At 35.9% G+C, this 70,268-nt stretch overlaps 3 protein-coding genes and 1 long non-coding RNA gene across 7 annotated transcripts in view; 2 read left to right on the top strand and 2 right to left on the bottom strand.

The window, feature by feature from the left end:
* Nucleotides 1–16,100: 16,100 nt before the first annotated feature.
* LOC136853894 (uncharacterized) lies at nt 16,101–19,589 on the bottom strand. The gene is made up of 3 exons (XR_010857561.1): nt 19,515–19,589; nt 18,402–18,566; nt 16,101–16,582 (listed from the first exon to the last, which is right to left on the bottom strand). It is a non-coding gene; the product is annotated as an uncharacterized lncRNA (long non-coding RNA).
* A 6,541-nt stretch (nt 19,590–26,130) lies between these two features.
* Nucleotides 26,131–42,957, bottom strand: AP-1mu (adaptor protein complex 1, mu subunit). The gene is made up of 11 exons (XM_067130011.1): nt 42,745–42,957; nt 40,072–40,185; nt 39,010–39,120; nt 37,300–37,434; nt 34,214–34,323; nt 33,909–34,053; nt 33,349–33,539; nt 31,295–31,373; nt 29,738–29,968; nt 28,924–29,049; nt 26,131–27,223 (listed from the first exon to the last, which is right to left on the bottom strand). The coding sequence occupies exons 2-11, from the start codon at nt 40,111–40,113 to the stop codon at nt 27,125–27,127; spliced, it is 1,269 nt and encodes a 422-aa protein (XP_066986112.1). The 5' UTR covers nt 40,114–40,185; nt 42,745–42,957; the 3' UTR covers nt 26,131–27,124.
* A 400-nt stretch (nt 42,958–43,357) lies between these two features.
* ICA69 (islet cell autoantigen 1-like protein) lies at nt 43,358–48,978 on the top strand. Its single transcript, XM_067130010.1, has 3 exons — nt 43,358–43,488; nt 46,284–46,610; nt 46,939–48,978. Exons 2-3 carry the CDS (start codon nt 46,380–46,382, stop codon nt 48,406–48,408), a joined length of 1,701 nt encoding a protein of 566 aa, XP_066986111.1. The 5' UTR covers nt 43,358–43,488; nt 46,284–46,379; the 3' UTR covers nt 48,409–48,978.
* An 8,926-nt stretch (nt 48,979–57,904) lies between these two features.
* LOC136854017 (failed axon connections homolog) overlaps nt 57,905–70,268 on the top strand; it is a 20,295-nt gene continuing 7,931 nt past the window's right edge. The window contains exons 1-4 of one of the 4 annotated variants that reach the window (XM_067130007.1): nt 57,905–58,040; nt 62,126–62,281; nt 64,237–64,369; nt 67,828–68,024. In XM_067130007.1, coding sequence (XP_066986108.1) covers nt 62,127–62,281; nt 64,237–64,369; nt 67,828–68,024 — 485 coding nt within the window. In that variant the 5' untranslated portion in view covers nt 57,905–58,040; nt 62,126. Of the gene's footprint in view, nt 58,056–58,216; nt 58,374–61,364; nt 61,600–62,125; nt 62,282–64,236; nt 64,370–67,827; nt 68,025–70,268 lie in introns of those variants that run through there. The other 3 variants (XM_067130006.1, XM_067130008.1, XM_067130009.1) reach the window with 3 other exon arrangements.

Below are 70,268 nucleotides of genomic sequence, written 5' to 3'. Positions count from 1 at the left end.
TTTATAGCTTTTACTGTACCTTCACTAACGAAGGTGGGAGGATACGTTTTTTTTTTTTATCGGTGTTCATGTGTTGACAAAACACTGAGAATGGATGAAGGGACGCAAATGAATCTTGGTGAACGCATCCATTGATAGACTACACTGGATGATTAGTTTTTGAGAACGCAACCTGATTAAAAGCATTAGAAGATACTTTACCACTGCATTTGTAACACCTGTTTTAGGGAAGGAGTCTATGGTATAGTTTGCTTAGCCATCCATGGAATTTTTTATCACCAGTATTACAAATGCGTTACTGGCCCGGTAACTTCCTTGCTTACGTCGATAGAGGCACGACAGGTTTTCGTGGAACATTCCCATACTGCTATGCCTTACTGGAATTCACTCTTTGTCCTTTGGCTGCTGAGAAATTTGCATGCACTACACAATGAGGTGTGTGTGTGTGTATATATAATACATACATGCACATATATATACATATATATTATATATATATATATATAATGTATATACATATACGTATATATGTATATACAGTATGTATATATATAATATATATACACACACACACATATATATATATATATATATATATATATATATATATATATATATATATATATAATTGTAATAACCACAATGCCCTCTTAACTTCTCGAATTGTGGCTATTACAATTACATACGCATCTCGTAAAAAGTGATATATATATATATATATATATATATATATATATATATATATATATATATATGTGTGTGTGTGTGTGTGTGTGTGTGTGTGTATACATATATGTATACATTTCATCTTTGTGACGAAACCATGATACAGGTATTTTAATAACCTTACAAACGTTTTTCAAAATACTCCCTATTTGAATTTGAGGAAACTGACTAAAAATGGTTAATTATTGCCATACCAAACTTTTTGGGGGGTACTTTCTCATTGAAAATGAACTTACTAAATCAAAGGCACACAATTTAGTAAACTTTAAAATTTGACAGACAGCTGGTGGTAAATCCAGCCCGGTATATTAATTTATGAGCCATTCTAATTCAGAATCAATGATAATCAGATATTTTGAAAGTTTATACGAGACAGAGCCTACAGAGCTGATTATAGGTCTCAAAAGTAAATTCTATAAATTCTATATCATTTTTAACCAAGCTGCATAAAAAATGTGGTAACGACGAGGAATTAGAGGAAAACTGGGTAAAAAGGTATTTATTATTTCAAGTCGCTTTGAATTACTGCTGAATTGCTTAACTGTTTCGTTAAGGAGAATCTTAATCAGTTTCGTATGTGTAATATTATCTCTTATAAGTCTCCCCAATTTGAGAATTTCAATATTACTATTATACTGTATATTTGATTCATCCGCCATACTGATGTGGATGGCTCTATCGGGTCTCAGGTCAGTCAAGACGTTCCTTAAGTTTTGATGAGATTAATTTTACTATGACATTTTAATAATGAATAAACACGTTACAATATCATTCAGCTGATGTGGACGGTCATTTAATTTTTCAAAGGGAAACGGGGATGGCGCTGTGCATAAAGTGGTTGGCACAGTTAAAACTGCGAATGACAGAATAGAATAGAATAGAATATAGGATTCAGGCCAAAGGCCAAGCGCTGGTACCTATGAGGTCATTCAGCACTGAAAGGGAAGCTGAGAGAAAAGGAGATTTTTAAAGGTGTAACAGGAGGAAAACCTCGCAGTTGCACCATGACTCAATGGAAGAAAGAGAATATCAACGGAGGTACAGTAAAAGGAATGGAAGGGGTTGCAGCTAGGGGCCGAAGGCACGCTGCAAAGAACCTTAAGTAACGCCTACAGTGCACCATATGAGGTGCACTGACGGCACTACCCCCGGCCCCCCTACGAGGGTGCGGATGAAAACCCGTACCCCGAAACACACACAATTCTTCACAAACATTTTTGGCAATGTGTGAGGGTTTGCATGATATCGGCAAGAGATGGAAGCTAAATATGGAATTACGGAAGGGAATATTGAGCCAACTCTCCTTTGTCCAAGCAAAGTCTGGTCGCTGAATGGGAACGAATAAACAGTAGCACTGCCCAAAAATGGAAAATTGCAGTATCTGCAAAATTTCCGAAACTGAGATATGCCACCTATTGGGCTCGTGAAACACTAAATACGCAAGTTGCTGCAGTTTCAGAATGATTCTTCAATTCTTTATTTAGGGGGTCCCATTTTCAGTATCTGCAAAATCAGCAGTAAGGCATGAGAAAACTGCAGTATCTACCATTTTTCTCAGTTTTGTATTTTTGCAGATACTGCAGTCTTCCATTTTAGGGCAGAGCAGCTGTTCAGATGAGTTTTGAGTATAGGTGGGATGAGAATGATAAAAAGGAGACAATTTTAGATACGTGGCAAAAAAAAAAATAAAAAGTTAGTGCAGGTGAAGAGAGGGATCAACGATTTTGAGGCTGTTTGGTCATGGTCATCTACGGGTGTGTAGCAAGGATACACGGAATCGAGACTATTGGCCTCCTTATTATAATGCCCTATATATATATATATATATATATATATATATATATATATATATATATATATATATATATATATATATATATATATATATATATATTATAGATATAGATATATATACAGATATAGATATATATACATATACATATACATATATATATATATATTATATATATATATATATATATATATATATATATATATATATATATATATATATATATATATATATATATATATATATAGGCATGTAATAAGGAGGTCAATAGTCTCTGATTCCGTGTCTGAAGCCTTGCAACATAGATATATATATATATATATATATATATATATATATATATATATATATATATATATATATACATACATATACCTATATATATAATATATATATATTATATATATAATATATATATATATATATATATATATATATATATATATATATATATATATATAGGTATATATACAGATATACATACATATATATATAATTTATATATATGTATATGTTTATATATAAATATTAATACATATATCATAGAAATTAGTGTATGTGCCAACCTGGCTACAGAAAAATTACTGGCAGAAGCTACGTAATGAGGCAGTGCAACAATAACACTTGCAAAACCAGACAAGGCAGTAAGAGAATGCAAGCCTCCACAAAAGCAACTGCATTCTAACCACTGTTGGTTAACCATTTTCAACTCAGACGTTGAAATTTGGTAAGTATGGACCACGGGGGTTCGATGGTACAATCCTGGTCGACAAACTCCCGGCAGTCAGAAGTGGGTCGACTGGACTGAAGGATCAAAAGAAATATTAATACATATAATGATGCAAAAAATAAAAACTTATATACATATCAGATTTACTTCTGATTTGTCTGCCGTACTTTTATTCTTTCTTCTCTTCACCTGAACATAATGACGGTAATATAGTTCTATCTGCCTTTGTTAGACAATCCTAAAAGCAAAACACTTGGCCGTTTTTTAAATGTTACCACACAGGAGAATTTCATTTACTTTATATATAAAAGTTTTTTATGTTGAGCCCTTGATGCAACTTGCTTATCTTTAACTTCGTTTCAAATCTAGGTTGTGGCATGCCAGGCAGTGTGTATCCTAGCCACATCGCTTTCCGTCCTACAGTACCAAAAAAATCACATCGAGAAACAACATAAAAGTGAAAGAAGGAAAGGAATTTCGATTCTGAATTGGGAATGATTCCTTTTGATAACACTTGTGTGATTGCTTTTGATAACGCTTGTGACTTGGGGTCGATGGGTGACAGAGCTCTCAAAAAAGTTTGTTGTCCCCTGCTCTACATGATGAACTTAATGAGGATTTCCTGTCCTTTCGTTCAATGAGAAGTCATCAATTCTCCTTCAATACCCTCCTGAGGTCGTCACTGAAACCCCTTTGTTAAGTTGTTACCTAAGCCTCCTAAGACAGAGAGGCAAGCAGAACACAAAACTGCCCTAAAATGGAAGACTGCAGTATCTGCAAAAATACAAACTGAGAAAAATGGTAGATACTGCAGTTTTCCCTTGCCTTACATTTTGCAGATACTGCAAGTGGGACCCCCCTAAATAAAGCACTGAAGAGTCATTCTGAAACTGCAGTAACTTGTGTATTAGTGTTTCACGAGCCTAGTAGGTGGCATATCTCAGTTTCGAAAATTTTGCAGGTACTGCAGTTTTCCATTTTAGGGCAGAACGCCTCATACGTAGAGTTAAACGTGCCATTACAAAAGTTCTTCTTCCTTCCCTTACGTCGATGTGCTGGTTACAAATAAAAGGGGAATTTGTAATGCAAAGAAAGGAAAAGACGAATAAAGGAAGAAACCCAGCTCTGAGAAAGGCGTTCTTAAACAACTTATAAAAGGACGGGGCTGTTGATGATTATCACTGGCATGTTTATGTTAACTCTCTTTAGATCTTTGAAGGTGATGCTTAATCTTATCTATCTTCCCTTGCGTTCATTAATATTCATGTTCAAGAAAGCATCCTTCGAGGAGACAGTGCCAACAAATAAAATCAATAATGGAAGTTTAGTGTACCTTGTCACCTTCTCTTTCCCTACGCCTTCTGTTGACCGGAGCGATAAGGATGCACTTAACCCATTAACGACGCTGAAAAGTCTTATCGTTTACGCTCTTGCGTTTAGAAGTGTTGACAATATTGCCCAGGCAATAAACGTCAAATTCTCCCAACGTGAAGTCACCCACACAAAAAAAAAACTACAAAATGGCCAAAATAAAGATGCAAGCACAGTGAGAATGCCATCATATTTGCTCGAACAAACGCGTTCCATCATATTGCCTTATCTGATACAGACGCGTGGACTGAAGGTAAACCTCATTACCCAGAGCGTCTAGGAGATGGCTTTTCACTTCCCCCTTCGAACAATTATCTAATGACGTACAGCAGTTGTTACCCGAGATCCAAAAACTGATAACAACTAATTTGATGGGCAGTTGCTTGTTTATCTTAATGAGTCCGATGGCCGCAATCTCAATGGACGACGACAACAACGGATAAAGATTTGCCTTGATAGAACGCCATTATCGAGAAAGGTCTTCGTTTCTCGCGTGTTAATGTCGACCGAGAATACTGTTCAATTTCTTTACGGCGATAGAAGAGTTGGAAGCCTCTAGTTAACAGTTGGAGGACGGAATTTAAAACGCAGGGGAATTCGCGAGGTGCACAGTTCAATCTTGATTAAAGTAGATGATTGGCATGAAACAAATAATACCTCTTATCGTTAATCGTTTTAGCATTGTGAGATTTTCCTTGATTTTTTTTAAAGCGAACTTAATTTTTTGTCAAGCAAAAACGTGTAGGAGAGAGAGAGAGAGAGAGAGAGAGAGAGAGAGAGAGAGAGAGGATACAGTAATATTCTATTGCAAAAGTTGCCAGCAATCTTTCCAGCAGATTCTCAAAATACTTCGGCCTGGAAATATGTAGGCATGAAGACTCGGTACAATTGCATGACCTCCCATCAGAACATTTACATTACATAAGAGCAGCATTTGGCGCAAGCTCGCGTCATCCAGTCACCGAGCCTGTTAATGACCCTACATCTTGCAAAAAAAGTTAAGAGTATCTTAGTTTAGCCAGACCACTGAGCTGGTTAACAGCTCTCCTAGGGCTGGCCCGAAGGATTAGATTTATTTTACGTGGCTAAGAACCAACTGGTTACCTACCAACAGGACCTACAGCTTATTTGTGGAGTCCGAACCACATTATAACGAGAAATGAATTTCTATCACCAGAAACAAATTCCTCTAATTCTTCATTGGCCGCTCGGAGAGTCGAACGCTTGCAAGACGGCAAGTAATGCAACCCTGTCTTCATTAGCTGTGAACCTCAGATCCGTCATTGATGACACATACTGCATAACTAGACTCCCTGAGTCCCTGCCTCACTACAGTGAGCAAAGCTTCGTGTTGTAACATCGAGGTAATGAAGACCAACTAGGTAAACAAAGCGTCACTCTGGCTTCTTGCGCCTAACTCAGCAACGAATTATTGAGAAAATCGGTTGAAAGGCTTCGTTCTCCGGAGCCCGCTAACCGCCGGAAATCTTCGCAGCGCTGTTTTTTCACGTTTGCCTAACTGGTAGTTTGGTTGGCAGATAATTATAATCCGAATAAAGGCGTCAGTCACCAGTAAATCGTGATGACTGCGGATTTTCAATATTCATATGAGATATACAAACAACTAAATGAGAAATAGTTCTCTCTCTCTCTCTCTCTCTCTCTCTCTCTCTCTCTCTCTCTCTCTCTCTCTCTCTCTCTCGGATTTTCAATACTCAGATATACAAACAACTAAATGAGAAATAGTGTCTCTCTCTCTCTCTCTCTCTCTCTCTCTCTCTCTCTCTCTCTCTCTCTCTCTCTCTCTCACTGTATATATATATATATATATATATATATATATATATATATATATATATATATATATATATATATATATATATATATATATATATATATATATAGGAGAATGAAATCTTGACTACTAAGATAAGAGAAGTTTTGAATGATTCCTATTTACAAACTGCATTAACAGTTAATCTCTTTTGTATATATATTGTATATATATTATATATATATTATACATATATATTTGTAATGCCGCAATGACCTCTCAATTTCTCGAATTCCTCACAATGACAAACGGTGGTAGCTTTGGTAATGGGTGGAAAATATCTGAAAGCTGGCTTAAGGCAACGACCCCTGAGATTACAGGTTAACATTTATACATATTATTCTAGAAGTATGCTCAAGAAATTCGCTTTGACTCAGGCTCACAACTACCGTGGTACCACTGATTAACTGAGTGGATAGCGCATTGCAATTATAATTTATCCGATAGAGCCAGCAAAAGAGATTAACTGCCAATGCAGTTTGTAATTAGGAATCATGCAAAGCTTCTCTTTTCTTAATAGTCAAGATTTCATTCTCCTGCGGCAGTCAGCTCAGAGTGAAACCTTTGTTTTCAGTCGCAGAGCCTCTGTTTCTGTTAATACATTAGCTATGAAACTTATTCGCTTGTTAATAATGAACATTCGGTGCTACTATAGTAGGCGGTCTACCTGCGTGTTTCTGCTATAGTAGGCGGTCTACCTGTGCGTTTCTACTAGAGTAGGGGGTCTACCTACGTGTTTCAAATATAGTAGGCAGTCAACCTGCGTGTTTCTGCTATAGTAGGCGGTCTACCTGCGTGTTTCTGCTATAGTAGGCGGTCTACCTGTGCGTTTCTACTAGAGTAGGGGGTCTACCTACGTGTTTCAAATATAGTAGGCAGTCAACCTGCGTGTTTCTACTATAGTAGGCGGTCTACCTGCGTGTTTCTGCTATAGTAGGCGGTCTACCTGCGTGTTTCTGCTATAGTAGGCGGTCTACCTGTGCGTTTCTACTAGAGTAGGGGGTCTACCTACGTGTTTCAAATATAGTAGGCAGTCAACCTGCGTGTTTCTGCTATAGTAGGCGGTCTACCTGCGTGTTTCTGCTATAGTAGGCGGTCTACCTGTGCGTTTCTACTAGAGTAGGGGGTCTACCTACGTGTTTCAAATATAGTAGGCAGTCAACCTGCGTGTTTCTACTATAGTAGGCGGTCTACCTGCGTGTTTCTGCTATAGTAGGCGGTCTACCTGTGCGTTTCTACTAGAGTAGGGGGTCTACCTACGTGTTTCTAATATAGTAGGCAGTCAACCTGCGTGTTTCTACTATAGTAGGCGGTCTACCTGCGTGTTTCTACTATAGCAGGCGGTCTATTTGCGTGTTTCTACTATAGTAGGCGGTCTATTTGCGTGCTTCTACTATAGTAGGCAGTCTACCTGCATGTTTCTATTAATAGTAGGCGGTCTACCGGCGTGTTTCTACTATAGTGGGTGGTCTACCTGGGTGTTTCTACTATAGCAGGCGGTCTACCTGCGTGTTTCTACACTGTTTCGCCGTGTTTAGTACTAGCCCCTCGGGGATCAAATGCCCCTAAGTGCACTTGATCACATTTGATCCCCGAGGAGCTAGTACTAAACACGGCGAAACACATTTGATCCCCTGGGTAGACCACCTACTATAGTAGCACCGAACATTCTAAGATGCTCTTCTCTCTCTCTCATTACTAACCGCAACAGCAGATATCAACAACACTTGACCTTTTTCACGAAATCAAAAATCCTTCGGCTCCTTAACCAGAGTCTTCTCGGAGCTCACACACAGACACACATTATCGATATCTTTCATGAGCAAAATTTAAAAAGGCTCCATTCAAATGATTACTCCGGAACACGGCTGGGTATCGAAGTTCTTACGGAGTTTATGAATATTTCCTAACATTAGTGGAATTTAGTTTAGGCCAAAGGCCAATCACTGGCACCTATGAGGTCACTCAGCACTGGAAAGGAAATTGAGAGTATATTTGAAAGGTGTAACGGGAGGAAAGCCTCGCAGTTGCACTATGAAATCATTGTTAGGAGAGGGTGGATAGCAAGATGGAAGAGAGATAATATGAAAGCAGGTACAGTGAAAGGAATGAAAGGGTAGTGTCGTGAGGTGCACTGACGGCGCTAACCCCCTACGGTGCCTAACATAAGTGAAAGAACTCTAGCTAATCTGAGAAAAAAAAACAAAAATAAAACGAGGTACATCATAGCCAGGCAAGCATGGGGAACAACGTACACAAGAACCACTCTTGAGAGAGAGAGAGAGAGAGAGAGAGAGAGAGAGAGAGAGAGAGAGAGAGAGATCTTGCAAAGGATTTACCCAGCAGGGGAGCGGAGCAAGTAGAAGTAATGCTGAAAATAACATGGCAGTCTGACAAGACGAGAAAGAGAAAGTCCGGAACAAGAAATGAGATTTCTTTCATTCTCCGTAAGATAAAATAAAGAAAATGGGACAGATTTTGTTTCAGTGACTTACGCAGAAGGGTGTATCAAGAGTTCCACTTACAAAAGAATGTAAGGAGAAACCGTGGATGAAATGAATGTAATTGCGAAAAATATACATACATACATATACATATATATATAATATATGTATATATACAAATATATATATGTATGTATCCATGTATATATATACATACATACGCACGTATGTATATATATATATATATATATATATATATATATATATATATATATATATATATATATATATATATATATATATATATATATATATATATATATATATATATATATACATACATACATACGCACACTGTTAACACCCGTGAACTGACACAACACGAACAGATAACCATATCGTCAGTCTATTCGTAAACAAAATCAAATATCAATTCAAGCCCCAATATTGGGATTTGAGTCAATTCACCCTCTGTGCCCAACTCTGCATATTAATGAATAATTGCATCCAAACATTCATAATGAATATTCATAAATATCCATTTTGGCTGATGAGGTGCCTATGGCTGATCAATATTCATAGATTTCAAAATCTATGGTAATAATGGCTAGGAGGTTTGCATACAATTGGGGGATTGGTATCAGTGCTAGGTAATTTGTTTAATGTTCTGATATATATATATATATATATATATATATATATATATATATATATATATATACATACTGTATATATATATATATACAAACATATTACTTGACTAATTGATTGATCATGCCTATTAAAACTGGCGTCACAACATCTAGGTTACTGACGTCGTAATAAATTTAAATAGAACACTAAAAACAAATAAATAAGTTCAAAAAGAATTTCATATAAAAATATAAAAAAATATATGTATATATCATATTTGTTCGAATATGATATCAATACTTAATATATATATATATATATATATATATATATATATATATATATATATATATATATATATATATATATATATATATATATATATATATATATATATATATATATATATATATATATATATATATATATATATATATATATATATATATATATATATATATATATATATATATATATATATATATATATATATTTAATATATATTCACGTATACATATACATATATGTGTGTTACGACTGCAAGACTATTGATAAAATTTCTGTATTACTGTATTCCTTGTATTGTTGTATTCGCGCTTGTTTTATAATATTTAAAAAAAAAGTTAAGTATACCTTAGTTTAACCAGACCACTGAGCTGATTAACAGCTCTCCTAGGGCTGGCCCGAAGGATTAGATTTATTTTACGTGGCTACGAACCAATTGGTTACCTAGCAACGGGACCTACAGCTTATTGTGGAATCCGAACCACATTATAACGAGAGATGAATTTCTATCACCAGAAATAAATTTCTCTAATTCTTCATTCACCGGTCGGAGAATCGAACGCGGACCCAGCAGAGTGCTAGGAGAGATTTAAAATGTTTAGGCTATAAAGACAAGCACTGAGGCACTTTCGGCCACCACTTCCGATGTAAAAATAAGTAGCCATGAGTGACTCGCGTCTGCCCCGTGACATTTTAGGCGCATATTAGAAGCTCAAAATAGGCCAATGTAAGTTGCAAGAGAGATAAATAAAAGCTTACCTAAGCACTCGCGCTTGCCTGTAGATCTGTAGATTATGTAGGAATCTAAAATACCCTGTCATCAGGCCCTGTAAAGATACAATTTCAGAATTTAATAATAATAATAATAATAATAATAATAATAATAATAATAATAATGTCAAGCTTAGAGAACCCACTCGCAGCAGGTTCGCTGTTCTAAACATGAACACTTCGGTGTACCAGACATTAGATCCCCCAGGGGCTAGTACTAAACAAGGCGAAGTATATTTGACCCTCAGGGGCTAGTATTAAACGCGGCGAAAAAGTAGAATCACTGTTTCGCCGTATTTAGTACTAGCCTCATGTGGAATTGGAGTTCGGACCGGAAAGGGTTGGCCATTCTTTACATGGGGATCATTGGGTTCGCTGTTCTTGACATGGAGACGGGTTCGCTGATCTTGGCATGATCCAACAATCATAATAATAATAATAAAGTGGCATTGCACGGGACATGCATTTGCGTGAAATCACTTAAGATTAACATGTTTGATCTTCGTTTGAACTTTTGAGGTTCCAATTGCACCACATCCTCAGGGACTGTTCCTTAGTCCAACAGCGTGAGGAATAAAGGACCTCTGGCACTAAGAAGTTCGACAGCGAGGCACATTTACTGCATATTGGTGCTGCTGTTCAGCAAATCTGGTTGCTCTCGGCAGGAAAAGGGGATCAGGTATCAATCGTGAACTTGAACTAAACTGATGTCATTCTTTTAAGCCCTGTCCACACTAGCGGGCACTGCCCGACGGGCAAACACCGTTCCCATAACCCGTTCCACTATGCTGACCGTCCGAGTATGGAGCCAGAACGATGCGATTGTCTGGTAACACTGCTTCAGAAGCGAGAGAAAATATGTACAGCTGAAGTGCCCGACGGGCATGCCCGCTAGTGTGGACAGGCCAGAATGGCGTGGTATTCTAAAGGAACATAAACTTTGGTAGTCAGTTTTATTTAGTTATAATAACATAGATTGTTTAATTGAATATCGGATTTAGGCCAAAGGCCAGGCACTGGGACCTATGAGGTCATTCAGCGCTTAAAAGGAAATTGACAGTAAAAGGTTTGAAAGGTATAACAGGAGTGAAACCTCGCAGTTGCACTATGAATCAATTGTTAGGAGAGCGTGGAATGTAAGATGGAAGAAGGAGAATATGAAAGGAGGTACAGTAAACGGAACGAAAGGGGTTGCAGCTAGGGGCCGAAGGTATGCTGCAAAGAACCTTAATGCCAACAGTGCACCGCATGAGGTGAACTGACGGCACTATCCACCCCCCCTCTATCAGAGGTATTAACATAGATTCTAAGATGTTCTTGACATAACATTATTCCATCTACTGTATGTTTGGCAATTAAACCCCAAAAGTTCAAGCGAAGATGCGATGCTTCACATCCCAAGAACAATTCACTTTGTATTTTACTAATTCATTTATATTTTTATCTAATTGTTTAGTCAATTATTAATTCATCATGTTTTCTTGTTTAATAAGTGATCTCCTCTTTCTGTATTTCCTGTTATCTTCTGTCATTTCTTTCCAATGAACCCAATACTCTTTGGAAGCTTTAATTTCAAGTCAGCGGCCCCTGCAGGCTTGTTCCATACGAATAAGTCCCGCGGGGGGTTAGTGTTGTCAGTGCACCTCATGTGGTGCGCTGTAGGCACAACTTAAGGTCTTTGCAGCGTCCCTACGCGGACTGCAGCTGCAATCCTTTTCATTTCTTTTACTGTACCTCCATTCATATTCTTTCTTCCATCTTGCTTTCCACCCTCTCCAACAATTGTTTCACGGTGCAACTGCGAGGTTTTCCTCCTGTTACACCCTTAAAACCTTTTTACTGTCAATTTCCACTTCAGTGCTGAATAACCTCATAGGTCCCAGCACTTGGCCTTTTGTCCAAAATTTTATATTCTATATTTCATACGAATAGGGGTTTATCTCTGGCTTATAATAATAATAATAATAATAATAATAATAATAATAATAATAATAATAATAATAATAATAATAATAATAATAATAATAATAATAAACTTCTACGGGACCTATCAATTCTAAGGGTTTTAAATGGAGGCGTACAACAAAAAATCAATATTCTTTTGGCAAATTCTAACTGAATATTCATGTGGATTTATTTTGAAATTAATTCCTTACTCGCCTGGGCGCAAACTACATACATACATACATACATACATACAGTACATACATATACATACACACGCTACATTTGTATTCAGACGACTTCGAACAAATAAACATCATGCAAAGCTAATGGTCGCTCAGTACGAGCGGTTTCCTTTAAAATGATGTAACGACTATTTCATAAACATAAGACTTTAGTAAAATTATTTCCCCCTACACTTAATGCTAAATAAACTTTTCCTTTAATTGTAATAACTAAAAGCGCCTTAAAGCTACGTCCACACGATCGAGCTTTGTTCGACGAACTTTGTCCGATGTGACGTCAGAAGCGGAGAAACAGCTGGCGAAGTCAGCAGTGTGCCCGCTTCTGACGTCACACCGGACAAAGTTCGTCGAGCAAAGCTCGATCGTGTGGACGTAGCTTAGCCCCTTGCACTCGATGGGCAAATGCACGGCGGGCAGACACTGTTACCAATTTGGCGGGCGTAGGTGACGTCATAGACTGCCTGCCTTGGACTGTTTGATCTGGTAACACTGTTTAAAAGCGAGAGAATGACGGCCAAATCAATGGATTTTAAAAGCTCATAAAACTGCACAATTTACTGTGGCCTAGGCCTAATGAGTTAACGAATTTTGGAGTACAGACCTAAAATTACTGGATTTCATCCCAAGACACTTCTTTAGTTATCAGTTATTCACTGAAAATAGGCCTATCACCTTCAGGTTAGTCTTTACTGCCTTAAATGCATTCTGGGGGAGAAAGTGCCCTTCTGGTCGCTGATTTGAGTTCCCTGATAAACGCTTGGTTGGAACTGAATATTTAGGCCAAAGTCCAGGTGCTGGGACCTATGATGTCATTCACTCCTGACAGGGAAATTGATAGAGTAAAAAGGTTTTAAAGCTGTAACCTTATGAAAACATTCGCAGTTGCACTACGAAACAATTGTTAGGAGGGGGTTGAGGCAAGTAATATGAAAAACTATATGAACGGAGGTACAGTAAAAGGAATGAAAGGGGTGGTTGAGCTAGGGGCCGAAGGGACGCTGTAAAGACCCTTAAGGTGAACAGACGGCACTAACCCACTACGGGGCTGATAAACTATGCTTGCATGTCTTTTGCTGACTAAAATTGAAATCCGGGAAAAGTAAGCTACCAAAATGTTTGCAGAAGTAATGATGAATTGTGCCGAAGCAATTTTCCCTTACGTAAAAATTTATTTTATTCCTTTACTTGACAAAATAAATAAGGCTTTTTATGTACGGACAGAATCTTAGCCAGAGTTGGCAAACGAGAGAACTGCTGGCACTGAGAACCCAGTGTTTGCAAGACCAACTGGTATTCAGTGTTTTTTAAAACATCTTCAATTCACGCCAGCTTCTTGGGTAGTTTCTGTTCCAATATTCGGAGTTTCAGAGCTTGCATTCAGAGGAAACATGCTGAAAGGAAAGGATTTCTTGACCCAGTCTCTGCACAGGGTTGTGGGGGGGGGGGGAGAGAGAGCGAGCGAGCGCTTATCTGTCCTCGTACAACAGCTAACATACACGAGAGAGAGAGAGAGAGAGAGAGAGAGAGAGAGAGAGAGAGAAACGTATCTGTCCTCCTACAACAGATAACATACCACAGAGAGAGAGAGAGAGAGAGAGAGAGAGAGAGAGAGAGAGAGAGAGAGAGAGAGAGAGAGAGACCCAGCTATTCGCATAAAACATGACCTCCGGTATCATCTAAGTATTCAACTGACGCCAAAAGGTCGTTTAGTGAATCAATCATCAATAATCCTCTGATAAGCTTATTTCCCGAGTGATCTCGCCTCATGGATAACAATTCAAGGGAGAACGTACTTTTGACATTTGGGATGAAAGTCCCTAGCAATGAAGTTGAAATAATGGCGTCACTGAAGGGGGAGAGGGGTCTGCCCCGGGTGAAACTGTCCGGGGGGCGCATTCTGGTATCTATTGAGCAGGTCAGGTTAGTGTATCAAACCTCGCGATATCGTCAATAGAGAATGAAGTTACTAACCAGTTGGGCTCAGTTATTAACGAATTCGCTTCTAACAAAGCTCTAGGGTTCCGTTGTCAATCTGCTGTATTGTGTTTTAGCTTTACGAAATAAAATGAGAAGTTCAGGCTTAAAATACTTAATTTTCAATACTTAACTTTTACGATGGGAATCTGACACCACTAACGATAGTTACGCCACCGAGTTTAAACAGTTGGTTTGATATGAAGCCTACAGAACTACGTCGTTAACTAGTTATCTTCACTCCACTGCACTTAATACTCAGCTAGTTCTACAAAGGTTGGAAACTCGGGCACGCAAGAACATTTAAATTAACTTACCATTCGTCATATACCCCATAAACTTCGAGATGTCAGTGAACCTCACATGGTGCACTGTAGGCATTACTTAAGGTTCTTTGCAGTGTTCCTTCTGCCACTAGCTGCAACCCCTTTCATTCCTGTGACTGTACCCTAGTTCGTATGCTTTCTCACATTTTACTTTCCACCTTCCCCTAACAATTTTCTTAATGCAAATTAGATTATCCTATTACACTAACCTTTATACTCAATTTTGCTTTTAGCGCTGAATGACATTGGTCAGAGCGCTTGGTCTTTGGCCTCAATTTTATTCTCTATTCCATCTTGGTCATAGAACGTAGGGCCTGAGATTAATCAGAAAATAGGCCTAACGAATGGGAAACCAAATTAACTGTATAAATCTATGCAAAACTTGTAGCTTAACACTACTCCTGACAGTACCTGTATCCACGATACGACTGCAGCTAGAAACTGCTTCACTGTACGAATTGAGCGTGCGCGCGCCCGTGTACACAGAGAGAGAGAGAGAGAGAGAGAGAGAGAGAGAGAGAGAGAGAGAGAGAGAGAGAGAGAGAGAGAGAGAGAGAGAGTTTTCACAAGAACGGTTTCCATATTCGTTGGTCTTAAAAATTCTGGAAACTTGTAATTTAAACCCAGCATCTTAACTCAATCACTTAGCTTTAAATATTTAAGTATTTCTGGTTGCCTGAGCTATCCTTAGTGCAAGCATTAACTTTTACAATATGTCACCTTTCTTTGAAAAATTTTCAAAGCTTAATATCTGAATTTCCTTCGACACTGGTCTGAACCACTTGGAGGGCAATTTAAGCAGCTCTTCATAGCTTAGAAACTCGATCTTTTCTTTTCATGACGAGTCTAAAGTCCTAGTATGAGAAAACATTAACCAACCCTAATATTCGCAGTCATTTTAAATAACCAGTATTTACGAATACAGAGGTCTATACTTTATTAGTTAATTCCCTTTATGTACAACAGTTTGCAGTTAAAGTTTACACGTCCATTCTTACAGGTGGCAGGCGAAATAAATTTTGACGAGTACTATGAATTTTATTACTGCCTTTCAACTTTATTCCAACTACTGGATTCCAAACTTAAAGTTCTAAAAGAAATCTGCTAACCAACCACATATTCTGGGACTGAAAATTTAACACTATCTTAAGCATTTTGTCAACCACATAGGCGACATTTTGTACACATGTTTAACTCAATATATAGTGTCATGGTAAGGTTTGAGCCAAAATGTTTAATTTCAGGGTTCGTAAGAATGGGAGGTATTAAGATTGATTTTTCAGTTTTATGGCTTAGGATTGAAGTTAACTGTTTACACGAGTATTACGTATCACGTTTAACATTTTAAATTGCTGAAACAGGACATTGCAAAAGAATGTGCGCAGCAATTCCAGGGTCTCCTCCTCACCTCGTTCAAAAACTGTTGTGGGTCCAAAGCGTCGAATACACGTGGTTATGTCAGAAAATCTGTAAGCTCTTGAAAAATCTCTGCTCCAGTAACCCGTTCCTGTAATGAACGGAAATGAGAAAGGATTCCATTAAAAAAAATTAAAATAGTTTTCGAAATTGACAAATTTTAATAGCACTGCAACAAAATGTCCTGAAGACTAGGTTTTCAAAAAGAACTAAGACTAAGGTCACTAACTTTGAAAACCAAATATTTTGAAGACAGCAGTTAAATGTTAACTTCGCCGAACTAAAACTCTCATTATATCCAGAATTTTAACAAGCCACTTCCAAAGACTTCAAGGGTGGTGAACAAGTACTGAGTGAACCAAGTTTACACAGCATAATAGCAGTAGTCAGCAAGCCAGGGTTGCCAAACAAGGTTTAACGTTCATGAAATGGTATGCTTTTAACCACAACTCTCATACAACCAAACACTAGTTAATAGTTTGGTCCACTATCAACACCAAGCATTCTATTTATCTCATGGCAATTATGGAATAAAAACTACAAAAGTTAACCAATGAATTAAGAAAAAAGTTGTAAGTTGTTAAGACTAAGCTTATAATTCAAATTTACTGCTCTTGAACATCAAAATCAGTCATATGTAAAAGCAAATTCCATTGAGTTCAAGTACTGAAATACTAACACTTACGTTAATTAACTGAAATACTACTAACACTTACGTTAATTAACTGAAATACTACTAACACTTACGTTAATTAACTGAAATACTACTAACACTTACGTTAATTAACTGAAATACTACTAACACTTACGTTAATTAACTGAAATACTACTAACACTTACGTTAATTAACTGAAATACTACTAACACTTACGTTAATTAACTGAAATACTACTAACACTTACGTTAATTAACTGAAATACTACTAACACTTACGTTAATTATTGAAATACTACTAACACTTACGTTAATTATTGAAATACTACTAACACTTACGTTAATTATTGAAATACTACTAACACTTACGTTAATTATTGAAATACTACTAACACTTACGTTAATTATTGAAATACTACTAACACTTACGTTAATTATTGAAATACTACTAACACTTACGTTAATTATTGAAATACTACTAACACTTACGTTAATTATTGAAATACTACTAACACTTACGTTAATTATTGAAATACTACTAACACTTACGTTAATTATTGAAATACTACTAACACTTACGTTAATTATTGAAATACTACTAACACTTACGTTAATTATTGAAATACTACTAACACTTACGTTAATTATTGAAATACTACTAACACTTACGTTAATTATTGAAATACTACTAACACTTACGTTAATTATTGAAATACTACTAACACTTACGTTAATTATTGAAATACTACTAACACTTACGTTAATTATTGAAATACTAACACTTACGTTAATTATTGAAATACTAACACTTACGTTAATTATTCTAAGATTATTGGTAGAAATTAACGTCCTTTACAATTAAAAATTAAAAAAAAATAAGTTATATTTTTAATCTAAAATATTCAACAGCATATTTACTTTACTAAAATAACACTAAGTTTTCAAAATTAAACCTTGAAAGCTTTACTTTAAAACTAATCAGTGAATCAGCATAATGGCAAAAATTAGTTAACTTCAAAATTTACTACAAGCAATTACTAGCTCAAAATCTTTTAAACATAAGGTGCCTTAACTTCTAATAGTTTCAACTAATGCACTAGCCACTTGAACGATATTAAAAATTCCCAGCAACCTGTCCGTAGGCCCTAGGACCTACGGGCAGGGCATGGGAGTCCTCCATCCCTACATGGGCACCGCCCCTGTAGGGGTGGTAAAAAAAATTGGCTTGGCTGGTTAAAAAAAAAAAACCAACTTACCCAAGTCTTAGTTTTGGTATACCAAAATCGCGAGTGATTGATATTTTTTACTGTTGGGAGTAAGACAGTTAACCTGGCATCACAATTTTAACTTCAGTGTTAACGTCTTCGTAGAATTTTTTTGGTAAAAGTTAGCCTGTATTCAGATTTTTTCGAATTCACGACCTGAAAATTTTAAAGTTCTTCATTGCAGTATAATGTAGTGTCACTAGTTTAAATTTTTCATTATAGCAAATTTCAGTATACAACAAACATGTGAAAAATCGCCACATCAACATGAACGCAAGTCTTAAAATACCATTAACAATATGCACAATTGTCTATAGAAAATATTAGTTGTCTATAGAAAATTTTAAATCTTAATACTAACCTAAATAACCAAAAAGTTCCCCAGTTGCAAACCGAAAAACCGAATAAACAGTGCCAATCAGGGGAAAATTCTCTGCAGTACCGACATATCCAGGGATCCAGGGAAAAACAATGTTTCGAATTGTAGTCTCGGGACTTCGATAATCAGTTTAAATTAACTAAATCATTAGCAAATAAGTGTTGCTTATAATTACTTTAAAGTTAATCATACAAAAGAAATTTACTTTACAAGAACTTAAGACACTTAGGAGTTCAAGGTACATTTAACTTCTCAAACCCATAATCAACAAATACAATGGAACACTAAACGTGAAAACTGAATTTGACCCAAACTCAAGAAATTCCTGTAGATTATACAACCAAAGTAACTTACTAGTCTTACTACAAACGTTAAATTCAGTAAATTCGAGGAATTATAACAAAATCCTTAAACCAATGAAACAGTTCCCTCTGCATAACAGGCGGCTTTAGGAAAGCACAATGCACCATACGAAATCCTAGAAACTGATCAACTAATACACAAACTTAATGTATATAAGCTACAGTATAAACACGTTTAGTCCCAACCAAGCGAGTGTAAAACAACAAGAACAAGTTCCGCAGACGTAAACAACCCTAACCTTAGGGGAAAATACCAGGTCCTTCCCTAACCAGACCTTATATTCCTAACTTAACATATTCCTAACATAACTTAAGGCCCCTAAAGTAGCACTAAACATCGGCGACAATGGAGTATGGACTTACCTTCCGGTCTGCAAACTAGCCCTCCCAACATCTTACCGCTCGAAAGGACACTTCGCTAACAACGAAACAAATACTAAGAACAAAGGCTTTGTTCACCCTGAAGTCAGGTCTCGTGACGTCACCGATGCCAAGGATCATCAAATCAGGAGAGGACGGTCTATCCCAGTGGCGTAATTTCGCGTCCTTGTTTTTGTCTGTGAGGAAACAGAAGAGAATTTAGCAATGCTTTTGTTTGTGTTACGTTCACTTTCGGCTGTTTAGTAAAATAGGGTTTAGTGAATCACCATAGATGGTTATTTTCACTAACAAATGGTTAATTTATATCGATTTATGAATGAAGAATGACAATCATTTGTTTTAATAGGTATCCTAACTGTTACGGAGAGAAATAGTCTACATTCGTACGTTGCGAAATTGTAAATTGCCAAAAAACTCATTTCACCTCTCTCTCTCTCTCTCTCTCTCTCTCTCTCTCTCTCTCTCTCTCTCTCTCTCTCTCTCTCTCTCTCTGTGTGTGTGTGTGTGTGTGTGTGTGTGTGTGTGTGTGTGTGGGTGGGTGTGTACTGGTCACTTTTTACCAGATACATAAGGAATTGTAATATCCACAAGCCCTCCTGACTTTTCGAATTCTTCGCGCTTTTTTTTTAGATACGCTTGTCACTACAAAGCCTTAGAGCCAAGTGTAATATATATGTCATTATATATTGATTGTTTTTCATATCACGAATAACTCTGATATTTTTTATCTTAGATTGGCTAACTGTGAAGTTTTATTGCTTAATTTATGAGGTGCTTTCGTAAGATTTTCCTTACACTTAAAATTCAATTCCATTCATACCTTTAGGGTTTCTTGAAACTTAGTGGAGGACTAGGAAAGGATTAACAGCCTACCTACAGTATAGTTACTTCCGACGCAAGAAATTCTTTCTTCAATAAACTGATCAATTTTCATTGGTTATCTTTGACATGTGTCTTATACCTTTCACTAAATTTTACTTATTTTGACTTGTTTTATTCCCTCCATCGAATCTTTCAAAATCTACAATTTTTTTTTTTTTTTTTTTTTTGGTGATAAGTCGATGAAAGAGAAAGTTTGTAATTCAAACTTTGCTTCGTTTACAATTATGCCACTTCTATTTTCTGAAATCTCGAATTCAGTGTTGTAAATAGAAAATGCGTTTTCTTTGGATCTAGCATTGTGGTTTTGGCCACATTTGCATTTTGGTGCTGCGCCTGAACTCCACTCGGTCGGATCCAGTTCAGGATCGTTGTTACGCTATTATCAGTTTGGCCGTGGTGGCTGCAGTTCTTGTACTTTGAGAGGTCTATGGAACGTGAGGTCACATTTCCCTATTTTGTCATAATACTTTGGTTTTGTGGGGAAAGCTTTGTCCAGGAGATTATATCTTTGCTACTTTTAGCAATGCATCTTTTCTCCAACTATATATTTCACAATGTCAATGCTTTCCTATATTTTTCATCTTTCTGTTTGTTCTTCCTTCGCGATGTTCATAGCGCGTGTCTACGAACTTTAAAATTTAAGAATTGCAAAGAACCTTTAGTAATGCCTACAGTACACCCCGTGAGTTGTACTTAAAGTATACCTTAGTTTACCCGGACCACTGAGCTGATTAACAGCTCTCCTAGGGCTGGCCCGAAGGATTAGATTTATTTTACGTGGCTAAGAACCAACTGGTTACCTAGCAACGGGACCTGCAGCTTATTGTGGAATCCGAACCACATTATAAAGAGACATGAATTTCTATCACCAGAAATAAATTTCTCTTATTCTTCATTGGCCGGTCGGAGAATTGAACGCGGGCCCAGCGGAGTGCTAGCCAAGAACGATACCAACCCGTCCAATGAGGAACTCGTGAGGTGTGCTGATGGCACTAACACCCTACGGGGATAACAACAATACGTCCTTAAGTGTGATAGTCTACTGCACTAAGTAGTACATCTATAGTTCTGTTGTTCCAATGGCAGGCATCCTAGTTGCTGAATGACCGTTGGCCTGATTATCATAACAGTATTAAGTGATTTACGCAGATCACTGAATCAAGATGCTCAACTTTCATAAGGCTGGCCTGACCATATGATGGACTGGCCTGATATCATGACTGTGCTACTATTGTTAAGAAATTTTAATCAGACCACCGAGTCTAGACACTTTACTTCCATAGGGCTAGCTTCACCTTACACTTTACTCCCATAGGGCTAGCTTCAGCATTACACTTTACCCACACAGGGCTAGCTTCAGCATTACACTTTACTCTCATAGGGCTAGCTGCATGCCAGTGTTACTTTGATGGACTGGCAAGTTATGACAGCATTATTATATTCAAGTAGTTTAACCAGACCACCAACATACTTTACTCCCATATGGCTGACCTGACAGTATTACTGTACTTTGATGTACTGGCATATGTCTTGACTATTATTAAGCAGTCAACGAAATCACTTAACATGACTCCCATGGGGTTGGCCTCTTGAACTTACAGGTGTTAATTTGATAGTGTGCTCAGCCTGGTTGCGTCACAAAAGAAGAGAGAAGCTTGAGTAAAAACTGATTTAATGCCAGAAATGCATTCATAAATCAAATTCGATTAGGGATAGATTCCAAAGTTTTGAATATTTGGTTACCCATTGGGCTTGCAATAGAACCATCAATAAAATTATTTTGCTATTGCAGATTATTTATTAAACAATATACAATACAATATACCAGAATAAAGGATGTCGTTACAAAACGCACAGGGCTAAAAGAATTTTACCAACAATACTTAAATATAATAAGCAAGCACAACTATTGAAAAGGACAGCAAAGACTCATTCAACACCCCTGAACTTCACTTCCATGACGTAAAGTTTTTCAAACATGTACAGCAGATTACTCAAGTATAGTTTTCTACATGAAAAGAAGAAATAAATTACTGTTCTGTGAGAAACTATAGCTGTTGTTGCTTGGAAGCTTGTCATCTAGCAAGTTATGAAAATGTGAAAAACAATTTATAACTGGCACTAACCTCGTTCAAATCTAGCAGGAAGCAAAGCTATTTCTGAGGAAAAAATCAAGATTGTTTCTTTGTAGACATAGAAATGGTCTTGTATAAAATTTTCTTCCTTCCTAGAGCACTGTTTAACATACAAACAACTTTGAAATATATACATACAGTAGAATAAAATAATATTCAGACATACACCACTCTTATGTATGAAAACTTACTTTAGTGCAAAATCACTGAGCACAAATTCAAAGCATAAAAAGGCGAATAAAAATGAGACGTGCAAAAATTCCAAATGATGTCGTAGGATTTCTATAAAGATATTCAAAATGTTCCACAAAAATATCAGCTCATATATACATACCATACATCTCAAGTTGAAAAGCATAAACGCTACACATCTTGGAAGTTGTTTCTTTTCCATAACTCCCCTCTACTAACTTATATATACCATCAAAGCCTATGAATTCTAATTTCGTTTCCTCACAGGTGACAGTAAAGGCTGATAACAAAAGATCTTTACTGCAAAGTGGTTGGTTAGTGCAATCACTGGGATCAATTTTCAGTGACATTTTCAATGACACAGCAATTTAGTAGGCACTGGTGATGAAATGATTAATTCTAGACGGTTTTCATCATAACTGTATAAAGGCAAACATTTTGTGTACAGTTAATATGTAACATTACTGTAAGTTGGGCATGAATATCATACCATTTTATCATCTTTACTGTAACAATTTTTACTCCAGTCTCTTAATTTCTTTTGTTAAATGCTACTAAAACTGACTAAGATAACAATGAAGTATATTCAAGATGGTAGAAAATGACAAGTTTTCGTTGCAAGCACATAAGATTTCAGTGTTTACTGCTGTTGATAATCCCCTCAACTTTGAAAACCTACATAGCGTAAATTTTGTTAATTATCGTAAACAATGATTTTAGCTTGATTGTGATGAAAGAATTCAGATAATGGTCTGTCTACCTGTCACCTCACTGAACTAATATTTACCCATTACTTCTGCTTGCTTGTTCACATTCCATTAAGCAAACAGTGATACCCACAAGGTAGGTCCATTTCATCAAAGTATATAAATTACTTCCACATTATTCTTAGTATGGGTCATTACCTTACCTTGAATATATTAACACTTGAAGAAAGTGGCTGCAAACTAGCTAAAGGAATGCATAAAAAATGCAAATTTATTGCATACGCACTATTACTAAGACTTCGTATCTGCAGCTATAAAGGATATCCCAACTCCAACCTCTCAAACTTGTGCCTAAGGTAGCTGTAGGTCAAAATGATATACAGTATTGATATATAACTTGCTACAATACATTCCAATAATTTTTACTGAATAAATGTTCCAAATTGACTTACGGCACCTTACCTTACAAAACAAATTCAGTCTAATCTGGGTATGTAGATATGCCAGCACATAAGAACGAGATTGTGTTGCGTCACTTCACTCTCAGCCACTCATTCACTCATTTCATTATTTTTTCTTCCTTCATAATATCATAATACCTCTTCCTACTAAAAGGAGCCAGCTCATCTCTGGAGCCAGGAATAAATTTCAATAGGAATCAATAAACAAAAATATGTAACTAAAGGGTAAACACAACGGAAAAATCCAGGTGCCAAGAGTCCCTCACTTGGTTCATCCCTGACATGTGGGTATGACACGTAGGTCTGTCCTTCGACTTCCCAAAGTGTGTTATCATTTCCGAAAAACAGCTTACTGAACTGATTTCATCCATATCCTCATGAAAACAATGGATTATGACATTAATATTATCCCAATGTTATTCATAAACCATAAATTACTATTTGTCAACCATAAATTCTCTGCAAAACAACTACTTCAAATGAAAATATAAGAGGGTCTGTCAAAGTTCCAATCATTGCTGGTCATTATCTAATAAAAATAACACCCTTGCTGATTTTACTGTCACTGATTGACAGACCTTACTGATGCTTAGTCATCATGTCTATGTGCACCAGCATCATTTCAAGCACTACAAGAAATTCACAGGTTGTAATGATACCAGTCAGTCTTGCCCTAGATTCTCCAGCTCACTGGCATTTTCTTTTTACTATGCTCCGTGACCTCCCAATAAAATCAAGTTCTCCTTCAGAGTTGACCATGAATAATACTCTCTATAAGTAAACAAATGATGTTCTCTCTTTTCCAGGCAACTGACCTCATGCCCTTGCCTATGATAATCATTTAATTACTTAGAATAACCAACACCAAACCAGTCTATTACAATGCCAGTTCAAAGACTTGACTTTCATGGATTTATATATCAATTATCAAATAAATTTAAAAATTTCAAGGAACCTATACTATTACTTCATTACAACCATTATACAGTAATAGCACTCAGTAAATGTGAAAGACAGTAGCTGAACAAGAATCTGAGATTTACGGCACGATATACTAACATGATCAGAATTACAGGATGTTCCGTAACCATGCCTCCTTGCAACTATTGTGGGAGTCAGTGATGCAACAGTTATAATATTTAATTGAGATCTACAAGAAGTGCACATCGGAATAAGATCATATGGAAACTGCTGGCTTGATGTACAGTACACTGAATGGATAGGTGACTGTCATGTCACCAAACATGGACACTTCATGAGATTCTGTTGTTGTTCTATAACTTTGCTTAAATCAATGTGTTTTACAGTACTTTAAACTCCAATGTCTGATGTCTTGCCTAGGGTAATCATTTATAGCCAACAAAGTAGTTGCAAACAAATCAATGTCAAAGTCACATTTAACATCTTTAGCCGATTGACATCACATCCTAATCGATACTTGTCATACGATGGTTTTGTTACATCAGTCACTAGCAAATGTGACTGGTTGATTGTCTGCATTCCTTGATCATGTGCATTAAATTATTTGAAGAGCAAAAATCTTATAAAATCAATGACAATCAGTCTTGTCCCTAACACTTACCAACAGATGCCTTATGCTCTTCCAATTTCATGTTGAATAAGTTATGGTTGGTGAAATGTTGTGCTAATTATTCATGGTTGTTTTCTACAGATCTAAGACAAACCAGTAAATGTGACATGTTCAAGGGATCTCACTTCTTATTTCAGGATGAGTATTACCATACTCTTAAATACTGTACATTTGTCACTTCTCCCTTGGAAGTCACAAAGGCTATTAATACTTTCTCCTGGCCTGTCTCTGATAGTGCATCAACTATCAAAAGACTTGTTTATCATCACATCCCAAAATGAAAACTACAGTTACCAATATTTACCGCACAATCACTGAATCCATGAAAGTTGTAATATTTCAATAAAGGATAAATAAGGGAGTACTGAACATCATCAACTGTTGCATGTGCTTCTGAAGAATTATTAACCCTTAAGTGAGAAAGCTTTAGTAGCCTTAAAGCCTACTGCTCACCTGAGGAGACATAACAATATCATGGCATAAGCTGACACAATATTCCCTAAATGATATGGAGATAGTAATTAGCCCCAATGGAGCCAAGCTTAAAATTTTTCAGATACAAAAAAGACAAGAAAAATCAAATAAACCTCATCACTGAATATGTAGGTACACTAATAAAATCTGAAATAATCAAGAGCAAAAGCTTTAATAAAAACTCTGGAAAGTTCAATATACATTGATTATTCAATCTTGAGAAAAACATATAAAATCAATAAAACAACCAAATAAAAATACTGAAATACAGTACTAGGTAACACTGGAGAGCCCAGGAAACCTATTGCCTATTTACATATATTCACTTCCAGCAATTCCTTTAGATAATTAACACACAAACTACTGCCTCACTAGCTCAACCTGTTCCTAAGTTCAGTTGAAGACCTATGGAATGTATTTACTGTATCATCTGCATGATAAAATATGAGGAGACCTTATGTGGAGCGAGCTATGTTCATACCACTACTTTCCAGTAAGCAAGTTTTTTTATTTTTTTAAATACAGATACTTCTGAAAAGTAAACAGCTTGAATGCAACACCTGGATAAAAATAAGTCCCACTAACATGGCTAAATATTTATTCCCTTCTCCAACACTTTACTTCTCTCCAAATAGACAAAACTTTCACATAAAAAATACCTATAAAATACAAATTTTTCTGCAAAGTGACAGTGTAACTACATTTGCCAAGTATGCTAATACTTAAATACCAATATTTTCATAGATATATACATAAGACTGCACAAATCAGTTATAACTTGATACTTTCATAAAAACAATTAGTGGAAACAGCTATATATAAGGTACAGCAACAAATATCACTGCTATTCTTGGAAAATTTTTCTGTGGAACACTTAAAACAAAAGATTAGAAATTAACAAGTCATAAAACACAGTTTAACCAGACCACCAAGCTATACTGTTGTTGTTATCACATACTAAGCTGGCCACATGCCAGCACAGACTAAAATTCTTTACTCTCACAGGGCTGGCCAGAAATTAACAAAATTATATAAGGATAACTGGAAAAACTCTTATGTAGTTCATTTCTGCAGTGCCTAAACACCTGTTATTAAACCAATTCTAAAATCTTTTAGTATGAAATACACTTTCTAGAAGTTCCCATTCACATTAATGTGTCCGTAACTGATAATCCCCGTTTTGGGTGATGTAACGAACCCATGGTAAGGCCTGGTAGCCTGACTTCTCAATAATCTTCAGATAACGAACCTGTAAAAGAAATTGAAATTGAGGCATATATAGCTAATTCTCACTGATCTTTACCTCTGCTTGACTAAATCCACCTTCTCATCAGCAACATGCTCAATAACAAAGTACATGAAGCTAAAATATTAATTTTTGATTCTAACCAAGAACCAGATCTAACGAACTGTGCTAAAAGACCCTGTGCCAATCTTGGACCTGGACCAAAGTTTGTATGTTAAATTACATTTGTGGATTCAAGCCAAGGTTAAGCAGCTATGACAGATATCTTTTCACCATTTTTATTGTGTTTTATCATAGCCACCTTATTTTCCAAAGGTACAGCATTAAAGTATGTGTAGTAAGACTAGGATTAGGTACTTCCTTCAGAGCCATGGGCCTAATTATTAAATTCAACAAAAACAAGACATGCATATAACATACAAGCAACCATGTCTGAATTCAATGCCCAGAACTAGGGCCACCACGCAGCCAAACACTGGAACTATTAAAGCCAAATTTTATGTACTATGACAATTTTATGTTTTTCAGCTTTTCAATGGTCTTATTCTGTGTACATTATATTTCTGTACAGGTGTATTATCTTATTTATTAGGCAATTTCATACTGATTTTAGTATTTTTATGCCTGAAGGCCAGAACAACGTACATAATGAATACTATACAGTACAGCCGAATGTCATGTAAATAAGACAATGTATATTAAATCTACCGGACATATTTTAAAGTTTGTTTTTATATGGTTTGGCACTGTTTTTATTAATTTCTGTATTTTTTAGCAGTTTACCATTCATTGCCAACCAGCATAAAGAAACATAAACCAATGTAGGTCAGTTTTTATTTTTCCTGTTATCTCTAACAAAAACTGTTGTAAAGTCAAAAACACTCAAATTCAGTACAGCATAACTGAAGGTATTACTGTACAATAAATACAGTTTAGTAAAAGGGAAACATAGCTAATAAGCAGATATAAATTGGGGTACCTCCAGTTCAAAGAAAATGTGAGAAAATGAGGGACAAAGAAATTTATAAAATATTGGTCCCTTAGTAAGAAGGACTTAAGAGCTCTTTGTCCCTCACATAATATGTAATTATAATTACTCTAAATTAAAACCTACTATACTGCTTTCACATTCCATCATTATTGATGTGCATCATTAGGATATGAGAGAAATCAGTGTTTTGTCTAAGGATTATACCACAGACTTTCCAATATGTCTCTTCCTCTCCCTCTTTTCAACTAATTTTTATACAATCATTTTGAATGAAATGTACTGCCTTACATTAAAGTTATTATCAATTTCATTTGGAAGTTACCAAAATAAGACACTATGAAATCTTTGATTACAGTATACCACAGGCTAATAGGCCAAAGACTAGCCTATTACAAAACTTTGCAGAGATTTAGATATTTCAAAATCCAACAGCCACCAGATCTTTGACGTTTTACTTGAACCTAGAAATGTCTTTCTAATTTAAAGTACAGTATCAATGTATTTCTAATTTATACAGTATCAATGTATTTCTAATTTAAAGTACAGTATCAATGTATTTCTAATTTAAAGTACAGTATCAATGTATTTCTAATTTAAAGTACAGTATCAATGTATTTCTAATTTAAAGTACAGTATCAATGTATTTCTAATTTAAAGTACAGTATCAATGTATTTCTAATTTAAAGTACAGTATCAAAGTTCCTGGACTTACCTGAATTCCAGAAGTAGTAAAGTATGGAATTTCAAACCGAACTTGGATTGGTGGTTTTCCTTCAATGTCTTCACCTTCAACACTAGGCAGCCCAAAGTGTGCCCGCATTAAATATTCCTTGCCTCCCTGCAAGGTACAGTAATGATAAGTGAAAGCTACATTAAAAAAATTTCCAATAAATCAAAAGTAGTACAGTAGTTATGAATCCCGTGTAATAGCGTTTGTGATCTACTGAATCCAACACACACACATCAATGCAAAAAATGATTACCAAGTCTGCATTTTGGGGTATCCTGTTCATCATTGCTACGAAAACTACTTGCTTCCATGGTATGCTGAGGTAGAAATTCTAACCTGTGTGGATACCTCTTTGATTTCTATAGGACCCTACAAAGGAAGGAAGAGCACAACTACGATGACTTTTTATAGTTGCCCTAGAATGGACTGTCTGGATATTATCTTGGTTTCAGTTACTAAATAAGCCACCTGTCTGTTGGGATCAAGTCTAACAATAAGACAAGTTTAATAAGTAACTTTTTTCCTAACATATGCTAAACATGAAATAAAATTCTATAGGTGAGGAAGAGTTCCACATCTTCAAAATATCCTTGTTCTCATGCTCATAAAAACTTCACCAAATACTTTGCTATGAAAAATGAAGCATGCTTAAGAAAAATAAAGCCCAGGTTACTTGACTAGGGCATAAACAAAACGTAAGAAAGGAAGCCCATAATCTGGAGAGCATTTGCACTAGGTTAGTGACAAGTTTTCAAGCAGAGCATCCCTCAAATTTTGAAAATTGACAAAAACTTACTGGGAAGGACTTAATTGTCCAAACAATGCAGTTCTTTTCTGGCGTGTATTTCACAGATCCAACAGACGTTTTAAACTTAGGCGAATCAGCATCATTAGGGACAGGGATGATGATCTCCACATTGTTAGCTGTAGACCGCCTTTTGAACTGAGATTTTGCCTTAACCATGTATTCCACTCTGCTGTGAGCATGTCTTTCAATAACAGATTCAATCCAAATAAGGGGCTTTACCTGCAAATATTATTTTGTATGCATAAATACATAATACATTAGTAGTGTGATTGAACAATCTTACTCATACAGCAGTACAGTAATTTAAATTAAGTACAACCTAGGAAGTTGACATGGTACAGCTACAAATTATGAAGGTACCTCTTAGTCTGGTAAACTTCCTTAAAAATAAATATTGTTTTATGCTGATAACAGAAAGCTAACCTTATTAGAAATATCCTAACTTTTACTGTACCTAAAGTAAATATATGTTCTTTCTGCAAAAAAGTGTTATATTGTACTTAAATACAATACTACCCTTTATAAATACATATGTAAGCATTCAGTGTGTAAGGTAACATAATAAAACTACAAAATGGAAGGACATCAGTATGTAAGGTAACATAATAAAACTAGAAAATGGAAGAACAAGAGAAAACAATTGAAAATGAACATTTACCAAAGTACGAATTAATACCAGATAAAAAATTATACATAACAGAAAATGCAAAAATACCAATAATTTTAAAAACAATAATGTACTGAAACAAACAAAAACTGACACCAAGGTAACAAGTGGTAAAGCTGTAAATGTTACCAAAACTACACACAGACCTGGACTGAGAACAGTGGGTTAAGGCTTTTATGAGCACTTGCCTTCACCACCCTATACAATCATAAGCTTTTTTAGCTTTCCAAAATGTAGATAGGACAATATGAGAAGAGTAACTGCAAGGAATACAGGTATAGTCCAATTTGATTGGAAACTGGTGCATGCAATTATTCTTTCACCACAGTGTCAATTTTATGGCTAATACACAGCGTTTTACTACTACTTTAATGGGGCATTTTTTCTGGAATAAAAAATAGCACAATCCAACACAGTATGTAGTTTATTTGAATTTTTTTGCTGCCCTGTTAATTTTTACAAAACACCTGCCACTCATTACTAAGCCTCCTTTCCACATCATAGTATGGTCTTATCTCAGGTTTCAACTCTGAAAATATCTGAGCAAAAATGTTGCTACTTTGCATTCATTACTGCATATACAAAAAAATAAATACTATATGTATACTATATAAAAACATGCACTGTACAAACAAAAAGTGACTTAGCCAAATTAAGGTGTGGGTTCCACCACTCTATCAAAGTCTTATTAATCAGCTAATTATCAAAATAGTGCATTTGCAAAGCTTACAGCTCCAAATGGTCTATCGATAATCATTAATTGTGAGGCAACAGTTTGTACCACTGTATAACCAACTGATCACAATATTATGTACTGTACTTTTGCTAGACGCCCAACATTCTAAAATTACTAAAAATTTGTCTGTCATATAACTTACGTGAGTGTTTAACCGATATGACATCAGCTCAAACTCGCCATCGGGTGGGATGAATGAAATAGTCCGATCATTTTCAAACCTGTAACGTAACAATGAATTTTTAGGATTTGAATACCTGTACTACCAGTCACACCCCCATGAACTTTTAGGATATGAATACCTGTACTAAGTAAGAGTTAATTTCTCAATTTCAGTACTTCACTGTCCAAAGCTAAACAAACTACTTATTAATTCTGTTTCAAGAGGTTTTTCTACTACACTGGCACCTCAACTTAACAGACCTCAAATTAACAAATTTAGTTACTTAATGTACTTGTCACCATGACCAGAAAAAAAAAAAAAAATGCACTTTTAAAAGTGAATATGCTTTCAGCTAAATTACTCGTAACTGACGAGCTAATACTAACAATGTTGGCAAAGTGAATACAATTTTGACTGAAATTACTCATAACTGATGGGATTATATACTAAGAATGTTGGCAAGTGAATGATTAATGAGCAACTTTCTTAAAATGAATGAAATTCTTCAGTTCTCTTCTCAAAACAAAAATAAAACTGTTTTACATATTTGGATTTTCAACTAACCTTTTAAATGAATATATATTATATTCTTCAATTTGAAGAACAAAAAGTATTTTCCATTGTAAATCTCAGTTACTTCGAAATTATTGGAAATTTCTTTACTTTTAATATCTTTATTTGACGTATCATTTACTCACATTTTTGTTTGGGTCAGTTAAAAAATTGGATGTATTCTCTAAAATATTCTTGTATTAAAGTTCAAATCACATTGATTGTAAAGTCAAGACTGAGCAAGTTTCCACAGCCAGTAACTGATTAAATCACAAACCAAAATCTTAGAATATTAATATTATACTTTCTGTGTAGATTCTGGATTTATAATTTCTCCAGTAATACCCAGGGTGAATGCTGAACATTTCAATCTTCTGCCCTTTTCTAAATACATACTGAACCCCATTTGCTAAAGAAAAAACACACACAAGTAGTGAAGGGAATTCTGTATGGTATTGTAAGTGATGGGTTTATTCTGAAACAAAGATAATGAATAATCAACCAATTTATGATGCAAAAAGCTAACTGTTGATGTTACTAAGTCTTAAAATGTGAATAAATTTAAAATTTGCATAAAGAGGAAACATTACAAAACAGAGGTTAAGTCCCATGGCAAGCAGGATTTATAATGCTTGTGCATCCAATGAAGACAGGTAACCCAGTGCTTATCACAACAGAAAATATTTTTGATGAAAATTTAGAGTATCTTACTTAGTTGGCATATTAGACATGTGTAATATGGAACTGTAAGTTTGGGCAACGCATATGAAAATATAAACAAAAATGTTGAAAATGATAAATCTGAATTATATTAGTGGGGGTTAGCATTTCTTTCATCATCAATATAAGCATGTAAAATAAAATATACATGGTTCCAAGATAGGCACAGAATGCAACTCATGAAGCAACAGAGGCATGTCCAGCAGTTCCAGAACTGAATTTTGTCAAAGAAAAGAACTGTCTTAAGAGGCAAAGTCACCCATCCTCTACATCATATATGAAACAGGAAAAAGTTGCCAAAGGTTACAGCCTTCACAAAGTAACATCACACAGCTGATGTTTGTTTGACTGTGTATAGATTAGCCAAGCCTTTCATTGTTCATGTATCAGCTTGTCCTAGAGAACCAATGGGCAAAAACAAAAGTTCATACATGCCCAGCAGCAAGCTTGAGTTACTGCATCATTAACCACTGAATGGTTTGATAACATGTCTATTTTGATTAATCATAAAAGATCATCAGATATATATAGCTGAGTAACCCATCAATCATCATCATTTTCCACCCTTCCAACAAGAATAAGATCCAAATATTTACTTGTAATACAGTATTTTAATCAGGTTCCATAAACAAGAGTGAATTTTGTACTGTAAATGAGGTGTATTAGAAAACAAAGGTCCAGACACATTCTAAAATGAAACGGAGTTACTTACAAAATAAAGGAAAACTTTCAATGACTCCTGTAAGTAAAAAGAAACTCACCTTGAAAGCCTGACACATTGATGAAATTTAACATCTTCAAGTTCTACACTCTTACTCTTGCCACGTCCTGTAGATTCAAAAAGTACTTTGTCATTGAGCCCTAGTCTTAGCTCAGGCATTCCCGACAGGTAGACACGCATTTTTATACTTCCAACAATTTCACTGCGGAGCACATTACCATTTGAATTTGCCTGAAATATTGAGAGGCAAGAAGTCATACATCCATCAATTAGTATTTTCATTGCGTCAAAAAATAATTCTTCACAAGACTCCCAGAATTCAACCAAATAGTGTTTAAACCGACTTTATTTCATGCAACTAGAAAGACAAGCTGGCTCAAAGAAAAGAACCTATGCTGTTACTATTATTATAAAGTAATTTAATAATTAATGAGAAATCTTAGTCCTGTTTCTGGACTCATTAGGCTTGCTAAAAAGATTTGTTTTTCAATTAAAGGAAAAAATTAGTGTGAGGTGACTTACTCCTTAGTTTGTGGGTCATTGTAAAACTTTAAATTATAACCAAATTACTTTGTAAAATGGACATGTATCACAACTTACCAAAAGATTAACTCCTTCAATCACATCTAAAAAGACTTCATTTTTCCTATACTTTATTCCTTCAGACCTCCATGATACTGCATTGGTGACAGCTATAGGGGGACGGGGAGCTATTTCCAATTTGTGACCCTCTTGTGTAATATACCTGTGGTTTTGGAAATACCAAGCAACTATAGATTGCACAGCCTACAATACATTTTACACTCCATATATAAGTATAGTGAGGAGCAAAGGAAACATTTTATCAGCAGAATATTCATGGCAAATAGGCAACTTTCCAGACTAACATTTAAGAAATCACTCACTCTTGCAAAATCTTGGTATCAGTAGTCTGTGGGTAACCAAAGTCTAGGAGTTCATCCAATAACTCATAAATGATAACAAAGTTATCCCTAATACTCTCTTCCTCTAATTCCTGATAAAAAAAAAAAGAGAGAAATTACAAGTTATAATGGCCATCTGCCCAATTACAGTGGTATATCAAAAAGCACCAAAAAAATGTTACATTAAAAAATAAAACATACACACTTCAAATACTGTAGTTTTGTGTTTCCTAATTTGTAAAGGATTCAAACACGAACTTTGTCTGACATTTTCCAATTATTTTCAAATAAGCCTTACACCTTATCATATTTGAAGCATTTCTGCTTTTTCCTTTCAAGAAGGCTATGGGATTTTTCCAAATTAACTGCAAGTAAAAAATTAACCTAAATTTCAAAGAAAGACAGAAGAGGATAACCTACTTCTCAGCAGTGAGGCCCTTTGGAAATGGTAAAGTTTGACTTTCTTAGTAAATGACCAAGATTGGCTGGGAGATAAACAATAAATTGCAAAATCATCTACAAAAACATTACCACCAAAAGGTAAATATGGTGAAACTGAGTAAACTTACTTGAAGAACCCCTTTTCTAATTTATGTATATATGAATAAGCACTGTCAATATGTACTTGCAATGTTCAATCACATAATTAGTTTTGTATAAAACTTGGCAATTAGCCTTGAAAGTCAGTCATGAAACTTGTAAGTTGTTGCATCACCAAGAAAAGTTATATGTCTTCTGTAAAATAAATGTTGCAGCTGCAATTCCCTTACCTTTGAATCCTCTATGAAAATTCAATATGGTCTTGTAATTGTGAGAAAGTCTAATGTGGATCAAGTACTGTGCTGATATCCAAATGGAGTATTTGATTTACAGTATACTGTACTAACTATTCAATTATACTAACTAAGAGCTTAGTGTTTACCATTTTTACCTATACTCTGCATAAGCAGCTAATAAGACATGTTGGTGTAGCAATGACAATCAGTAATGCTTTTTGCAATGATTTTTGAAAGAGCTTTTGGTACATACAATGAGTTTATTGTCTTAAAAAGATACTTAATTTTGCCTACTGTAGATGCTTTTCCAATGAATTATGTATTTAATGAACAAATCATGTAAAGGTGGACCTGTTCTTATGATTCACAAGTTGAATTTCACTTCAATATCTGTCTTACTGTAACCGGAGTTTTATTTTTATTTTTTATTTGCACTTACTCTCGCCGCAGTGCTTTTGAAGACATGAAAATACTGGGAGTCTAGGCTGGCCCTATTATCATGGACTGGGTCGACTGCTCCTCTCACAGTACTCCATTTGGGAGGCTTACAAGGCACCTTGTGATAAGAAATCTTCAGGCCTTTCGTCCTGGCTTAGAAGATGGAGACAAGTTTCAGGGTGAAAAGGATGGGGTTGAGGAAGCAGATGACATTTCCTTGCCTTGTTCCTGTTACACCTCTCACCTAATCCTCCTGAGAGCAGCAGCAATAGCAGTAGCATGTGGGTCCACTAATGAAGCAGGGACCACAGCAACAAGGAAAACAAGGGAGATGACATTCTCTAAAATCAAACAAGCCATACAGCCTAGAGTTCAGTAATCCTGGCAAGCCCAGGGATGGCTGCAGAGCCTTCATGAACTCCCAAGGGTTTGAATGGATCCCTGCTTCTGGTGATGCAAAATCAGGATAGACAAAAGCATGTATATAATCAGTATCCAGACAAGTTAACTGTTACCAGCCCAAAACCTATCTTATCACAAATGGCGAGAGCAAACCAGTCCTCTGCTATCCTCTCTGATCCCCAGCAAACCATGCAGCCTGTAGACAACAGCAAGAACCAGCACACACAGAAGAATCAGCAGTTCCTAAAAGGATTTGATACAAGATAAGCTATCAGAATGAAGGAAGGCATAATGCCTCCTGACAAAACCAAAGGGGGTCTTCTTAGATATTTTCAGTTTAGTTCCATACTTTCCACTAAGGATACCAATCACTGCTCTCTCAGCAAGGAAATTCTAAGCACATACCTGGCTCTTGCAAAATCTAACACACACACAGAAAGTATGAGATCAATAATCAAGGATAACCTACAGCAGCCACACAAACAGACTCTTGCCAAAGACATCTCTCCTATTTATACATAATTTCTAAAGGAGAAAATACACTCTTCATAAACATACAGGGGATGCGTACCGCAACCCCCCGCGAATAGCTAAATTCCGTGAATACTTAAAACCCCTCTAAAAACACTTAGAACTGCCCATTTTGATAGTTTAAACACAAGAAAAACCCTGTAAAAATGCTTATCCCTGAGTATTTTAATAGTTTTATCTCAAAAAGTGCATTTATTCATGAAAATATGAAAATACAGTAATCAGTGAATATTTCTCAGTGAAAAATACCACGAATTGGCAAATTTTCCGTGAATAATGGGTAGATATGTTCCACAGAGAAACCCGCTAATGCGTGAGTCCGCGAAACATGAGAACACGAATACGGGGGGTTTACTGTACTTCCACAAACCAAAGTTCAAAATAAATGAAAAGGAGCCCTTCAATAACCATAAAAGTATAGGAAAGGTATCCAGTCTTGAAAAGCGACTCAAAAAAAAAGTGACAGTCTGCTGGAGAGTGAAAGGGTGGCAGCACCTATCATGCACCTCACTTCTTCCACTTACCTGTAAACAAGCTTCAACAACCAATAGAGCTTTTACCAACGATTCTCCCACATAAAAGGTGGTTTGTATTCTTGTAGGAACAAATGAAATGAGTTCAGTTAACACAGTGCATTCACAAGAATATAAAGTGGTGGTAAGCTAATCTAATGATAATGTTCAGCTGTAGAACTCATGAAAATATCTAATAATGGCAAATAGAAATAAATTTACGTATGGGACGACAAAAACTGGGAGAGGTGGTCCCACTCTCCAGCTTTTCCCATCCATCAACTCTACTAATTTTAGCTTACAAATGAGTATTTTAAATTTGATGATTTGTTTACTAAATCCAACAAAAAGGCAACCCAAGTAGAACTTTCATTCGTACCTACATAACAATGATACTGCATACCCTTACCTTAAAGTATTCTGAAGCGACAGACACAAGCTTATGCAGGAAGGCAAACACTAATGTAACATTAGCATTTATCATCGTCGTAGACACAACATATAAATTACTAACTTTTACAAAGCAAAATGTTGCCTCTTCAGTCTGAAAATAAAAAAAATTCTTGTTATTACATACTACCAACTTCAGAATATAACTAGTAAATCAATGAAACATTCTATCGCGCTACATTAAGACTAATGTAATCAAGCATGTTCATGTGTTACATTTAAAAATGGTAACAATATGAAAAATATCATCAGGTTTGGAAGATTGTTTTCCTTATTCCTAATATTTGTATTGTATGGAATTTAATTTTCATTCCCTTTTTACTTCATTCTATTTGGGATGCCATGTTCATGAGGTGTTTTTACCCATTGTAAATATGTGATACAGTGTTATTCTATTTTTCTATCACTTTCTATTGTGTTGTTTGATACATAATATCATAGACACTAACGAAGTGTATGGTACACCTACAAATACCACAACAGATTGCATCTCACTGGAGCACAGTATGCAGACTTTCTCAGGATGAAGAGCTATGGGACTAGGGGCAAGTCCCTAACAAATTTCAGTCTAACCACACCAAAGTCAGATTGTTACCCCTTCCCCTTCCCCATAACCCCTCATTATTAAGCTACAGTAAACAGCATATGACAGTACACAACATCTGTGCTAAGCCAATAAGCATACATACAGCACTGAGAGTCTGCCTTACTGTGAGAAATTATACAGCTGTATTTCCCTTTCCACTTCAGAGTGTTTGGTCTTCAGTCTACACAATCTTTTGCTTTGAAAAAAGTGAGAGCAGAATGGAGACTTAACACGAAGATCTGATCTCCAGACTCCTTTCTACATGCCATCAAAGAGGCTGACTGCATTCTTACCTGCAACTTCAAGAGCCCCACAAGGGTAGCACTTCAGGTCAAAGCTGTAAAAATGTCTGCCTTTGCATCTTATCCATTCACAAGGGTCTCTCACTTTGCTCAATTTTCCCAGCTCACTGAAGGGCAAACCCTTGGATATGCCTCATGAGTGGAGAAAAGTAACTTACTGGTCTTGAAAGACTACTTTGTAAAAATAATAAAAATAAGACTTCAATGGCAGGGAAAAAACTTCATCAATTTTCTAGGGGGTCAAGACATGCAAAGAAGTGAAATATGACTAACATGGAGGATTTTTTCTGATACATAAACACAGGTACAATTAGGGGGTCGTCTCAGCAACACTAAAGTCTCAAGTCTAATTCAGGACAATGAACCTCTGCATGAGTCAAGCCCTCAAGATGAAAAGCACAAAGATGACTTGAGAACTGAAAAATGAATAATTAAAAAGAGACCCCTTATTATGCAGAAGAGTTTTGGAGACTGATAAATACATCTGACTAGATAAAAGACCTCAGAGTCACACCCAGTGTTCTAGGCACACAGCACCTACTGCACACACGAACAGATAATGAAGCAAAGGCAATACAAAGCTCCCAGGTTTGAAAGTCAGAGATCTCATGATCTATTATGAAGGCATCTATCTCTAGCCACACAGTAAGCAATACAGTATACCCTTACAAAGAGCACTGGTTTATTATGCTGGGCAATAGGTACAGTCTTTCATTTGTACAAAAAAGTGTACAGTATGTAGTTTAAAGAAAATTTCACAATGCACAAAAATAATCATTACCTGAATAATGGGAGCCATGTTACCATCATCTTCACGTTCCATTACCAAGGGCATGAATTTCTCTATCACACCCATGTCAATATCACCACGATAATTGCGGGATATTAATACCTGGAAAAAGATATTATAATTAGCTACCTGTAGTACATCAAAATTTATGGCATTGCATAGCTTTTATCACAGATAAAAATTCATGTTTTACATCAGTGTACACAATGTGCATTTATTCTTGACCTTTGGGTCCCTGACAGCAACTAAGGTACATGATTATTTCGATTGTTTGTTGTGATGTTCCTTTTAAAGATGATCATTCTAGTATCATTTTAAAATCTAAAAAATACTTTGTTTACCATCATTAAAAATGCAAAGTAAAAAAAATTCAAGTGAAAGGCAGCTTTGGACAAAAATTCTGAACTTATCCACAAAGAAAAATTCACATTAATTTAATATAGATATGGTATATTTATGCTTATTTATTTTACTCTCTAAAATTACAAGTTTTACTGACATATTGCATGTTATGTTAGATAATAAAAGAAAATGAACAGATATTTTTTTTTTACTTAAGAATAGTCTGCCCAGCCCTTACCGAGTGATGCTGGAGAATATCATAACTTACTGCACAAGTTTCCATATTTTGATGCAATGCATGCATTTATGATGAATTTTTATCTTACTGTATTTTTTCAAATAACACATCTATAAAGTGTTAATGCATCAACACTTAACCACAGGGCCAACACTTACAATATCATTTACTCAATATCAATAACTGACAAGTGATAAATGTAACTATAGTTTTGTACATGATACTCAGTGAGAATTTACCTAATGCCTGTTGCATTTCCTTGGGATTACACAATGCTTTCTTGTGTCAAGCAAGAAAGCCATAAATGAAAAAACTTGGGGCTTTCAGCACTGGGTCCAGAAATCCTTGGACACCAACAAAATTATGTACCAAAGAATCTTCACAAATATGATTTTGCTAATTTAGCCTTAGGTACTGAGGGACAACATTAATTCAAATCATTTGTTTTATCACGGGAAACATAAGATACTAACCTTCCCCTTCACATCAAGGATGTATATAGCTGATATAGACATGGTGAGAACTGTTGGTAACTGGTGGTAACTTGTATTAAAACTTCAACAGCTCACTTCATACTGCAAGTATGCCTGAAAGAAAGAAAACAATGATAAAGAACATAGATAACTATTCAGTAACATGCTGTTTTAAAGTGATTTATATTTTCCTAGGTATACAAACCTGAGCCCTATATGTAAATTATATTCCTCAGTGCAAGCTGAAACAGGATGTTGAAACTTGGTAACAAGTGGGGGGAACTAATTGGTGGTACAGGGTGAGTGGGGTAAAACCCATCCACTACCATCAAGCACTTTTTCATATAAAAAGGCCGTGGAATAGAATGGAATGGAATATAAAATTTAGGTCACAGGCCAAGCACTGGGACCTACAAGGTCATTAAGTGCTTAATGGGAAATTGATAGTAAAAAAGGTTTTAAAGGTGAAGCGGAGAAAAATCTCACAGTTGCAATACGAAACAATTGTTAGGTGAGGGTGGAGAGTAACATGGAAAAAAGAATATGAATGGAGGTTACAGTAAAAGGAATGAAAGGGGTTGCAGCTAGGGGCCAAAGGGATGCTACAGAAAACCTTAAGTAATGCCCGAAGTGCACTGTATGAAGAGCACTGATAGCACTAACTCCCTACAAGGTAAATCGACCGTGAATGTTTGGCCACACACGTGTTCTACATCTCTAGGCTACAGATATTTCACCTTTAGTTAAAGTACTGTACAATTTGCATTTTTAGCATTCTCCAGATCTAGTTTTACATTTCTACAGCTATATGGCCACAGCCTTCAGCCACTTTTACATTTCTAAGATTATCTGGTTATATTTCAAATTGGTACATATTAGATTGTTGTCAAAAACATTATGAGACATTAACTTCTATAACTTAGGAATGTTTTTGCAAATAATAGTTCACATAAAACAAGATGCATTAACAATCTGATCTTAAGAATCTTATGGCCTAGCCTCTTCCCTCTCCCTCTTTTTTTATTTATTTTACTTTAATATCAGTTCTTAATACTGGAGTTTTTTTGGTTTCGTTCTTAAGTTTCCTTAATAGGTTATGCTTAATACAAAAAGCATGTTTCAATGTTTAAATCAATGGGGGCCGGTACTAACCACAGTATTCAAGCGAGTGGGACTGGTATTAATGTAAAAAATTAAAAACTAGTAATAAGCACTTAGACACATGTAATTACAAAAAAACTGGAGATGCTATTACCCTCACTAGGCTGTTACTGTACTTTCTGTATTAGACAAGCTCAGTGCGTTTTCATTTATTTTTTCTTTAAATTTCAATGGTATTCTTTTTACAATTCCTGACCACAATTTCCTTCAGGCTACTTCACTTAACATTCTACATTCCACTCAAGGCAATGCTCAATTACTAAGTAAAATTAGGTAATGAAAGAGAGTAAAAATCCCAACAATGCAAAACAATTGTGATTCTGGCAGCTGCAACGACTATCATATTCTATAGGCCTAGATGTTGGTGAGACCTTATTCATAAGCAGCAGGCCTACTGTAGCCTAGCAGCTGTTACCGTTTCATTACAAAAGATGCAAAGCATTACTGTTATTACTATTAGGCCTATTATTCCAAAGATTAGCTTATTCATAAGGAACAAGCCTAAAGGAGCCATTTACTTGAAATTCGAGCCTTCCAAGAATATTACAGTGTTCATTAGAACCATTTCTTCTTTCTAATGAACACAATACTCTTTAGAAGCTTGAATTTCGAGTTAATGGGTCCTATGGGCTTGTCCCATATAAATGATTCAACTGAAGAATAATAAGGTAATTCTATATATTAGCTCCGCGCCTGTTTTTACCTTTTCAACTGGTTTTTTCTACTCTTTTAGGGGTTCTGATACTGGCGGTGCATTTGCTTGTTGTCGGCCGGATGGAATGTCCCTTCGCCGTGTTTAGTACTGGCCCGGGGGGGGTTGGGTACCCATACGTTAACAAGTTATTGCACTTGCCGGACGGGATGTGAACCGTTCGAAACAGACGTACCCGTGCTCTGTCTTGTGAAGATCGCGTATGGAAACCCCTTGTTGGATGGGCTTCAGGGGTTAATTACAGGTTAATTACACTCGAGCGCCAAAAATTAAAGGTAAATTCATAATTAGCAACCGAAAAACTGTAGAAAAATTCAAGTTAGAAGGCAGTCGCCGCCACAGAACTATATAGTTCTACCAATAATAATAATAATAAAAATAACTAAAAGATCCCTTGATAAACTTGGTTAGGCGGCTGGCTAGTGTTCAATCCAGTCATACGACTATGCATAGGCTATCTACCACATCTTTATTAATCTTAGACTCGCCAACATTGCCCAGCCTTAAAAACCATCAAATTAATGTAGCCTAAGTTACAACAAGATAGAAATAAGCTACCCATAGGCCTATTCTTACTGATAGGACTTGGGCACGTCACGAGAGGGAATTCGACCTAAGCTTGCCCAGGCGTAAGTAGGTGTCATAACAATAGTAGTAACCCTAGGATACAGGACCCTACTTTGTAATCAATCCCCGGATGACAATTTTTAAAAAATTCCCTTATTATACTCATAAAATGGCTGTCAGAACAGTAGACCAGGAGTCGTAGAACAAATGGAGAAAGGAAAAATAATACTTACGGGGTAATTTGAGACACCAGCCCTTATTACTGTTTACTGTCTGACAGCGAGTCGTAGCCAGGCGAAAGCCATCGATAACTTCAGGTGGTTCCGGATGTTTTTTTAAATTATATATTAGAAGTTAACTTTGGCTAACAGAACTGAATTTGAATTAGGAATAATTAGTTTAAGTCATAAAACATATTCCACCACATTTAATGATTCAGTAAAACTGAGTATTTAGATTACTGATAGTGTCTGCGTTCGATGCAGCGTAATTTGCAGCATAAGCATATAAAAGCTTACATGAAGACTTTATTATTATACAAAAATTATTTTGCAACAATCATAATTTAATTAATAATGGCGAATCACAACGAAAGGCTTCATCGATGAAGAATAAATAGTTATCGGAACAGTTCAGTTGCAAGATTTTCACTTTGGAGAGTTGCTTTTCGTGGCGATTACTTTTGCCATGTAAAAGCTGTCTGCCGTGGATTCTCATAGACGACACAATACAAAAGGTTTCATTCAAAGAAAGAAGATTCGGAATCTCAATAAATATAATCGAACTTCTTCTTAGGAACTTACAAACGACTCGAAACTCTTATTTGAACTGAAAGAGATAAATATCTCCCGCACTTATAGTAAGTGAATACGTACACATACTGAACTGTCATTCGTGTTAAATTAAACTGGATTTCTTTTTTTATTACGAGGCCACTTGATTTTTTAACTCATATGATGGAATCGACTTGTGATGCCGTAAGTTGCGACCTATATTGTCGGATTTGTAATGTTGTCTTTACTTAAATATGAAGTATGTTAGATTAGACCAGCATAGTCTGAGCCTATGTTGGCTATCCTCACGGGCTACCCTATGCATAAAGACTTGGCTGGGACTGTATTTTTTAAAATTTATTTTCGCCTTAGCATTGGAAGTAGCGTAGGAATAGACAGCTTACTGGGGACTGGGTTTTACCTTAATCTAATGGATATCAAAACGTACACGAAGGCATGGTGGTATTTATTTTCGTATTTTATTTGCTGTGTAGTTAAGTCTCCTCAATATGTTCGATACGAAAAATAAGACCGAAGGTTTGTTCCGCGTATGAACAAATGACAAGTTTTTAATTAATTTGTATGTATTTTCATAGCTAACAAACCTGAGGTCTTTAACATAGACTGCCCACCTTTAGCCACCCCTCTTATGTCTTATCCTGGGTTAGAAGCAAGCTTGAATGCATCAGGAGGGTATAGCTGGGTCTCTGACCTGCTTCCACCTCGTCTGCGTATCAAATGCCAGATGCCACAGACTCCTTGCATATACGATTTTATATTATTTTTAAACCGGTTTCCAGCTGGCGCCAGAAGATTTATCCTAATGTTAAGGCCTCAGGTTTGTTAACTATGAAAAATACAGTTTGATTAAAAATTTGTCATATTTAAAGGGAATGGCTGCACAAAGATGTCATTTATTAATATACAGTAATTTTGTTATTAAACGATAGAAATGGGTGTATATAGTAGCTTACATTGGACGTGAGATCATATGAAAAATTTAATATCTTTGGTTTAAGTTTCTACATGCGTCCCGGGGGCCTGGTGCTAAACATGGCAACAGTTTTGTGGGACACTGTGTTTTGTCCCAGTCGCTTGGGAAGGAAAGCAAAATTATAAATAAGACAGTTAAATTTCCATTAGCTTGGTAAATTTCTCAAATTATCTTGCCTGTACTGCATTATATACTCCATTTTCTATATTCTTCAGTCAAGGAATGATACTAATGGTCGATATCTTAAAGTGGATGTCTGTTTTAAAGATATACTAAAATCTATCACAAATGTACTGTTACTGATGTATTGGGTAACTGTAAAGAAGACGGCTACACGAAGATATCAACTATTAATATAGTTCCTTGACTGTAGAATATAGAAAAGAGTGTGTATAATGCAGTACAGGTGAGATGATTTGAGACATTTACCGAGATAACAGAAATTTACCCGTCTTTTGTTTATATTTTTGCTTTCATCCCCAAGGGGCTGGTACTAAACACAGCGTCCTGCGGAACTTGCATCATGTTTAGTACCATCCCCTCATTGATAAACAGAAACATAAACCAAAGACAGCAAATTTCTCATCTCGGTATATTTCTCAAAGTATCCTACCTCTGCTGTATTACATACACCCATTACTATATTGTTTAGTCAAAATATTGTATTAATAAACGATATCTTCATGCAGCCATCTCCTTTACATTTACCATTTATCATCCATATGTTGCAACATTGGTACCCGTGGGGCTGGTACTAAACTATATAGTATATAGCCTATGTGTCAACTTGTCATTGGCATCACTTAGTGGTAGCTTGAAGAGAATCTTCCACACTTGATGCTGAAAGTCTTGTAGCCAAATGTGGAGCCAGGCTAATTTAATTTATTAAGGAAATGTGGTAACATATATTGGCCTTTGTATGAAGCTGAATGCCTGCTGCTATGAGTATTACAATATTAGCTGCATTCAACGGCTTCTGCATGGCATACACAATGAAGACTTGAGAATGATTCTGAATATTATATTGAAGGTTGTGAATGGTACAGTATTCTCATCATGCTACCATGTTTAAAGGTATTTAATGAATGCAAAAAAATTGATTATAAGCATTGCAGTTTGATACACAAAAGCTAAATTATAAAAATTGCAGCCAGGGAAGGTGTTTTGATTTAAGCCAGGGTAGCTTCAAGTGTTGAGCAGACTAGGCTATTCCAAAATACATTCTTATTGTGACAGAATAACATAGACTAGACAAGGGCCAATGGTTGAATTGTGTTGATTGCTATATTTTTTCTTTATGAAATTTATGAAATGTGGAAGCAATTGGGCAGCTTATTGATTAGCAAGATAACTCAACTGTGTACCTGTTGGCAGTTGACATAAGAAAGTTTCATGAATTTTACAAATCTCCATGTAGTCTAACCTTTCCAGAGTCTTGCATTTTCTCTCCAATGTCCTTGGCATCTTCCTCAGCGTGTGAATTTCAATGTTTAGATGGTTTGGATAACTTTTTGTCAGACGAGTAATAGATAATGGCTGTAGGAAGACAAAGATCAGTAGAAAGTCTCAGAAAATTGTAAAATAGGACAAAAGACACAAGAATGGTGAGAACTCATTTTATGTCCTACCCTGCAGAGGGGAAAGTTTGTTGTAAAAAATGTTAATGATAAGAAAGATGATTAATTTTGGTGTCAACTGTCGCAGATTTATTCATTTAAAGGTAAGCATTGCTTTGTCAGACCATGTGTAAGTGGCATTCCATTGTTTGGATTGATCATGTCATACAAATGTCAATGGATCATGACTCCTTACTAGATGATTATTGTAATTCATTACCATCTGTAGTGAATTACTTTAGGCAATTTTCTTTTGTGTAGTTTCTGCTGAACACTTTTTCTTTTTCATGTTAGTAAGTGTTTGAGGTATTTATATTTGCATGAAGAATGATTCAGTTATAGTGTGTTCTAGCATAAAAATATTGACTGTTTCCTTTTATTTTTTTCAGGGTAAAAATGTAAACAGCAGCATATAGAAGCACCCGTAGCCTTAGTATTAACAAAAATTGATCTCAGTGACATTTGGTCAAGGAAGAGAAGTCAAGATGACACAACAAATCCAGAGTTATTCAGGTCAGAGTTATGACCGATGGGTTGAGCGTAATTCAAACAGTTCAACGTTTGGGAAAGTGCAGAAGCAGTTTTGGTTTACAAAAAGTGCTGTAATACGCAAGCTTGGCAAAAAGGAAGATGAGCATGTTGTTGCATCAGATGCTGAATTGGATGCCAAAATTGAACTTTTCAAAGCTATTGAATCAAGTACTAAAGAGTTGCAGGTAAGCTTTGATACAAGATGGCTGTCAGATTTTAATTTTATTTGATTTTATATACTGTATATCATTAGCATACAGCTGCGTTACATGCATTACTTTATTTCAAGAGTGGGAAATTAATTAGTGAACAATATATAGTAGAATTCTGTCATTAATTTGTTGGGTAAATATTACGATGAGTAATGGTAAATTTAGCTATTGAGTACAGCATTAGGTGTTCTGCCTGTTGAATACATTATTTTCAAACTTCTTTTGCTAAGTAATAGAGCATATATAGTACAGTATGTTGACAGTGTTGTTTCTTGAGATTTTGACTTAATTTTCTCCTCAGGTTCTTCTTGCTGATTACCAGAACAAAATATGTGTTATGGCACAGGAAGAAAATGCTATGGGGAGGTTGTTGAAGGAGTATGGCAAACAGGATAGGAGCCGAGCCGGAAAAATGATGACTGCAGTTGGTAAGAGTTTAAGTTATACTGCTCAGCAGAGAGTAGCTCTTCGGAATCCTCTCGTAAGACTTTTTCAAGAAGTAGACACATTTCAGACACGTGCGGTGGAAGACACACTTTGTACGGTTACAGAGATGGAAAAAATAAGGACAGAATATAGAGGTGCTCTCATGTGGATGAAGAACATATCCCAAGATTTCAACCCAGATCAGTATCATCAGTTGGAAAAATTTCGAGAAGTCCAGGGAATTGTTAAGCAAAAGAAAGCAAAATTTGACCGAATAAAGCTTAAAAGCCTACAGAAGATTGATCTTCTTGCAGCATCTAGGTGCAATATGTTTTCTCATGCTCTTATTGTTTATCAAAATAATCTGATTACTTTTTCAGAAAAAACCTCTAAGACTCTCAGTAGTGTAGCAGGAAATTTCAAAGGATATCAGCCCTATGACTTCCAGGTGATTAAGGAACTTGCAGAACCTCCTAGAAGACTTGATGATGCCAAGGAAGAAGAAGATGATGAAAAGTTAGAAGGTGATGAAAAGACCTTTTTCAATGCTGAATATCATGATGACCCAGAAAAGAAAAAACAGCGAAACAAGGAAAGACATGGAAATAAGAAAAATAGAAAGAAGAATAATGCAGATCAGAAGAAGAGTGATAGTCTTGTGAATCTCTTTGATTATACAAATGAAGATGTAAGTGAGGAACTCCTTAATCTACATCAAACAGAAAATAATGTAGATGCAAAGAATTCTAAATCTCAGTTGCTTGATTTCCTCACAAACAATCCAGAAGTGCCTGACACAGAAAAGGACACACAGCAAATGCTGAAAGAGCTTTTTGACAGTCCTGTTCACCAACCACTTCCTGTCTTTGGGTCTGATGAAAATTCGGGTGCTTCTGGGCTCTCCAACCCTGAGCCAGGGATGGGAGTAAGTTCTGTCCAAAGTTTAGGGGATCTTGACTCGGATCCTTTCTCTATGTTGCAAAGTCACTCAAGTGAACGTGGTAGCATGTTCCTTCCTTCTCAGCTTTTAGATTTTGGAATGCAAAGTTGGCAAGACCAGTCAGCCAACTTCTCACTGCAGAGCCAGATGCCTGCATTCCAGTCAGGAAATTCAATTGGTGCTCCATCAAGCACTGTAAATTTACCTGCTGGTTCACAGTCACAAACACAAAAAGCTAATGAGGCAGTTAAAACTACTGCAAGCTCAGGAACAACACAAAGCCATGATCTGAAACAGGAAGTGAACAAATTAGACTGGTATAAAGTATTTCAAGACATTGATCCTTTGGGAGATCCTGCAAATGCAATATTCAGCCAAGTGCTGGATGATGACAAGAAATGTTAAGGAAGAATAAGTTTTTATAGGTATGTATAACCTAAGTAATGGTTGCATTAGTAAATTAAGTTATGGATATTTACTATTTATAAAAATGCCATATTTTTAGTGTTTTTATTTTGCTTTATTGGAAGTTCAAATATGAAACTATTTACAGTAAAATTGACAATAGTTTTGTCATTTGCCTTCTTATCATGTGAATCATTGTATAGCAGAACTTAGTTGCATTTTTCTTCCTATTTTTTTATTTATGCAGTCACTAGTCAACAGATATCTAGTCAAAGCAAAAAGGGAACAGTGCAGAAAGTCAAATGTAACTTATTTCAAGATTTATGCCAGGCATGCTAGTTGCTTCTGCTGTTTTTCCACGGTCTGGTTGATTCTCAGGTAGAACACGTTCTGATTTACAAATGGGGTTGCCCCTTATAAGTAGGCAATGCAGTAATAAAAACAGGAATTTCAGCAAACTGGTATTCAACTAACTTTTATATGATTTTGTTTTTTAGTAACAGACTCACATGATTGAAAATAGCCATCTGCAACAATTTTGTTTTTCAGGGAGTATACTTCTGAAATGTTCTTCATCTTTCACAAACCTTGCATTCAAAATATTGATTTTAATATAAGCATGTGCACTGTGTTCATTAGATACAAGATATTTTGGAAATATAGAGGTTTTCTTTAATGCATATTGCCCTGCTGTATGCAATATCTCCAATCTTGTACTGTGATTAAAAACTAGTGTCATAAACAACATGATTACAAATTAATATGTTCATTTAACTTACAAGTTCTCTTGTATTTATTCATGCCAGAATGCTAGGTTGTTGTGGACAGAAGAAGTGTTGGATAACTGCTTTAAAATAGGGAAAGTAGTAGCTTGTTTATGGGTGAGACTCATCTACTATGGGAGCCCACCTGCCTCTCACCTGTTAAATGCCATCATTCCCTAACTCAGTTTCATTGTAATTGGACATTTGTTTAGAATGCTGTTCACTGAGTCTTTATTTAATTCTTTTCCTTTTCTAGGAAGCCTGCTTTGTAGTCAGTTTGTTAGTATTTTTTCTTTAGCCATTTTTTCAGTCATCAAAATGGTGTTTGCAATGAAAATTTGATGTGATGGGGACAAGTTTTTTTATGTTGTACCAAGTATTTCCTGATGCAAGTAAACTAGACATTCACTCATTTCTGAGACAGGGGGACCAGGTCAAGATGAGCTGAGCTGTTGTCATGGAAATTTAGGAAGTTTCAACCAATACCTGAATAAAATCACAACTTGGGCAAATGGATGAGGTTATGAAGCATTTTGTCATGCTTCAGCCAAGCCAGACAGTCAAAGGGACTCCATTTAACTAAGACTTTTTCCTAAGATTGACCACCATGGATTATAACTGAAAGGAGTCTAGAGATTAAGATTCATTTTCTAACAACATTTACATCCTCAGTGGGTTTGTACATAACATCTTGTATGAACTGGTCAGTGGTTAGACTTTCCTACTGTTCACCTATGATGAACAGTAGGAAAGTTTAACAACACCCCTCATATTCTTATTCCGTTTAATGTCAGTAGCAAACTGCATATTTTCATTCTGTCAGACGACCAGCATTTATCGGTGTGACTTGACTCTGCATTACTCAGTGCAACCAAATATATTGGTAGAAATCAAGTTTATTCAACACACTTCTGAAGATTTAAGCAACCAGTCGCCTATGTAGAGAAGATTGTAAATACACTATTTTAAATAAGGGGGCTTTGGAACCTGTTTTGCCGATGACATTAAGTATTATGTTAGAGAGTTGAGAAATATCCCTTATAATGGGTTGACTACTAAGTAAAGATATCATTCCTTTCACATTTTCACTTTAGCGAGCCCTCTTAAGCATGTAGGAGGGCTTTACTAAAGTGAAAATTTGAAAGGAATGCCATAGATATCGTTGCTCAGCAGTCAACCCATTATAAGGGATATTTCTCAACTCCCTAACATAATACTCAATGTCATCAGCCAAACAGGTTCCAAAGCCCCCTTATTTAAAATACAGTATTTACAATCTTCTGTATACTGTATAGGCAACTGGTTGCTTAAATCTTCAGAAGCATGCAGTAAAAACTTGATTTCTACCAATGTATTTGGTTGCATTGAGTAATGCAGAGTCAAGTCACACTGATAAATGCTGGTCGTCCGATAGAATGAAAAAATGCAGTTTGCTACTGACATCATTAAACGGAATAAGAATATGAGGAGTGCTGTTGCCATCATCCAATCAGTTAGCAGATCACACTGCTGGTGAATGACTTTCACTAGGGTTGTGTTTCAGCATCCTAAAAAGATACAAATTAAGCAGTAAAATGGATAAGCACAATTAACGTACCAGTAATCACTATGAATTTGCTGAATGTAATTCAGTGATTAAAGTAATTAGTCAAGATGTAGAATTAAATTAAAATTTCAAAATACAATAACAAATATACTGAGCTCCTTTCACAGTATTCAGAGAACTGCCTCAGTAGCTTTTTGTTCAGATTCAGATCCTCAGCCTTAATTTTTTGCACCATTGATTTAAACATAGGATGGCTCCAGTCACAATCTTCAGTGAATGTAATATTAGGTGATAATGAGTTACCACATTCTTTACTATGTGCCAAGGGATTTGCTAAACCAAATGTTGTTTTCTGAGATGTTAAAAATTTTGGGAGGCATTGACCCCTTCATGTAACTTTTTGAAAAAAACCTTCACACCCAAAATTATTGGGTGAAAATAATTTTTTATTATTTTGGCTCCAACGCAAATACTTTTCCATCTTATGGTATGGTCAAAGAATTTCAAGTTTAGCTTCAGCTTTATTAGTTTCAGTTCATTCATAGACAGGATTTCATGGGAAACAGGCTAATTGTCCCTTATGAGAGGATGGTCAACAGTTTAATTATCTTTGAAGTTGACCCATGGCCTTTTAGAGCTTACATGATGGATACATACCTGGCACCCTACATTTAGGATTTTCGTGAAGGAGGAAGGTGCTGTATCACCTGATGCAGTGGTTTCTGGTACACAATAAGAATGAGGTCCATGATGACCAGTCATATTGAGTAAAATTATAAATCAAATCAAATCAAATCATAAATCAGTCTTTACATCTTACGGGGAACATAGGATTAAGTTCCAAGTGATAGCACAGACACATTCAGGCCAAATCATCTGCACCACTGTGTTCAAGTGTGAAAGGCTAGACTTCATACCAAGTGTTAATGAAGAGGTCAGTTGCATCTTGAATAATGAAGTTCTTCCAATAGTTTCTTGGCAGCCTGTCCTGGATAACATCAAGAAACTGGACCAGACTCTCTGCACACCATTGTTAGTGTGCCCCAAACATCGTGACAGTTCTTTGGCCAATGGGTAGATCTAGGGGGTGGCATTGAAATGCAAAAAAAAAAAAATATTGGTGTTGGGTCCAATCATCCATGGTCTTGGAGCATTACCAGCAAGAAAGAACATTGGTTTTGTTATTCTGGTTGGCCTACTACACAGGGCAGGTAAAACATGACCAGCGATGTATCTTCAGTTGATAGCAGTTGTCATCCATGCCTTCAAGCCAGATTTCCAGAGTATCCAATGTTATACCATGTTGAATCCTTTCAGTACATGGGTATTCTCTGTAAGATACAGCCTGCCTGGCAGCAGCTTCAGATCTGCAGCCTCCGATGGCAGTGCCAGGTGTGACATGGTTCTTGGCTAAATATTGGCTTGCCTCTCAAAGCCCTTACACTGCCTGAGCAAGAATACCTTTTTAATAGGTCTCAAACTCAAGCCCTGAGATCAGCAAACAAGTGATAATGCCTTCATTGAAATTATTTCGGGTTATATGGTGGTCCTTCTCCAGTCCATATCCTGAAATAAGATGAATAGGAGCCTCTCTCTATCCTCCTTGATTAGTGAGTCTTTTTGTGATCAACAAAAACATAGTCTTATCTGCAACATGCATCTTTCTCCTGAAGAACCAGTGACACTTGATTTGGCAAGTCTAAGTGCCTGTGGGCCCCCATATCCTTCATTCTTATGATGCAAAGTTTCAGGTTTGACCTCTAAACACAAGTTCTTACATAACTAAACACAAGTTCTTACATAACTTTGAAGGTGTTCACAATATTTCACATTTATACAATCACACAGTACACTTATTCAGTGCACAATGTAACTGTCCCAAAATTACCTGCAGATTGGTAATAAATTTAAGTGTTCATTTGCTTTCAAAATGCTCAATGTAGTACCAGAGGTACTCAGAATACTGCAAAGCACGGAGCGTCTCTCTGATTGGAAATACATAATGATGCCACTCTCTGGATCAGGCATATGGTGCTCACATATGTAGTCAGTGTTGTGTATGACAATTTAGGTCTCTCCAAGTGGAACAACATTGTATGACAATTTAAGGTCTCTCCAAGTGGAACAACATTGTTGCCTGATAAGCACACTGTTTCCATAAACTGCAATCTTGAAGGTTTTTATAGGGGATTTTAGGTAAAAAACATAAATGAACAGGCAGTGCTGACTGCATCAGATTATTCATTTCCACTTAAGTTTCATACAGAAATACCATGAAAAGGCTGTTTTCTTTAAATTAAGGAAAGTATTATGCAGAATAATATATCCAAGGTTCTGGTTTATATACCTAGGAAAAATACAAATTACAGGCAGTCCCCGGTTTATGACGGGTCCGGCTTACGATGTTACGAGGTTACGACGCTTCTCACATATATTCATCAGAAATTATTTCCCGGTTTGCAACGCATGTTCCAGGGTTACAACACGTCGTACGCCGATCCAACGGGAGAAATATGGCTCCAAAATGGCAGAATAATCAAAATTTGGAGGTTTTTTTATGAAAAACTCAATAAAAATGCAGTTTACATCGTTTCCAATACACCCAGAGCATTAAAAGTAAGGTTTTCTTAGGATTTTTTATGATTTTCGATGATTTTTCGGTTTACGACGATTTTCGGCTTACGACACAGCGTAAGAACGGAACCCCCATCGTAAACCGGGGACTACCTGTACTTTAAAAGATTTGTCATATTTTGCCATTTATTTATATTTTATGGTTAGTGTATGTTTGTCATTAATGAGAATACCTTTGCTAGGTGTTATTGATGGATAAGTTCATATGTTGTATATGTACACTTCTCTTTTCATTTTGTTAATAAGTTATGACAGTGCCTTTTTTCCCTTATGATTGCAAAACACTTAACATGTCAGCAAATACCCAGTCATGTGTGGACTTGTAATACATTCTGGTAATACCTGTCTGGTGATCACTAGGGTTATCTGCTCAAAGTAGTTATTCTGATTGAAAAAATCTCTCAGTCTTAGAGGTGCTTCAATCCAAAATTAAAATTATACTTGGAGTGTTCTCTTCTCATTCCCTCTGTTTGGTATTCTCCTTTAGTCTGTAGAGTGCAAAAATGCAATGAAAACAGTTGGCAGGCAAGATGGGAGTCCCTTTAGACATGTAACTACTCATCCAGCTTTTCACCACTCAACTTGTCCACCATAAACAGCTGTAATGGCATATGTTGCAGTAAGAGGGTTGGCTTTGTGAATCATTTACAAATTAAAAGTAGAATTCTGTTGTTGATGCCTTCTTACCAAAATGGATGCTCAAGTTTCATCCCACTAGGAAAGCTTTGTGGATTTAGTTTACCATTATTACATAACTTGTTTGTTTATTGCTTTTTGAAGTTTTCACTTTTAGTCCATTCACAGTTTGCTGTATATAAGATCTTACTGTTGATATCCTTGGCTCGATTGGAGGGCTGATCTTGAGTCCATTAGGGAGTAACATTTACTGTACCAGTAAGTAACACACTTGAGAAATCTCATAATTGCTACCTGAAAAATTAGTAGGAATGTATGATTTTGTTTCATAGTGTACATAGTTTTCTTTACCTTAAAATTGTTGTGATAACCAGTGCAGTTGTTGTGATGAAATGGTACTCTCTGAGTGAGTATTCAAAAATTTAAGTGTTCAAAAATGTTGCAATTATTGAATATGTTTACACTATTAGTAGATTTAATAGTTTTCAATTTATAAGTCTTCAAACAAAAAGTATGTAAATATAGTAGCGGTATTAATAATTTATTTGATGTATCTTCTTACAAACTTGGGGCAAATGTAGATGCAAGATTATTAAAAATTCTGAAGTCTTACCACTGTTACTCGTCAGAGATCAGATGTTCTCTTATGTTTATCCCTTCAGCATCATGATTTTTCTCATTAGCTTTTCTCATCAATACAGGGGTGTAATTTGTATAAATCATGGTGTATTTTGGTTAACTGTACAATACATATACAGTATAATATCTAACCATCACATCAGTAGAGGTTTGGAAAATTCTAGAAAACCTGACATTGACTCTCCTTTTTGCAGTTCTTGATTTTGACTGATGCCTGATACGATAGGAGGAAAATTAAGACAAATTACCATTTAATATTGCTAAGTAACTGAGTGACGCTTCCATGTCATTACTGTATATCATGTTAATATGATTTTTATTTTTGCTGGAAATTTTGTGATTGGACTGTATAAAGGATGATAATGAATGTGTGGTAAATATAATGTATGTAGGAAAGTTGTAGAGGGAGATCATGATTACTTTTCATTGATGGGAGTTACTTATTAAGTTCAAGAAGCAGACCAACTACCTTGGGAAGGATTGCTAAACTAAAGCTTTTTGTATTGCAGATTATTCTGTCCATTGAATAGAATAAAGGATAGGTTGCCCTGCTCATATTTTTAAAATAAGCTGGGAGTTGTGTTATGGTCATTTTAGATTTTCAATTTCATTTAAGAAGACAAATTTTGTATTACAGAATTAGATATTTAAAAATCCCAGATACAAAATTTTTACATATCTCCATATATGTAAAGAACTGAAGGAAAGCCAACTAATTGCAGTGTATGAATTAAAAGGGTACAAGTTTTTGTGTTGATTATATTTTTAGGCAAACAGTGTTAAGTATGAATGTTTCTCTTTTTCCGTGCAGTGTTGGTATGGTAAGTTCCAGGGAAATATAGTAAAGTGTAGTTTGATCTGAATTTAATGTTCTGTTACGGTATTATTTGAATCGGTGATTGTTAAGTCAATAGTGAAATGATACAGGTTGGATTATGCTTATATTTAATCATACATATTGTGCATAAATATGTTAAGAAATGGCCTCAGATGTTTGGTACTGTAATAGCCATGGATAACATTTTGTGTAGTGGTACTTAATGCATTTTTCTTAAGTATGGTTGTTTATTATTAGATTTTCTTTTACAATATTTTGAAGACAGTTATGTTAAGCAAGTGTAAGTTTTACTGTGAACATTACTTTTCTCTATGTTTAATTGCAGTGCTAAACTTGAATTTATTGCTGTTGAATCAGGTGTTGTAAGAATATAGGAGGTTGGTGGAACCTTTCTGCCATCCCTGTGTAGGAAAAAAGCACCAGCTGAGTAAAGTGCGGCAATTTATAACTCACTGAGGTACTCAAAGTTGATTGTGTCATAAGAAACAGGGTTTGACCAAGATCACAATTGAATGAGAGTATTTGATTGATTTATCTGAAGTTAGCTTGTGATGTTTTAGTTTGAGACTCAGTTTGATTTAGTATTGTATCACATGGTATTGTTATGTTTAGAAGTTGCTATAGGTGCATGTAGATTTTTTTCCTTGAAACTTGTAAAAGTTGCAAAATTGCTCCATAACTGAAACTCACATTCCATGTTTATGATTGAGATGCTCTTATTTTAATTGTTATTTAATCTGTAAATGTTTACTCTCCAGAAGACTTTTCTTTGTTAATATTCCATAACTTTTATCCTTTTTCTGCTTTTTCTGTACTCTGTAGTAAATAGTCATTATTCTGTAAGTTTCTCCAATCAGGAGTTTTCACCCAAGTGATTATAGCATACATTATAAGTATTTTTTCACCAATGCTTAGGAAAAGTACACCGAGTGTTACCAATATATCTCATGTCAGAAGTAGCACATTGAGATGCTACCAACAGTGCAGAGCTTTATTTAGAAAAGCATGCTAGTTTTGTTGGGCGTTTACTAGTAACTTTTCAGTCAGTTTATCTCAGACTTTTTTTGTCATTCAGTATTATTGCTAGCTGTATTTCTGGTGAGAACTGTATCTGCTGTTCCTATAAAACCACTGGTTCACATTGCCCAGGGGAAAGAGAGACTATAAGTCCTTCCAAAGATAATTGTAGGCCTCTACGGTTTATGTACAAGCTATATCCATATTGTGTATGTTTCTCAAAATAAAGTTTAATAATATCCATGTGTTTAAAATCCTTTATTACCTTTTGTTGGATTGTCATTCTTTTCAATGCATATCCCCCCAATGTCTCAGTTCTTTGTTGAAGAGGTGGGACTAGTTTGCTAGTTTTTCTACCCTATCAGGTCCAACCATATTGTCAGGGTTAGCTCAGAGTACCTGGACAAAAACTGAGCTGGATCTGTTATTTCTCTATTCTAATATTCATTACTTCATTACCAGATGATGTACCTTTGATGAATGCTGACATGAAAACATTCAAATTCAAAGTGGTGTTCCAGGCACTGTTCAAGGGTAGTTGCAGTGTTCCTTCAGCCCCTAGCAGCATATACATTTTAATCTTTAATTTTACCTCCATTCTCGCCTGTTTCTTCAATCTTGTTATCCAACACTTTTTTTTTTTTTTTTTTTTTTTTTGTCCAGTTCCACCTTCCGATCTTTCTACTTTCTTATCCTCATATTGTGAATCTATCTTGCTGTCCAACTACACGACGTCCCCCCTTCCCCCTTTATTTTTTTTTTAGTTTCGCCCCTCATTAGTGCTGAAAGGCAGAGAGTGCCCCCGTGCTTGGCTTGGCAGCCTAGGAAAAGCAATATCCATGCACGAAAAAACAACCGACACAATAATTATTAATAATAATGATTGCCAGATTTTCAAGTAATGTCTATGAAAATCTGGCAGTAATGCTTTCACAATTATTAATTTACAGAACAAATAAGAATTTCAACCTAAACATGATTTTCAACGATAACTACGAATGAATGGAGACTTCAACGACAAGAGGTCAGCTGGGACAACTAATCTGCACGTACAGCTGATGGTACCTCTATGGGAGCTGCACATTGAACAATTGGGCACACTAAACAACTAGGTAATATGAGTAGGCCCCGTAGGAGGGTAGTGCTGTCAGTGCACCTCTTGCGGTTCACAGCAGGCTTAAATAAAATAGAAATTATGGGTTGATACTCGGTAAAAAAAAATGTGTTTAGTGACATCTCAACTATTTTGGGGTGCGTCTAGCAGAAAAGGATAATGTTCAAGGATTAAAATAAAGTCTAATGAACTACTAGCTAAAGTAAACCTATAGACGATTAAAATTGTAACTAACAAGGGAATTCAGAATCAGTTTAAATACTGTAATAACAGCATGAAAGAGAAAAGCTGTAAAGTAAAACTGCCTCTAGTTATAACACGAACAGTGTCAGTGTAGTGTGCACGCAACTGTGTTTGTGTAGTGATCGCAAAGGAATAGGAACCAGGATTCAACCATCATCATCCACGATCAGGCGCTTGAAAGTGAATTTGGAGCATATCCATGTAATTTAGAAATATGTTAGTAATTTAGTAATATATTATTTTCATATCGTAGATACTGACAGACCTGTAATTTCGTTGGCCAAGGTTTGATGTAGCCAGCGTACATGGCAGTAAAGAGGCTTAGTTTAGTTTTAAGAGTCAAGTGTAGACACTTGTATTGTTTAATTCTAATTTTGACAAACAGTCGTTTTGCTTATTATGCTTTTGAAAAAAAAAAGCCGGCCCTAGGACCCAATGCTGAAGGAGTTAAGGGTGATAGCCAAATAATGCACTAGCCTTAGGCCTGTGTCCAAGAACCACACTGCTAGTAATTGTGTTGCAGTGGGTAATTTTGTATGTATATTAATTACCAATTAATTTCATGCCAAGCACATGAACCATAGTTTTTCGACCAATTGTTTTGGTTTTGCATCCTAGGCTAATTGGTTTGCACCGTATCCCTAATTAGCATAATGATGGTGCACGCAAATCAGTTGTGCCTTTCCGGTATGCCACTGCTTTATGTAATGAATATTTTGGGAATTTGAATGGAAAACTTTAGATTTTTGGGTGTGGAAAACCAAAATTATGTACATTGCCACTGCAGGAACGGTACAATAGGCTGTATAAGCCTAAACAACATAGGCTCATGCATAAGGGAAACTGGTGGAAAAATGTATTGTGTAGGCCAATCGTTGTCATCGGCAAATTGTAAATTTTTGAGACGCAAAAAGAATGCCATAGGTAGCCGAGGAGCATGAAATGTGGCAGTCGATGTGATAATTGCAGGGGTACATCCTAACTTTACCTAACTCACAACATTGGGTCTTATATTGCCACAGGAAGGTATTTCTTGTTGTTATTTGAGAATTTAGACCCCCTCACGTAAGGAAAGTGTGGCAGATTATTTACAGAGATAGCCTATATCGTAATGTTGGATAAAGTTCATTTCCGGCCCGAACATCCGTACTCGATTTTTTATTATATCTTACAAACCTTCATAAAAAAAATTTTTTTTAAATATTCCATATACAAAATTCTTGCAAACTAATGTTTACCACAATAAAAAATAAAATATATGTAAATGATGATTTTTTCTAAGTTTCAATTTTGCAAAATGCATTTAGGGACATTTGAAGGGACACTTGATCCCCAGGGGCTATTACTAAACACGGCAAAACAGTGCAGGTGAATCAGTTTCTCCGTGTTTAGTACTAGCCCTCATGTGGAATAGGAGTTCGGACCAGAAACAAACTTTTACCCTAATGATTTTTATTTTATGACTTTTATGCTTTGGAATGTCAAACTATTTACAGTACTGTAGTATGGTTTTTTGGATTTCATAAAGAAATTTTTTATAATGGTGATTTGGTAAAATTACTATGTATTAGTTATCATATCGCCATCATCATTAGCACTTTTACGTCAGATTTTCCTCTCATAGGGTTAGGTGTGAAATGTGTTATCTCCACCTTTGTCCTATGTCCCTTCAGATCTAGATTTTTAACTGTTCCCTCTCTCCATCATATCTGGGGCTTCCTAACGTCTTCATCCAGCTTCCTCCGTTCTTACAGGTTTTCTGACAAATTGTTCCTCATCCCTTTTCATCACGTGGTCAGATCATATCAATCGTTGAGATATCTTCTTTTTTTTTTTTCTAGCCTCTTGATGTTTTATTTCTCTGCCAATACCTCATTTGTAATACAGTACTGTACAACCTTCACACCATACTCAATCCATGAATTTTATTGTTTTATTGTCATAGCTTATTCAGTATCTCCGCTTTCCTTGTTGTCACCCTTGCCTGTGTATACAGTTGACCCCCTCCTATTCGTTGTTCCAGATTTGCGGACTCACCGATTCGCAGATTTTTCTATGGAACATATGCACATATTATTCGGGAAAATTTGCCTATTCGCAGTACAGTATTTTTCATAGAGAAATATTCACAAATTACTGTATTTTCATATTTTCGTGACTAAATGCACTTTTTGTGATAAAACTATGAAAATATTCAGGTATAAGCATTCTTGAGGGTTTTTTGGTGTTTTGAGGTATCGAAATGGGCAGTTATAAGTGTTTTTAGAGGGGTGTCAAGTATTCGTGGATTTTAGCTATTCGTGGGGTGTGTACACGTCCCCACAAATACCTGGGGTCAACTGTATACCATTAGTCATTATTGTTTTCTCCACCAGTGGATTATTTGTATTTACCAGCAGCCTGGCTTGCACTCTCCATTTCATCCTTGCTGTATCTTTCTTTTTTAATAAACATTCAACTTCTGCCTCACAGTTTAGTTTTGTGAAGCATGCCCATCTGTCACAGCAGGGTTCTCAACTCCCCTCTCTTGCCCATTTGCTCTGGTAATGAATTTTGAACACTAAAAAGTTTTTACTGTACTTAAAAATGATGCTATCCAGAGCACCTTTTGTGACACCATGTACATGTGTTTGATGTTTGCCAACACCTTTTTATATAACAACCATTTGGCCACTTTTCTTATTGTTCATTGTTCCTATAAGAATACAAACCAGAGCCTTGTTGAATTATAGTATTCCTGGCATGAGCTGAAAATGATAGGTGGGTAATAGATAGGTTTTTGTCTGAGTATTATACACTTGTGTGTTGTTAACCCAGCATTTTTTTTTTTATGGTTGTTTGTTATGTGTTGAAGCTGCCTTTTGCTAAGTATTTTTCAGATTTTTGTTTGTTTGTGAACTGTGCTTGACTACTGTTATGGATGGTGCTCAGAAATAGAAACTTTCAACTGAACAGTTAAGATATATAGGAGATGCATTCGTGTGTAATTTTCTTAGTTGTTCCTTTGGAAATACCAACCAGAGCCAGTTATTTAGGAGTACAGTATTCCTCAGCATGACCTGGAAATGGTAATTGAAACTTGGTAATAAGGAAGTCAGTCAGTGGTATGGGGTGGGTTAGGGAATCCTCCTCACTTGTCATGACCAAGCACTTTTTCAGAAGCCATATAGCAAGGACATCTTGCTGTACTCCATTGTATGGTACCCATGGTTACCAGGATAATGTGTGTGTGCCTTGTCTTGTGGCCCAACTGGTTTAGTACACTTGGTGACTTCACCGCCACTGGAGTCTCATCTGAGGATGAGATGGCAAAGTTTAGAAGTTCACTGGAATGGGGGAAATGGCATTATCTTTCCTTTCACACCAAAGTGCCAACTTGTGTGTGAAATTATCTTGAAGATATGGGGTATGGTATCCTCTCTTCTAGAGACTAAGTTTTGGTAGTGTGTAGTATTAACCCTTTGGAGCAGTTCAATTGTGGGTACCTTATTCTTCATTCTGCAGAGTAACGTAGAGGCATCAGTGGAGAATAACAATCTGTTAGTCAGGATTCTGATCCACCTTGCAATCTCCTTCAGTCCCTCTGCAAGTTTGAAGGGAACTGCAGCCAACCTTTCAAGGATAGCCTCTCCTGTGTCCAGTGTCAGACGTAACCTTCCTCATGTTAAACTGTGACGGTGCCAAGACTTCTTCCTCTAGGAAGGGTCAGGAGCCTTTTCAGCCCTTTCAGCCTCCTCATCACCCCTGGCTAGGACTGGAGGTAAGGGGCAGAAGGGAGGAGGACACTGAGATTGGCAGTCCCCCTCTCCAGATGCCATGAGTAGGGGGATGCCTGTCATGCCACTGGGTAATGCAGCAGAAACAGGGGTGATGTGTGCCTCAGCATAAGCTGTTAGTCTCTGAAACTTGGTGGTGGGTGGATGAGTTGGGGGTCAGGAGTTGATGAGATCACAAGTGAGATGCTTCCTTAGCCTATAATAATAATAAAGTCTGATTTGAGTGACTGGCCAGGCAGTATATTATTTAAGATTAATATTTGTCAATTTGCTTAGTGTTGGAAGTGGTTCAATGTGAATGGTAAACCAGTTGATGTAAAAAATAGATTGTTGTCTATTGTATTTTTTTAAAAAACTTGGACATGTTCTCCACAGATTATGATTTTATTGTAGGGTTCGTAGGCTGTCTTTATCTGTTTTATATCTTTTGGTTCACTTGAAATTCACTCTGCTTTGCTACAAAAATCAAGGTAAACAGTCTCTTAAATTTTAATGGTTATTACTTTTCAGAATGGTTATGCTTGCCTCTGTTGATAACTTCATTGTAACTGAGATCAAGTCTTCACTAACTTCAGTATGGAGAAAGGGGAAGCCTTTTATTTTAACTGGAGCGATCTTTATTGGTGCTGTTAAAGCCATTCTATATTATAAAAAGCAATGCAGGAGGTGAGTTTTCATAATATTCTTGCCTGTTACTTCTGCTTTCTAAGTGGCCAAAATGAGGAAAGATAGCAAGTCCGGTTGTATAGAAGAATAGAATATAAATGTGGATCCTGTATTTATTTTATAAGTACTGTAATACAAAGTAAAAAACAAGTTGACAGGTTGCACAACAAACCCAAAAATAGGAACTAAGAAATGAGGACATGACAAGCACAGTGCTTTTGTAAGATAGGATGTAGTTGTGTTAGATGTTAGCTGGAAATTTGATGTAACTTTACTATGAAAACTCCTAAAAATCATTATTAATTTTACACATAATGTCTTGACTATTAGGATACAGTACTTTGAAAGGATATGGGGAGAATGTAATGTATAAAACATAATTTGACTATAAAATACATTGTACAGTGTTAACGGAATTGCCAAAACCTGCAGTATCAGCAGTGAAGAATGCTTCAAAATATTTTTGAGAAGGCTGGTGGGTCTGTGATTCACCATGATGCCTCATGATGAATAGTTTCCCAAATTTTTTAGCACCTTAAAGTTGAGGAGAACCCATTTTATTATCTGCTAGCATAAATGTTTCATTATCTGATGGCTTTTGGAACATATAGTAGCAAAAATTTCAAAGTGTGTTGTTCTGCAACTTGTGATAAACACATTATCTTTCATGAAAGCAAATAATATCTTGCAGGACATAGATTCTCTTGTTTCTGGCTTATTTCCAATGATATACAAGGTCTGCCCTTAAGTCAAAATTTTTACCAAAATTTATCGCTTTAGTTTCAGCTTAATTGGACTTTCTTCTCATAAAAGTCCCTTCATACTAAATACACTGCGCTGTACAGTTTTTTTTTACAAAGCGTAGTTTGCAGCGTATAGCTAATTTTGTCCTGTTACTTTGGTGTCCTAATGACCTTTCATTTTTTACTCATTGGGACTTTTGTGATGCAAACAATTATGTTTGTTCCCTCCCCCTCCCCTCCAACCTTTCTTTTTCTCTCAAAGTTGAAGTCTACCTTGAAAGGTCATAAATTTCAAATGTCACTGATGAAAATTTGCTAAAGTACATGTACGCTATCCTGCTAAATATATTCTAAGATGTGTTCGAGAACTGGCAAAAACTTTGGGAGTCGTTTTTTCACTCTGAAGAGGACTATTTCAAGTGAGACAAGTCTGAACAAGATGTAAATAAGCACTAAATTGGTTTCATAAAAAGTTTAGTATATATGGACAGACTGCAGATCTATGTAAGATTAAAAGTTAGGACGGAAATTATTTGTTAGGGTGTTTATATAATTTGCAAATGTATTTGTAAGTATTGAACCAAATACCATTATGTGAGATTTTGAAAAGACATTCCATAATGCATTTGCTACTGGTTTTGAAGTAACACATGAGTAAGATGCTTCTTTCACTATGGTGAAAAATCCAGAATCTGTGCCATACTCAGCTTCATACAAAGAATGAAAATATCCTTGTAAGTCGTATGTCATTTGAATATATGCCAGACGTAATACCACAGTTGGAAGAACGGAAAAGTAATTTTATCAGTGGATTTATCTCTCAGGTATTGCTAGTTGTTAATAATCTAACATATAAAGTCAGTGGAATTTGCTTAACCTAAACTTTCCTTAAAACTAATTGTTGCGTACCAAATTGTCCTTGTTCTTAACTGTCATGCATCCCATTATTAGCGCTGATTTATCTGCCCTAATTTGTCTTTTGCTGAATTGTTAATCAGCAAGTAAAATAAGTAATTTCTATTTGTGGAACAGGTATTATTTTTTATTTAGTAGCACTTTTTCTATTTTATACTACTGTATGTTAACTTAGTTACAATTGCTTTTAATTCATCATCACTATTTTTATGAATATACGTGTTTATTAAATATTTTAAAGAACTGTTATACTGTAAGTTAGTCATTAGTATACTGTGATTACAAATACATTCTCAGGAAGAAGTGGAATAGTGCAGGGAAAGATGTGGTAGTTCTGCATCTTTTCCCAAGAGGACGATTCTGCCCAAATGTGTCACCATTTGTAGTGAAGCTTGAGACATACTTGAGAATGGCCGAAATACCATATGAAGTAGGTATTAATTTTGAAATTACGGTACAGTTTTATTTTATTCTAAGGAAGTGCCTTTCATCTATTTTAGTTTTCTCATGGGAGGGTCACTTGTATTGGCATCTTGAAGTTATATTGAAGGTGCAAGTGAATATTGCATATTGTCATATAACATGCAACTTTATCTTCTTCCTTCTAAATGTCTAATTACTAGATCATATATTTTAACTGGTTTTTGGGGGGAGAAGTTGGAGTTTTAAATGATGATACTAAAGGGAAATACTCACAGTCCGTGTACAGGCAGTTCCCAGTTTCCAACGATGGTACCGTTCCTACGCTGCGTTGTAAGCCAAGACGTCGTCAAAAATCATAAGAAAAACTTTAGAAAACCTTACTTTTAATCCTTTGGATGTCTTGAAAACGATGTAACCTGCATTTTTATTGAGTTTTTCATAAAAAAAAACTTTCAAATTTTTATTATTCTGCCATTTTGAGCCATATTTCTTCCGTTGGATTGGCATTTGTAACCCCGGAACGTGTCGTAAACCAGGAAATAATTTCTGATGAATATATTTGAAAAGCGTCGTAAGCTCGGAATGTTGTAAGCTGAACCCATCGTAACCTGGGGACTGCCTGTATTACCTTTGGAATATGTTATATAGTTCAAAAGATGTTTGAATGTCATAATTGTCAGAGAATCAAAAGCAGTGTGAGTGACCGACAGAGGCACATTATGGTGCTTTTGTTGAATGACAGGAGATAACTGCTACAATGACAGTTATTCCTGGCATGAAGTAAGAAGAGAGACCACTAAGGCTTGTATATTCGGTCATCAGTCACAATGTATACCAAGACTGCTTAGATAGGTAGGAAGACACTAGCCATCAAAGGCAGTAATTCTAGATATTTACTGTAATTATGACTTGAATTGGGGGAGTAGACAGAAATGCTTGCAGGATTACAGTACACCCCTTTTGTAAACACCAGAATCAAATCTAGTTTATGTAGTCTGGTCCAATCTAGACCAATCAGTCATCAGTGAACTCAGTCATAGCCAGGCAGAGGAAGGAGACTGCGTAAGGTTAGGCTTAAGCGATCCTCTTTGAATTCAGTTGTAGCCAGGCAGAGGAAGGAGACACAGCGCAAGCTAGGCTCCAAGCCATATAGGAGAAAGTGGCCACTTGTATAGATTGTCTGCCAGGAGACTTTCCATGATTATAGAACATGACTGGCAGACATGGAAACCCAGCATGACATGAAATGGATGATAAGTTTGAGGCATGTCAGTGCATGCTGATTTGTAGATAAAATCTGGTATGTTGAAAAATCCATATGTTACAGTCTGAATAAGGTTTATATGGTCTCCACTTTCCTGGTATTAAATAGTTAGAGATTTATTAGCCCTTCGTTGGCTGAGTCGGTTGAGCTTCAGACTGTCACTCGATGGGCCGGAGTTCAATTCCCTCGGCCGGCTGGTGAAGAGTTAGAGGGATTTATTTCTGGTGATAGAAATTCATTTCTCGCTATAATGTGGTTCGGATTCCACAATAAGCTGTAGGTCCCGTTGCTAAGTAACCAATTGGTTCATAGCCACGTAAAATAAGTCTAATCCTTCGGGCCAGCCCTAGGAGAGCTGTTAATCAGCTCAGTGGTCTGGTGAAACTAAGGTATACTTAACTTTTATCCCAGTATTTTCTGGGATTTTCATCCTCTTTATTCCTAAAAAGGTTTAAATCGCTAGTAATATTAACTCCCAGATCTTTCTTTTAATGACAACTCTGCCCCCATGCCAAGTTTACCACCCTTTGTGCATTATAGCATTTCTAAGTTGAATGGCATATTGGTGTGTTTTTACCAGCACTGATACCCATTTTTGTGTCATTGGCAAATTTGCGTATTTTTCTAGTTAGCCCTAAGTCCAGGTCATCTATTTAAGTAATGAATAGAAAAGGACCAAACACTAAACCTAGAGGCACACCACATGTAAAATTTTGCCAATGCGGGTATGAATCATTGATGTCAACTCTGTTTTCTGTTACATAACTAGTCCTCTATCCAATCTCCTACTTCATTTATGATACTTGGACTCCACACTTTCACTGTTAGTCTTTTTGTAGCACCTTGTCAGATGCTCTTGGGAAATCCAGATTGAGTATATCTATTGCTGTACTTTTATCATAAGTGCTAAATATTTTGTGGTAAAGTCTAAAAGCTTGGTTAAGCATGATCTTTCATTACAAAATCCCTAGTAGCTCTTTAGAGCTAGGTTGTTTGATTCTAAATGTCTATTTGTTCTTGCGATGATATATATATGTATATTCTAGTACCTTCCCATAAACAGATGTCTGGCTTGTAGGCCTATAGTTCTCTGGTCCATCATTAGAACCCTTCATGAATATTGAAGCAGTACTTTGTAATTTCCAATCTTGCACTGCATTTGTTTGTTCCAAGAACACTTTGTAAATGTCACAGGAGTGAGGAGCAGTTTCTTCTTTTACTGCTTTAGAACCTCAGGATGGAATACACTTGGACTTTAGGAAAGTAGGATGAACTTTATCTTCATTTACTGTATACTATTTCTTCTGTTTCTTCCATTTTCTTGTAACAAATAATTTCCTAAGTATTTTATTGGAACATTTGGAGTTTCTAAGCAAAGCAACCACAAATGGATTGATGAACAGGTCATTGTACCAGTTCCAAGTTATCTACAAATACATGGTAAAACTATGAGAAAACCGATAGCTACATAAAAAAGAACAAGAGGTAGAGCATTACAATATAATTGAGGACAGAAAAGAAAATTACAATATTGGGGAAAGCAGCTGCTGAAGTTGTCACCAGTCTTGACTGGTGTCAAATACGGGAGGGGAAGATAATAAGTGTGCATTCTCATTGGACCTGTAGGGGATCATTTACTTTTTAGGTTAAAAAGAGCCCAGTTCTAACTAAAACGTAAAGGTAAGGCAGTGGTTTGTCCACATAGAGACATATACATTATACAACAATTTTGCAGCAGTTTTTATCATTTTTATTTTGAATTTTTTGATGTTTTAAGCAGTGCCTTGTAAACATTGTTTCTAAATTGTTATTTTGATTTTGTTCCATCCTCTCTTGATCTGAGTTTAATCTGAAGGCTGGGAGTGGATTTTTGGAACACAAAGGTTATGGGAACTCTGCTAAAATTATAAACTTTGGACACTACTTAGAAACTGAGCTGTAAATTCTTTGACCACCTTCTGTATGCAGAGATACTGTTATTGCCCCATCTGCTAATTAGATACAATAGGGAGTTAGTGTTGAGGACTTTAAAGCCTCCTTGTAGCCTCCTTTATGATGGGATAAAATTTTTTTTATAATTTACATTGATTTTAATGTGAAGGATACAAAATGCTTTAAATTACTGTACTTGCTCTATTCGTAAAACTATCAGTTCATGGACTTTAGCAGTTTTAAAGATAACACAGATATGATTATTTCAGCTTGATTTTGAGGAGCCTTTGGGTCCAAAGGGAAAATGTCCATGGATTACATGGAATGGCAACGACCTGGCTGATTCCCAGTTGATAATAGAGGCACTCGGTAAACATTATGGAAAGGATTTTAGCAGTCACCTGTCTGCTGAAGATAAGGCTCTTGGCATATCAGTGAGATTAATGGTAGAGGAGCATTTCTTTTGGTAAGTCCCCATGCATATTATTTTACATTCATTTTAATTGCAGGTCTCGGCTTTTATTTAGATTGCTTGCTAACTTGAAACCATAATGAAATAAAAGCAGGGTCATACTATTTTCTAGTTTTTCTCTCGAAACTAAAAAATGAGTTACAGTTAAGGTACTGGTAAAATTTACTTTAACTGTAAGGTCTGATAGGTCTTAGATATGAACCCAGCTCACTCTTCATGTTGAAAGCCTGTGACAACTGGAAAGTAGACCAGAGAAGACAGCCAATTTTATATAGTTATGGTTTTATATCAATTTAGTTTTTTAGAACAATTACGTTAATTTAATAACAATCCTCTTTTTCTGCTGCAAACAACCAGATTTGCTCAAAAGTTCAAGTGAAGATGCAGTGCATTACTACTCTAAAACAGTTTTTGTATTTTAATACTTTACTTGCATTTTTATCAATCTGTTTATTGATTTGTTAATTTATGTTTTCTTTTCTAATAACTGATCTCCTCCTCAAATGAACACCATATTCTTTGGAAACTTGAATTTGAAGTCAGTGGCCCCTGTGGACTTGTGCCATATAAATAGGGTTCATCTTATGAATAATAATGGTAATAATAACAACCAGTAACTCATGTTGCTGAATTTCAATTTAGGTGGGGAGGCTTCAAATTGTCAAATCTTCAGTGAAGTATGTAAGCGATGAGAGCTGCAAACCATGTATACATTCCTTTAGATCATATGATTTTAGTGCACTAACAGTAGGTGTATGTACTGTACTATTTTTTTTTATATGAACTCCCAAGGTTAGATTAATCAGCTTTATATACAGTATAATGCAAGATCAGATAAGTGATGAAGGCTGTCAGAGAGATGTCATAATGGGAAATGAAATGGTGAGTGAAAGGAAAGAACTCCTTGCCCTAATGCTAAAGCAGACTGTAGGGATTCTTCAGTTAGCCACCTATTCCTCATAAACCATGATCTGCAAGTGTCATTTTATAACTCAGATTCCAGCATCAAAAGAGCCTTAACTTACAAATGAATTCATTTGATGCCTAGCTTCTGACTCGTGATGCTTTGCTGTCCATCACATTTTCATAACCTCTTATTACCCTCCTGACTTTGTAAGAAATATGATTTCTTGTGATGGGTCTCTTTGTTTATCACATTGATAAAGAAGAATGTAATTGTACCTTCTCTCGAGTGCTAGTCCTTCAAAGTTGCAATTGTAATGCACCTAGATGCAGGAACAGGTTTTTAAGTGAAAGAATGCTTAAATATTCCATAGAATGATCACCAGTCTGTGTGGTACGAGTGTTTGCAAGAAAGTCAGCAGCAAAAGACAGGTCAATAGAATTCTGCCCTTTTATGAGTCACTTTGTATGATAAGGCATGAAGCCATGCAGTTATCAAGAAGATGCAACACCAAGAGCAAGTCTTGAAATAAATTTTAAATCAATTTGTATTTTTCATAACTAACAAACCTTCGGTCGTAACTTAAGGATAAATTCTCAGGTGCCAGCTGGAGTCCGCTTAAAAATAACACAAGGAATTGATGGCAAAGAAAGTCAGCCAGTAGGGGGTTAGGAGGAAGCTGCGCGACCTGCTTTACCCCCTGCTACGCATCATCATACTGATTTCTCTCTAACCGCCTTTATAGCAAGACAGTACCGTGCCCATCTCACACAAGAAGCTGGTTATTTTGCACTTCTGCCCGCATTACACCTCAGTGTTCTGGTTTTTGTGTGTGTGTGTGTGTGTGAAATCTGTGTGGTATTGTGTTGTGTGTGTGTTTCTCTCGTTTACTGAAATGCAAACCCGTGATTCAGTTAAGCCTCCCAGGAATCGGAGATGATGTCATGGGACTGGTAACAACCCTTGTTCTTGTTACTTGTCTTCTTTGACTACAGACTCCCATTCCACTTGTAGTAGGTGCAGAGCTAAGGTTTGCAGCATAAGTAACCCTCGTTCTGAGTGTTGTCTTTGGTCTCGTGAGCAATGGAAGATGTTTGATAATAAGAGGAAGTATAAGATAAAACCAAAAACGCCATCTTGGGAAGACTTTTTGTCTCCCTTGGCGGCAGGCATTCCAATTTTAGTAAAAAACAAAAACAGAAGAATGAATATGTTTGCACAGAAGCTACTGTATTCTGATCTTAGTATGAGGAATTTTAGTATATATTCCTGGAACTACCATTTTCTAATAATTTTTCTCTTAAGAATGTTTTAACCATTGAGATATAGAATGC

Source organism: Macrobrachium rosenbergii, chromosome 28 (assembly GCF_040412425.1).
Source record: "Macrobrachium rosenbergii isolate ZJJX-2024 chromosome 28, ASM4041242v1, whole genome shotgun sequence".
Taxonomy (NCBI): Eukaryota; Metazoa; Arthropoda; class Malacostraca; order Decapoda; family Palaemonidae; genus Macrobrachium; species Macrobrachium rosenbergii.
This window is presented reverse-complemented; position numbering and strand designations above follow the sequence as displayed.

Excerpts from the sequence above, each read along its gene's own strand:
- AP-1mu (XM_067130011.1), bottom strand. The coding sequence starts at position 40,113 with ATGTCTATATCAGCTATATACATCCTTGATGTGAAGGGGAAG. Across the intron at positions 34,324-37,299 it reads TCGCTTCAGAATACTTTAAG|GAATTAGAGGAAGAGAGTAT; the intron begins GTAAGGGTATGC and ends TTTTTTTATCAG. Across the intron at positions 29,969-31,294 it reads CATATCGGTTAAACACTCAC|GTAAAGCCCCTTATTTGGAT; the intron begins GTAAGTTATATG and ends TAATATTTGCAG.
- ICA69 (XM_067130010.1), top strand. The coding sequence starts at position 46,380 with ATGACACAACAAATCCAGAGTTATTCAGGTCAGAGTTATGACCGATGG. Across the intron at positions 46,611-46,938 it reads CAAGTACTAAAGAGTTGCAG|GTTCTTCTTGCTGATTACCA; the intron begins GTAAGCTTTGAT and ends TTTTCTCCTCAG.